Below are 60,948 nucleotides of genomic sequence, written 5' to 3'. Positions count from 1 at the left end.
GTTCAGATGACCAAGGGACAGGGTTAGTTTTAAGGCGGTCATGTAAGGGCTTGGCTATCCTATTGATGTTTGGATAGAAGTCTAGGACATAGTTGAGACTTCCTAAAAATCTTTGGAGTTGGGTTTTATCTGCGATTTTATCGGGAAATTTTGTTGCAAAAGTTAGGGCTCTTTCAATTGGTGTAACTGTTCCTTTTGATATGTAGTGACCAAGAAATCTTACACGAGTTTGAAATAGGGAAATTTTTGATTTGGATATGACTAAACCATTTTTTCTAGATACTTGGCAGAAAGTTTTAAGGTGTTTGAAATGTTGTTCAATAGTTTCTGAAAAAACTAGAACATCATCAATATAAACTATACAGAATGTAGAATAGTCATTGAATATGTCATTCATAATTCTTTGGAATTCGCTAGGGGCAGTTTTGATTCCAAATGGAAGGACATTCCATTCATACTGTCCGAAGGGGACCGTAAAAGCGGTTTTATATCTATCTTTTGGGTGGATTTGAATCTGCCAGAATCCTGATTTTAAATCAAATTTGGAGAATATTATTGAAGATCTTAATTTTTGTAAAAGGTCTTTTTTATTAGGTATAGGGTATCGAACCCATCGTAAGGCTTTATTTAGAGGCTTATAATTGATAACCAGCCTTGGTGTCCCCCTCTCAATTTCAGCATTTTTGTTTACATAGAAAGCTGCACAGGACCACGGGGATCTAGATTTTGATATGATTCCTTTGGATTCGAGATCGGTGATCTCTTTTCTACAATGTTGTTCTAGGTCGGAGTTCATTTGGATAGGTCTCGCTTTTGTTGGTATTTCCTTTTCATCAAAATCTTTTTCATAAGGTAAATCAATCATATGTTGTTTTCTATGCCAAAAAGCATTTGGTAAGTCAGAACAGAGTTCTACTTCTATTTGTTTTAGTAATTTTAAGATTTTTTCTTTGATAAAGTGGTCTTGTAATTGCTTCTCAATCTTGTGAGAGGAAATGTCTTGTTTTAGATGGGATAATTGTATCTGTTTTCCTTGTATTAAGGCATTTATCTCGTTATTATATATAGAATATGCCTTTATTGTATTGAGGTTCCTTATTTTGGGTTTTTCAAGAAATGGGAAGGTAAGTTTGGTGTTATGGGTTTTGAAAGTAATACCTTCGTAGGTGACAGTATAGGGGGTTATTAAATTGAAGAAAGGTGTACCTAATATGACAAGATGATGTATTCCTTTAACTAGGAGAAAAGATGTCTTAATTTGGAAGGTTTTATTATTGATAGAGGCATCAACCTTACTAACTACATTGAGGTTTGAGTTATTAGCGGCGGTTAATCTTTCGTTGGTATGTTGATGGAATCTTTTTGGTATTATTTCTTCTTTAATGCAATTCAAATCTGCTCCTGTATCGAATAAAGCAATGGTATCTAAGATGAAGTCATCTGAGAAGACAACTTTGACCTTTATGAGATATTTTCGGTAGGTAACTTGCCTTAATTCATATAAGAAATCTTCATCTTGATCAGGAGTATTGTTTAAACTGCTTAATTGTTTTTGTTCAGTATTTTTCTCTTCTACTTCACGAACTAGAAGGACATTTAAAGCTTCAGAATCTATTTTCTGCTGCTCTTTAAGGATTTTTAATTCTTCTTTGATTTCCTTAATTTCTTTGTGTAAGTCTTGTATTGTTGGAACGGATTTTTGGTTGGGTTTTTGCTTTTTTAATATTGTGGTCAAGTCATATGTAGTTTTTGTTGATGGGAGAATAGAAGGTTTTTGTTCTGGTTTGGGTTCAATTGGTCTTTGGAGTAATTTTTCTAAGAGCTCTTTTCTTATTTGGGGATCAGTTATCTTCTCTATGATTTCGAGAGAATGTTCTTCATTTCTTGTTAGGACGTTGATGCGTCTGTCTTCAGAGGAGGAATTATGAGAGGAAGATGAGCTTGTTGCAATCTCATCTATTTGAAGAGGTTCATCATTTCCAGACATTTCAGATGTCTCAGAGTCGGAAGATTCAAGGAGTAAAGCCGAGATTTTGTTAGATAAGCTTTCTTCTATGTTTAACTCTTGTATTTTCCTATTAAGTCTGCAGAAACTAGATATATGTCCCTTTTTTCCACATTTGTAACAAGTTATATCTTTAGTGGTTGGTTTACTAAATCTATTTTTGTTGAAAGGTTTTTTGTTGTTGGAAGGTTTATTGTTATTATTAGAGGAAGGTTTATTATAGAACGGTTCTGTTGATTTTTTGTAGAAATGTTTAGACTTTGTGAAAGACCTTTTCTGATAAGGTCTTTGATATGGCTTGCATTCACCATCACATTTTAGTTTTGAATAGCTTTTGTTGGGATTATAGTCAAATTGTTGACAGAAAGTCCCTAATTCCTGCTTTGTTCTTTTCATTTCCCATTTGAGATGTCTTTGGAGTTTTAAATCTTGACAAATTTTTAGGCCTTCTCGTTGTGTTTGGCTTATGAGTTGGCCATATGTCAGGTTTTTGTAAGGTATCGGGCTTCCGTGTTCAGTTATTAAAGAGGTTCTAACTCTCTCACCGAGTAAGGTTGGAAGTCCGGCTAAGAATTTTTCTTTCCAATTTGCATGGTTCGAGTCTTCTCTGAGCATGACTCTGGTGAGGAAAGTAGTTTTATATCTTTGGAAATCACTAAGTTTTTTACATTTGAGATTATGTAAAAGCTCAGCATTTTTATCTCTCAGGTGAGAAGGGTCACCAATGAAGTGGTGTGTTATGACTAGAATGAGTTGTGCGACTGCTCCTTGGATAGGGTTTCCTTGTTCATCTAAAATGGGTTTTCCCTCTTCATCTTCCCTAATGGAATTTAGGATTTCAAGATGATTTTCAGGGGTAAGGTGATAGTCCCACCAACCTTTTAATTGGCCAGAGAACCCTGCTATGAGTAATTCGGCTATAGCTTTGTCTGGGGTTCCTATTTGGGTTGTATAAGCATTGGCTGCCATGGTCATTTGTTGTAAATGATTTAGAATATTATATTCAGACATTCCATCTATATTCCATTCATAAACAGATGATGCATTGAATTTAGACTGGGTTAAAATTTTAGGTCTATTTTCAACTCCAATGTCTGGGGCTGTGAATTTTGGAATCATTTGTCGGAGGTCATGAACCTGGGGTATGAAAGCATCTTCATCTAAGTCATGATGTATGACATTTAGTTGTTTAGATGAAACACTGTCAGCAGCTATTTGGGTTGTGGAAGAGGAAGCCTCAAGTCTGCTAAGATGGTCTTTGATGGCTTTAACGAATTCCGGTCTGTTTGTTTGAATTTGTTGTTGGCTTTGTCTAGAAACTTGGTATGGTTTAAATATGGGTTCTTGATTATTAATACTTTTGGGTAAATCTATTGTTTTTTGAATCCGGTCTTCTATCCGGTTTAGTTGACTTCCTATGCTATTTAGGTGGGTGTTTGTGTAATTAACAGCAAGGATTGTATTCCTAGTATTTTTTAGTATGTCATCATCTGGTCTTTTGATGGGGTGTGCCTCGATTTTTTCACTATGAACTGTTAGTGTGACATTTCTAAAAGGTGGGTGATGTGATTCTATAGTTCCACTGGTTGTTTCCCATTGTTTTTGTTTTTGGCTCATGCTTCGAGTGATGGGGTTTAGGTAATTTGTGAATGGATAAAATAAGTTTTGGTCAGAGGAGTAAATTTCCAACCAATCAAAGAATATCATTTGGATTTTGTTTTGGTTAAGAAATTCATAATAAATTTCTTGAATTTGTGTCTTTTGTTCTTTGAAGTTGGTAAAAAACCAATTTCTTTTTTCAGTGTTTTGGGGAGAGTAGAACTCTTCACGGAGAAAAGTTTTATTGATTTGGAACTCTATTTCAATTACATTTAGTTCACTTGGCATTCCCATATTCTCAGTTATAGCAGAGAAGGTTGGGGATGTTGGTGAGGAAGGGGAAACTGTGTTTGGTGGTAATTGAATTTGTTTATAGAATGGGTGAGGTATATTGGAAGAATAATCTACACCACTCATAGAGGTATTAGGTATATCTGATGTAGAGTATCTTGGTTTTGAGGTAGTGTTAATGATAGAAGGGATTTGAGAAATCTTTTCTAAGGTTCTTGAGGAAGCATCAGAATATCGAGAACTAATAAAAGAGGTTCGGGATGATCGATCAAATGCAAGAGTGACTCTTCCATTATCATCTTGGTGAACTTGGTGTATTTGTGTGTTTGGTTCTAATCTTTCCGGTAATCTAGGGCGAGCTACTCCTTCTAAAATCCATTCAGTGGGAAGGGAAATGTCCTGCCATTTTATGGATCGAGGAATAACTGTGTTAGACCTTGAAAGGTCAGTTTGGAGAAGGATGGTTTCTCCTTTGACGAAAGCATTTTTATGTCCATCATCTCCAATGGACATTATTGCTTTGTAATGAATTCGAAAGATTAAAGCCACTGGAATTGATCCTTCTAACATTTTATAGTTGTGAGTTTTAACTTGGAGTGTCATGCTATGGATAACATTCCTGTCTTTAAGAGAAATGGATAAATTTGGATAACAACTAAAAGAGATGGGTCCGTTGCATAGACTTGATTCTATGGAACTTAACAGAGAGTCATTGAACTCAAGGAATCTGGCATCTCTTAAAATGGCTAGTATTGAGGTGTCTAATCCTTCTTTGGTTAAGGGCTTAATTCCGACTTGGACTAAACCTATATGGATGTAATTGTATGATTTTACTAGTTTTTCTAGGGAACTTTTGGTGAGAAGGTGAATTGTTTCGAATGATTTTGATAGGTGTATGTCCCTTTCTTCGGTTTTGATGGAAGAACTTGAACTATACAATTTTGTATCATAAACTTGGCTTTTGGGGATTTTTGGGATGTCCCAACGCTCTATTGCTTTTTGGAGGTTTTCGACGTTGGTTTCAACACTATGTGTAATATTTCTTGAATCTAACGTACTAGTGGAAGAGTTTGAAAGAGATGTAGTTCTGCAGAATACAGAATCCATGTTCTAAGATCAAAAAAGACGTAAGCTAAGCTTTTGCTTACAATCCTAGAAAAAACGGGTTTACTGCCTCCTATGGACTTATAACCGATAAACTAGGCAAAACGACTCGGCAAAGGCTTAACTACAAAAGTTTAAGAACTGAGAACAGAGATACAGTAGACAACAATAATACAACTCCCTTATGGCTTTGATACATTATACTCGGGAGCCTCGACTCCCGGTTTTAGAAAAAGTTCACCTTTGGGTCCCCTATACTAAGGATATACGCAACTACTGCTTATCTATAGCATAGGTATTATGCAACTTATAAGCTTTTGAATCAACAATTAGATATCAAGATTACAAAACAGGCATGCATATAAATATCATATCACATGCTCCAATATATCGCAAGACTTTGCTAATAATAATCATGCACTGATCACAAGATAATGCATATACATATATACATCACAACAACAGTATAACGGGTAGAAAACTTGCCTGAGCGACTGGGGGTTACAAATGGCTTGGGACGAATCTGGTAACCTATAAACAACATATAAGTTGGAATTAAACCAAAGTCCCTTATAAATCTATACTTTAACCAATTTAGACTATAACGCTCGCTTTGCGCTTACTGATTCTCTTAAGTCGCTCGAGTACCCTCGGCTCCACCAGTTTTAATAAATTAACCATTAAGGGTTTTAAGGCGATTCTTTCGCTAGTGCCTTACCAACTTCCTAATACACTTTACATAAATGTTTCATACTCCAATTAGTCATTTTAGGTCTTTAACCTATGTTTCAAAGTAAGCCGAGGGGTAATGGTTCGTTCGCGAAACGTCGTTACTTAAAACGACCGTTTCTCCTAAACCGTACATCGGAATGAAACGAACTACATATAAAAACGAAGCTCGTAACATGAACTATCCAATCATGGAAATGGTCAAAACCTAGCAGTGAGTTCACGGGTCCTAATGTTAAGAACAAAACAGCCTAAAGTAAATCGGACATTACGACGGCTATGTTTACGCGATTACCCAAATTTAAACCACTCCAAATCAACCCACAATCAATCCACAATCACAACCCAATCAAAATTCCATCCATAAATCACCATAACAGCCCCAAAAACTCCATATTATCAATTTATACTATTCTTAAACTTGAATTTAAACTACACTTAAGTTCATTAATCAACAATCCAAGAACTACCACTCCAAAAACTTCACAAGATCAACTAATCTCTACATTTACAACTAGCAAGCCTCTCATGAATTATAATCAACAAAACTAAACCTAATTACTCAAATAAAGCTAGGGTTTGGAGGGGTTATACCTTCCTTGGAGAGTGGAGAATCAAATGAATAGCTTGGAGTCACCCTTAAAGTCCTTATCCAAGCTTAATCTAAACAAAACTTCAAGAACAAAAAATTTAGTTCTTGAAAAACACTATTCACCATCTTCTTCCATGTTTTTTAGGAAGAGATTGTGAATGATTTAGGAGCTCAAACTTATAGGATATCCATAACTATGCATAAGGAGTCTTAGATAATTACCTCACTAATTAACAAGGCTTGGATCTTGAATTTTGGAATTTTCCTCTTTGAAAAAGAAGAAAAGCCGAGAGCTCTTCTTGAAAATGGAGGTGTTTTGTGTTTTTTGATGAAAATGAAATGTTTTGGCTTGGTTGGTTGCTTTTGATTTGTTTTGTTTTGTTTTCTTACCTTTTACCATGGTAACTTTTGTATGGTTCTAAATCAACCAACAACACACTTGCTTTGGTCATGCTTATGTCACCAAGTGATGTCATCCTCCCACCATTGTCCTCCTCTTATTGGTTTGATGACATCATCCCCACTAATCTCTTTGATTAGCTTCTAATTACTTGGCTAATGACCGCTGATCTGTTATACGGTTCGCTTAACTTTCGTTTTTGTTTATCGTTTGAGGGATCATACCCGGGATCTTATTACTTAGGTTCCCTTAACCTTTCTCAATACATTATATTCCTTTTTTGATCCTCTTTTATAACCCTTGAATTTAAATCCTTTTTATTCTGTTACCTTATACTCAATTCTTTCGGTATCTGGTGGATTTTCGGGAAAAATCAAAGTGTTCAGATTTGAATTCTGACGATCTTTACATTCACTTATATACCACATAGAGTACTAATAATATCCCAGAAGATCAATAAAAGAACCCCTTCATAGTGTGGCATGAATTTTTTCTTAATCAGCAAAACACTATTCATAAGGGTTTCAAAAATTCTTGGGGTTATTACAACAGAGCATGCCCTAAGTATTATTATCCTTTACTGAATATCGATCAACTTATCGACGCAACGGCTGGTCATGAACTGTTATCTTTCACGGACGCGTTCTCAGGCTACAATCAAATTAGGATAGATGAGCAAGATTGGGAACAAACGGCGTTTATCACACATCGAGGTGTCTTCGCATATCGGAACATGCCTTTTGGGTTAATCAACACCGGTGCAAAATTTCAACGCATGATGGATGAAATATTTAAAAGTCAGCTGGGTCGAAACCTCGAGGTCGACGATATGATAACAAAGTCAAAATTTTCACGCGGTCATACCATCGACCTTCGAGAGACCTTTGAGAACGTTCGTCGTAATAACATGTGATTGAATCCGTTAAAATGTTCTTTTGGTCTAACATCTGGAAAATTCTTGGGATTTCTTGTCTCCCGACGAGGGATCGAGGCTGACCCCTCGCAAAGAAAAGTCATATCTGAAATGAAAGACCTTTCGACCATTAAAGAGGTTCAACGTCTCACTGGATGTATAGCGGCCCTTCGGCGTTTCATATGACATGCCTCTAAAAAATGCAGTCCTTTTTTCAAGATTATCAAAGAGGCTTCAAAGAACAAGAAGTTGATATGGGATGATCAATGTAAAGAAAGCTTCGAAGCACTGAAAACTTTCCTGACAAGCCCACCATTTTTAGGAAGAGCGTTGCCTCGTGAAGCATTAAAAGTGTACATCACAGGCTTTGATGGGTCGGTAACCTCCGTTTTGGTCAAAGATGTCGAGGGACGTGAAGCCCCGATTTACTATGTCAGCCATACTCTGAAAGATGCAGAAACTCGTTATCCACATGTGGAGAAACTAGTTTATGCTCTCGTTGTAGCAAGCAGGAAGCTTCGTCACTACTTTCAAGGACATCTTATAAAAGTTATGACCGACCAACCCTTGAAGCACATCTTGCACAAACCGGATATGACAGGGCGTCTCGCCGCTTGGACGGTTGAACTTAGCCAATTTCACATCGAATATCTACCCCGGAGTGAAGTGAAGCCCCAAATCCTACCAGACTTTGTTGTAGAATGCAAATTTGACACACCTACAACTGAGGAAACACCGTTCCCACAGAAGGCTTGGACTCTTTACGTTGATAGATCCTCAACAACATCATCAGGGGGCGCATGTGTGATTTTAATCAGTCCAGAAGGCTTCAAAATACAACAAGCTTTGAAATTCTCGTTTCCGATAAAAAACAATGTAGCCGAATACGAAGCTTTGTTAGAAGGACTACGCCTAGCGATTGAGTTGGAAGTGAAAATTTAGAAATATTTGGCGATTCTCAACTTGTCGCCAAACAGTTACAAGGTGAGTTCAAGGCACACGATGCTCGAATGTCGACATATTTGAATCTGGCCATGTCCCTGTTGGAGAAAGTTTCGTCATGGACAATCAAGAACATTTGCAGGGAAGACAATCAATGGGCTGACGCCTTGTCCAAATTAACACCATCCGTCGTCGCAACGTTAGAGGTAATATATGTCGAGGAAAGAAGTGTTCCCTCTATTGATATGGATTCTCCATCCCCCGACATGCTGAAAGTCAATGAAATCTCCTCTATTGCAGATTGGCGTCAACCTATTTTGGAGTACATCTTGTAGAACAAGCTGCCACAAGATAAGGGTGAAGCTAGAGCCATGTCATACAAGGCAAAGAACTATTGTGTGCTAGAAAATAAATTATATCGACGAGGGCTCATAGAGCCACTGCTTCGATGTTTAGGGCCAGAAGACTCTCACACGTCGATGGTTGAAGTCCATACTGGAATCTGTGGGGATCATTTAAGGGGCAAGAACTTAGCCCTTAATATAGTGATGCAAGGTCTGTTTTGCCCTACAATGCAAAGTGATTTTGAAAAATTTGTACAAAAATGTAAGTCACGTCAGTTATATGGGTCGGTTTCTCATCAACACTCGGTGGAAATGATTCCCGTCATCAATCCATGCCCTTTCTTTCAGTGGAGCATAGATATCGTGGGCCCTTTTCCCAAAGTTCAGAACCAAGCCCAGTACATTGTCGTGGTTGTCGACTATGCAACAAAATGGATCGAGGCACGACCCATGGTCAAGATCCATGAAAAGGAGATGATTGAGTTTTTGATGGAATACATTGTGTTCAGATTTGGAGTACCAAGAATCGTTGTAACTGACAATGGAACCCAATTTATGGGAGGAAAATTCGCAGAAACACTTTCACAACTCAAGATTAAACACATCAAATCCTCGGTAGCATACCCCCAAGCCAACGGACAGGTCGAAGTGTCTAACCAAATAATCCTACAAGGGCTCACGAAACGGGTTGATGAATTACCTAGGCCATGGGTCGATGAATTGCCGAATGTACTCTGGTCGTATAGGACGACCCCTAGGAGTTCAACGAGTGTATCCCCTTTTAAAATGGCTTTTGGCTTGGAAGCGGTGTCACCCGTCGAAGTGTCTCTAAACTCCCCAAGGGTCGAGTACTTTGACGTCGAAGTCTCATGAGAAGGAATCCAGCTTCACAATGTTTTTATGGAAGAAATCAGAGATAAGGCGTCAATGAGAGTCCTTCAGCAACAAGCGTGCACATTGGCTTATTTTAACAAGAAAGTAAAGGTTAAACAGTTTTTGGTAGGGGATTTGGTCCTTCGAGAGTCGGCAGCATCACAACCCACCATAACGGGAAAATTCAAAGCCCCGTGGGAAGGTTCTTATCAAGTGACGGGGGTCGTTGTACTAAGAACCTATCGACTGCCGACACTCGAGGGTACACCTATCAAGAACGCTTGGAATGCTATTCACTTGAAGAAATTTTATCAGTAGATTAAGTTACTTAAAATTGTGGAAGGGAAAACAAGAAAGTCAGCTTTAGACTATAAAAGTTAGTTTTAACGAAAAAGGGTTGATATGAGATCCCCGTTAAGACAAAAATCTTCCCTTTTAATTTATCTATGAAAAATAGTACTTTTGAGTAAGTTTTAAGTCTGAAAGTGATAAAGATCGGCAAATCAAAACATCATATGTCAACACAGAACGATTACTATCACACGATCAATTATGATTACAAAAATCAACACATTTATACAAAAACAAGGAAAATACATAAAGAAAGCCATGAAACTCAAATATTGAAACAAGGACGACCAATATATAAACCATAAACAACTGAAAAGCTTTTTCGAGATACAATCCCTAAAATTCGAAGTCATCAAAATTCAAAATCAATAGTCAACATTAATAAAAATTCATAACAAAGTCGAAAACACGCCCAGGATAGTAAAATAAATCAAATGTCATCTTCAGAAGAGATGACCAACATAACCCCGTCATAAAACCATAAAGTACTTAATCAAATTAAATTATAAGTCAGAAACTACATCGATTAACGAGGCATTCCCCGCCTTCAAGAGTCGACAGGTCCGCCAACGACATCTTTCTCCTTATGCTCCTCATCATAGTCTCAGAGGTAATCCTCGAAGCCATGACCACTTTCATCAAAGCCAACAATCTCCATCCTCTTGATACAATGCCCATATCCATCATTGAGGGCCCCGGCTATATCCTCGATACCTTTCTCTACCTCCAGCTTCAAATTCAGATTTTCCATCTCCAAAGTTTCATTCTTCTCGCGAAGGGCAGTAATCTCGGCCTCTAGAGCCTCACGCCTCTTTGTCTCTTCACCAAGCGAAGCCTCAACGCTCTTCACTCGAGAGCCGACACCCTCCGACTATTTCTTAAGACGATCATTGGACAACTCTCGATCACTTATCTGCGTTTAATAAAACAAATTATACATCTATAAAACATACACATACTTAAAAGTACATGATAAATGTGAAGGGAAGACAAGTTAAGAAATTTACTATCGTCTAGATGAAATAAAAAAAAGAGAGAAAAAATAAAAGAAAAACAAAAACAATAACACAACTTGGTCCGGAAACTCGAATTAGCCTTCGGAAGCTCGACAATTCGGCTCTTAGCCTCACCTAACTCATTTTCAAGCTTCTTCTTTTCACCATTCAGTAAATCCCACTCCTCCTCGACCTTCGAAGGAGAGCTCTTACTTTCATCAGACTTATATTCTTCAAGAATATGCATCACATCGGATAAATATTGCTAAGACATAAACCAAAATCGCGAAAGATATCAAGTCAAGTATAAGGAAAAAAAGGATTTATAGGTACATAAAGTAAATATAAATCAAGTAAACATATAATAAAAACATACTTACCCTTCCAACTCTCCCCCAGCATCGACCAACGAGTTCAGTCTTGGACCTCTTAGCATAAGCACTAGAATCTTGAGGCAAATTAAAAACTCGGAAAGCCCGCAGGGGAGCCGTCGACCCAGCAGTCCACCTCTCAGAGGGACGGATCTCAACATGAATGACTTCTTGGCTCGCTTCTGCGTCGACAGTAGGGAGCATAATTCCTCGGTTTCCAATTATTGTTAAAGTCTTGTTTACACCACTCCCCGCAACATCTTCACAAATCTTTTTACCAGTGACCTCAGGGGTCTCAACAGCTACACTTCTCGACCTCTTTCAGGAAGGATTCCCAGTCCCTTCACACGTAACACGCTCGGATCCTCCAACAACTTTGTTTCCACGATCGTCTAAAAGCTCAAAGGAAATCGTCTTCGACGAGGTATTTTCATCAACTCTCGGCATATCAACAACCTCGACCTTCGACTTCTTAACCAGCATCATCATGGCTTTGTCCATCTCAATCAAAACTCCACTTTCTAACAACCGTTTCAAAGGTTGACCTGCAACTGAAACATGAAAACAATTTTTAGGGAAAGAAGGGCTACAAAAAATATATAATAAATACAATAAAAAAGGGGAGACATAAGCAATATAAAAAATTGTTTTAAAAAATATAAATAATAAGTCCCTTACGATGATGATCTTCTAAAAATTTACAATCTTTCAGATCGTTGTGGGTATAAATGGGCCTCAACCTTTGAAACCTATCAAGGTACGCAACATCATATTTATCAAGGTTGTTCAGATACTCGAGAGTCGATTGAGCGACTTTACGACATGGTCCGACAAACTCTAAATCTCTCCCATCTAAGTACACCCATTTAGGGTGATAACCCGAATTAGAAGACTTGACACTGACAATCTTAGGTCGCTTACTTTGAGTATCAAAATATACCTGGCCATTATGATACCTAATACAATAAATAGAAAAAAATAGCTTAACTAACAGTATTCGATCCCTCTCGTTGCATAGGGCTATAAAGCCACTTATCTGAGCGACTGAGTTGGGGGACAATTGAGCTATCCCGCACCCTATAGCCTCGTACATCGCTAGATGGAAGGGATGCATCGGAAGCCGGAGACCATACTCAAACATGATCAACAGCACACCGTGCATCCCAAACTTCGACATCACCCACATCCGATCATCGGCAGCCAGAATCCGTAACCTATACCCATTTTTTAAATCAACCCAAGACCCCAACTTAGTCATATTTAATCTATGATTAGAAAAATGGCTAATATAGTCGAGACTACAACCACGGGGAAATTCAAGAAGGCCCAATTCCCGACTCTCCTGAAGAACTCGATCCCTATATGCTAAAGTACGAGGACTGATCGGCGGAGAAGCTTTATACGCTATCTCAACACCGGAGAAAAGCTTTTCTTCATTCATAAAGTCAAAAGATTTACAAGAATTTAAATTCAGAATTTCTAAATTATCTAAGTTTATAACAGATTCTTCGTCACCCTCTTCCAGGGGACGTTTTTCATGGTTACGAAAAAGGGTATATTTTCGAGAAAGAGGATCCTAAATCGGCCATGGAAGATTAAAATCAAGAACCGGATCAACAATTAGTAAATAGTAAACTTAAGAATATGTTATTTAGATATTTAAGAACCTTGTTTGAAATCGAGAAACTATCAGACACGAACTGATGATTAAACTAAAAGCAATGAGATTTAGAAGAAAAAGAGAACTTTCAGGAGCAATTGAGAATATGGAGAGAAAATAATGCCCTTCAAATACTGTAGTTTTGATTAAGCGAGAGGGAAGTTGAAGAGACTCCCTATATTCTAATTAGAATATATTGCTCATCTTACTCACCCCCCATCCCGTTCACTAAGTAAAAAAAAAGAGAGAAGAGAGAAGAAAATGAGCAAAAGCAAACAACAAATAAAAAATAAGTACACTTAAAATAAAATATAAACAATAATTAACTAAACTTTTTAATTACTCCTTTTCTTTATTTTAATTTTTGTGTGCAGGTTGTAATTAAAGACCCAAATAGCAAATCTAAAGATATTGAAACAATGTGCGCGCGGGACAAATGTTGGGCCAAGGAAAGAAGAAGACTTGAAATAGGAAATTAAAACCTTAGTACATATGTTTGTAATAAAAGCCCAATAGGGGCCCAATTGTAACGGGAAAATTCATTAAAGGTTCCCATAACTATAAGCTAATTGCCCTACTTGTAAAGAGTTGGAAAAATAAGTATCAATAAAGAGTATTGTTCCTTACATAAACATGACTCATATCCGGGGTCATCAATTTCCTAGTTTTTCAATTTCAAGAAAAAACGAATTCATATATTCTCTTTGTTTTTTAGTAAAAGAAATATGTAACTCAACTTTTGATATTAAGCTTGCTTCCCTCCAAATTAAAATTTCCAAATAAAAAAATTAAAATTGTATTGTCTGACAATAGCCGTTCACTCCGTATAAAAAAGAAGAAAAACAATCGTCGCCGTTCAAAGGAGGAAAATGTTTACTATTTTACTCATCATTGCTACTCGGGGTGAAGACGTGTACTAATAATGGGCCTTCAATTATAAGAAAAAAATAATACGGGCCTTCAAAAACCCAAGAATAAAACATGGGCTGTAATCTCAACCCATTCTCCATCAGCCCACACTAATCTCCCGCCAAATCTTTCCCGCGCTTGTCCACCCCCTTTCATAAACACAGTCTTTCATTCATTTCAGTTGCCGCAAAGTGCTTATTTCTAGAGAGAAAAAAAACAATAGTAGAGAGAGAGAGAAAGAAAGGATGTCAGGTTGGGATGAAGGAGGCGTGTACTACAGCGACCAAGCTCAGTTCCCTCGCGGCGCAGGCGACCCGGAACAGGCGGCGAGTCGCCACACAGTGCTCCGAAAGTTGAAGGAGTTTATCCGAAACTTCGCACATCAAAATCAACCAAATGTGTTTCCGTACAGAGAAAGCCTTGTTCAAAACCCTAAGTTTCTTCTCGTTAATCTCTCCGATCTTCTCAATTACGATAAAGACCAGGATCTCCGAGATCTCCTCCGTAAAAACCCTGCCGATTACCTTCCCCTGGTATTAATTATTACTCAGATTTTTATTCATTTATCCAGATTTAACTTTGGTTTTGCTTATGTGGATTGTAATATGTTTTATTTTATGTGGATGAGTGTTAATGTGTATATAATTTAGATGCAATTAGTTGTTTTTTTAAAATTTATGTGATTTGATTGTCTTACTGTGGTATTAAGTGGTTGATTTTGTGAATAATGCGTAGTTTGAGACTGCTGCTGCTGAAGTTTTGGCAAGTTTGAGGTCTAGGGTTACGGGGGAGACCGGAGAAATGGAGGAACCGGAGACTGGGGAGGTGCAGATCTTTTTGACATCCAAGGAGGATCCGGTTTCAATGCGTTTATTAGGGGTATGTTTAATATGTTTACCCTCTACTCGTTTATTTGTTTTGCTGTTTTAGATTTTCTTTCTCATTTTTTGTACTTTATGTTTTATATTAGGCACAATATATATCAAAATTAGTAAAGATATCTGGGATTACTATTGCTGCATCAAGGACAAAAGCAAAGGCAACTTATGTGACTTTATTGTGCAAGAATTGTAAGAATGTAAAAGTAATCCCTTGTCGTCCTGGACTAGGAGGGGCAATTGTGCCACGTTCGTGTGACCACGTGCCTCAGGTTTTTTCTCGTAGTGTTCATTCTGATGTTAATTTTGATCTTGCTACTCTGTACAAGCATTAACTGAACATTCTGTAGGCTGGAGAAGAACCATGCCCCATTGATCCCTGGATTGTGGTTCCAGATAAAAGCAAGTATGTTGATCAACAGACTTTGAAATTACAAGAAAATCCCGAGGTGAGATTCAAAATGTTCAATTAGGAACTACACTCACATGCATCCTGTTAGAGTGAATTAATGTGCTCACCATTTATTGTCTTTGGTATAAATAGGATGTGCCTACTGGTGAACTACCAAGGAACATGCTTCTTTCAGTTGATCGCCATCTGGTGCAAACCATTGTTCCAGGCACAAGATTGACTATAATGGGTATCTATAGTATCTTTCAAGCTGCCAATTCATCTTCATCGTATGTCTCTGTTTTCAGTATAAATCTAGTTCAAATTTATATACTCTTGTCATTGACACTGAATTGTCTAGAATTGTTTAAAATTTCATTTGTTTTAAATCTCTGAAATGTTATGCAGCCACAAAGGAGCAGTTGCAGTTAGACAGCCTTATATAAGGGTTGTAGGAATAGAACAAACAAGCGAGGCTAATTCTCGGGGGCCTACTAATTTCTCGGTTGATGAGGTATTGATCATTACTATTTGTACTATATGACATTAGTTCAATAACTTATAATCTTACAATAGCATGAGGTGAGCTTTTGAGAGGTTTTGTAGAGTACTATAAATGTCAGATGTTTGTACAGATGTAAGGTAGGACTGATACGAGTTCTTTTTAAGGAATGAGAGGTCGCATATCATGTGATAAGACTATTGCATAAGGAGAGATTTAGTATTTTGGTGGCACATTTTGATCGAAGCTGGATGAGTAACGCAGTCATGTTCCTGGTCATTTTTTGTGCTTTTGCTCTTTCTGTTAATGAGCTTCGTTTTGTTTATATTCCTTATGGTTAATCTAAATTCTTTCGATTAATTTGTTTCTGCACTTTTCTCATCTTCAGTCTTATTTTAAAAGTCCTTTTCCATGTAATTATGTAAAACATTAATAGATATTAATATCAGTTTCTTTATAATTATAACATAGTCGGCTAGTGTTAGCTTGTTTACTAAAGTACTGGCTTAATGTGGACTTTCATACTGTTCTAGTCAGTGGCAAAACCGGAATAACATTTAACCCTCTTCCCCCCTCCCAAAAAAGAACCACCCAAACAAAAGAAATCGTGTCTAACAAAATAGTGTTTATAACCACCAATGAATTGTCCTTGTGACGTTCATTAATAGAGTGCTGGAAATAAGAACAAATGTTATTTGCTGGAAGGAAACTAGGCGAGGTGGCCGTGTGGAAGACAAGTAATATATTTTATATTATTTAGATTAATTTTTTGAATCTCTTGAAAATAATATTCCATCAAATATTAAAATATCTTATTCTTTCATGTCCAGTGTCTTGAACTCCTGATTAAACTTCATTGTTGTAAATATATATGGCGTCTAAGGTGCTAATTAAAACCTATTAATAAAAGAAAAATTGAGGTTGCTGTATGGTATTTTACCTGTAATGGGTTCTCGCAATGGATGGAAATAACGATCTAAGCTACAATTAGAATTTTTATAAAACCGGAGCACATGGGATATCTTGTTTCCTTTGGCATTTCTATTTCTTACATGTTCCTGTTATTTGCAGATAGAAGAATTCAAGAAATTTGCTTCAGAAGGTAGCGCATATGAAAAAGTATGCTCTAAGATTGCTCCCTCTATATTTGGCCATGTTGATGTAAAGAAAGCTGTGGCCTGTCTCCTGTTTGGTGGATCAAGGAAGGTATATTTTGAATTTTAATGGCATAGAAGTTTATATTTTAATGGCTTAGAAGTTTCCTTAATAGTTAAAATGAAAGGTGATATACTACAAGTGAAACTTATTGGTATAACCACTTCTGTTTGGTTTATTCAGGTTTTACCTGATGGCGTGAAGTTGAGAGGGGATATAAATGTGTTGCTTCTAGGGGATCCATCTACTGCTAAGTCACAGGTCTGGTTACAATTTCTAATTCATGTTGCCTTGAAATTTGTAGTGTAGCCTGTTGTAATTTGAATCTGCTAAATAACTACTGTTAGTCTGTTAAATACTTGTCAACTTTTAGTTTCATGCATATGAAGTTGATTTTCATGGTTTTTGAAATGAAGTTTCTGAAGTTCGTTGAGAAAACGGCTCCTGTAGCTGTATATACTTCTGGAAAAGGTTCATCAGCTGCTGGTCTTACAGCCTCTGTAATTCAAGATAGTAGTTCTGTAAGTTTGCTTACTTTCCTATGCTTGAGTCATTGTGTTGTTTTACTTTTATCTATCTCTTTGATGGACATATGATTTCTTTAAAATAATTGTATTCAGCGCGAATTTTATTTGGAAGGAGGGGCCATGGTTTTGGCAGATGGTGGGGTTGTATGCATCGATGAATTTGACAAAATGAGGGCGGAAGACAGGTACTCAATTATTGAGTTCTAATTTGATGGTCCCTTTTCATTTTATGTTATATTTAATAATTTATACATGTGGCTCAGAGTTGCCATTCATGAAGCCATGGAACAGCAAACCATTTCCATTGCCAAAGCTGGTATAACTACAGTCTTGAATTCTAGGACATCCGTACTTGCAGCAGCAAACCCTCCATCAGGACGTTATGATGATCTAAAGGTCTGTTTAATTATTATGGTTCGAAAAGCTCATCTTTTTCCTCTTTTGCTCTGCTAATATTTAACGTGTTCAACTTCCAACTTCCAGACTGCTCAGGATAATATTGACCTACAAACAACAATTCTTTCAAGATTTGATTTGATATTTATTGTGAAGGACATTAGGATGTACAGCCAAGACAAGGTATTGGAATTTTTTTTTTCAGTTTGTGTTTCTTTTGAGGTCATCGTGGTTCATAACTTTCGAAGTTTGAGTGTTGCATTTAGTCTTACCATGCTTGATGCCTGCAAATACACCCTACTCTTAGATAGCAGCACATCACTAAATTTTCTTGAACAGAAAAATCCATCTAATTATCATTTATTTTATACAGAATATAGCTAGCCATATCATCAAACTTCACGCATCTGCTAATGCAGTCACAGGAGACACCAAAACTTCTAAAGATGATAACTGGTTAAAGAGGTGCGGCGAATACTTTTCCTAGTATATTATTATCTTCATGTAAGTTACTCGTTGAATCGTACTCAGTTGCTAATCTGGAGGTACAAATGACCAGGTACATTCAGTACTGCCGGACAGTATGTCGTCCTCGCTTATCTGATTCAGCAGCCACATTGCTGCAGGAGAGTTATGTTAAAATTAGACAGGTACACTCCGAAAAGCATCAGAATAGATGTATTTAACTGCAGAAAAAGGCTTAGTCTCTATGCACTTCACTCATTTTATCCTTCGCTAGCTTTATGTTCATGCTTTGTAGAACCTTGGATTTTTATTAACAATATATGATCCATTTTGTGGCTTCTACCAACACCTTGAGGAGAGCTGGTCGATAACATGATTCCAGAGCTGAGGTTTAGGAGTGGTCTTAGGCTCTCTGGGTTGAACGCTCCTACCCCAAATATTTTCAATGATGTCTCTTTCTGTTGTCTGTTTGTCTGGCTGTGAACAATTTCACAAGATCTATAACCAGGTCTTTGTGAAATGTCTTGGGTTCAAAATTCTGTTATGTGCTGGTATCTTGTTAATGCCATCAGTCTGTTTTGTTATTCCCTGGGACTATTTTTTTTGTTGTATTTTTATAAAAAATTAATTGTAAATAGAATAAATAACCAGAAACTGTAGAAATGTTCTAATCTTTTTAGAAAAATAGAAAAATTCTCTAATCCATTAAAGCTTGACAAAACATAACTTGGGTGGTGAACTGGTATTGCTCTTCTAAATTGGCTTCACATAAAAATTGTTTTTTAGTATACTTGTCTTCCAAGTTACCAATCTTTGAGGCAACTGGTGATATTTATCATTGTTGCATTCCATTCCAGAAAATGTTTTGTTACTGCTATTATGCTAGCATAAGTACTGTGACTGGGTTAATATATTAATTTAGGATATAACTCTTGAGTCCTAAACGGTTATTTAAATTTATTTCTGATTTTGTAATATAACAAGTACCTTGTATTTACTGATTTTCCTTAAAAAATTGTAGGATATGAGGCGACAAGCAAATGAAAATGGAGAAACTGCAGCAGTTCCAATTACAGTGAGACAGCTGGAAGCTATAGTGAGATTGAGCGAGGCACTTGCAAAGATGCAACTGTAAGTTCACGAAAAGGTTCTTTTATATTTTGCATTATAGAAGACATTTGACGAAAGACTAGAAAAGATATCGAAGTATTTTATCACCCTTTCCAGTATCGTAACGTTTGAAGTATTGTGATGTTCTCAAAAACAAAACAAGAATTTATGAATTAGGTACTGATATCATATGATGTTATCTGTTAGATATGGCAACTAAATTGTAGATTGTTATCTGTGTCTACTGAGAGTTACAGAGTTACAGTACTCAGTTAGAGTAGACAACAAAATGAGGGAATCAGCCACTTTTGGGGTTGTTAATTTGTGCCAAGTTGAGTAAGTCCAGTGGTGGTGCTACAATAAGTATAGCAATTGCTATCTATTAAATTAAAAAGTGAATTTTGATGTTGAAATAGAACTTGTGCTCCAATGCATAGTTTGACACCAAATTTATCTAAATATATCTATATCTAAACTACATATCATTCAAATTCACAATTATATTTGTCACTATTACTTTAATTATTCATTTCTCTCAATTTACCAACTTCCATGCTTGTGTGCTTATGTGACAATTATAGGTTCTATATTTATCACCAAGTATAACATTTTGCTATTTTGTGTCCTTGTTTAGCATCCCATTGGAGTTGTGTTTCTTTAATAGGTTCTATATTAAACATCACTTTTAACACCACCATTGAACATGCTTCTACATGAATAAAAAAGCATCAGATTTTTACATGGGCACGACACAACCATGTGAGAAACTGTTAAAATAACTTACAAAACAGACAATCATACTTCAAATATAGTCAACTTTGATAAGATACGAATTTCAAAGATAGATTGTCCTGTATCAAACCAACCACTATTATTGTTGTTTATTACACTAATAATTTGGCTACATTTTGAATCTAGGTCTCATATTGCCAATGATAACCATGTAATGGAAGCTATAAGATTATTCAACAATGCTACAATGGATGCAGCAAAATCCGGAATTAATCAGCAGATAAATCTTACTCCGGAGATGGCAAATGACATAAAGGTTTGTCATAGATAACCTGCCACATACACATTACTTCTTTTCCCTGCAGTCTTAAGCTCTTGGTACATGATATTCTTATATCATTGCAGAAAGCAGAAACACAAATAAAGCGTAGAATGGGAATTGGTAGCCATATATCAGAGAGAAGGCTTATTGATGAACTTGGCAGAATGGGCATGAATGAATCTATTGTAAGTGTCTACACATTCTCTCTTTGATCTGTCTGGTTGCATTTGTGTAAATCTTACTACCACAGATGCACACACCAAAGAATCCAATTTTCATGCTTTGTTTCGCAAGTATTGTCCTGATATGGTGATGAATATGCTGAAAATTGATAAAATCATGTCTAATTCTTTTGCAGGTTAGAAGAGCTCTGATAATCATGCACCAAAGAGATGAAGTTGAGTACAAGAGAGAAAGACGAGTTATCCTCAGGAAAGCTTAGTTTATGATGTAGTAAGGAAGTCCGGAGTGAGTTAAGGTGCACAATCTTCCAGCAGCTTGTATAATTTCTTTGTGAAATCATGCTCAGCAATACCAAGCGGTTTATTGGTTAAAAGTCAAAACATAGCACGATTTGATAGCATAACTGTATTATGTAAAAGATCTGCTGATGTTGAATATTTCTTCTTTTTATTGTGCTCGTCTTGGTTTACAAAACAGAAAAAAATATCAGTCTGACATTCTTCTGTTAATCTTCATAACTTTCCGAATCCCCCCTAATGGAATAAACCTTATGTCCATTTGTAGTTTTGGTGGTGAATGCATTATAGGTTGGTCTTATGCATACAAGTTAAAAACTAATTTCCATCTCGTTAGTTCAAAGTAAATGCTATTTCTCATGAGCAAGGAGAAAGTGAAGGATATGAAGGCATGAGCAATATTTGGAAGAGGTTGGTAACATGTTTTTAAGACTGTCAATGTAAGGTGGGTAGATAAGCGGGTAGTTTCTCAGAACTAACACGGTTCTCTTTAAAACTAATTAAAGAGATTGACGATTGAGGTATGGAGCATCTTATGGAGGGATATAGTGTACGTTATTAAGATCTCTACATGGTGTTTCTAGACCTAGAGAATGCAGATCATATTATTCCTTGTGGAGTTATATGGGGTAGTAGAGTGTCGTGTATGTACGTAAGAATTATGTACTGGCGAGTTAGGACATAGTTAGAAGTCTTTGGGACGCTCAATATTTTCCGATGAAGATAGGGCTTCTTTTGTCTATGTCTTTCTTTGTCATTCGTTTGAGGGAGAGGTACTTCATCGGATTATACAGTGAACCAAACGAGGCCGTAACCTACCAAATTAATCAATATTATTTTGGCATTGCTTACAGCATAATTTAAAAATGTACTTGAAGATGATGATTGTTTAAAATTGAAGAATAAAGAATATCAAGTAAAATCATAGGTTTAAATTTGGTGGCCCATGAAAAGAAATTGTGCCTACTGCTAATCTGCTGTGATAGGGGGGTGTATATATAGCAGCAATTTAACAGTTGTTTTTAAGGTCTTTTGTTATAAATTTTTTACATTCCGTTCCAGCTATCAACAAAAATAAAGGTTTAACAGCCAATTACAGACTCAGTCAACATACCTACTACCATTTTACTATGTAAAAAAAAGTAAAAAAAAAGGGTTCAAGTTAGAAGAAGTAGCAGCAGCTAAATTGTGCATAATGTCCGTTGTTCACTGTTGTCTTCCATTCTTCTCATAATTTGAAAAATCTTGTTAACGGGCCACCTCATTCCCTATCATTTTACTTTCAACACTATTTTCGACATGGCCCCCCTTGAGAGTATGAAGTTCCCATGAGCCTGAAATACTTGAGGAGGTAATTGAGTACAAGTCAGATTGCAAGCTTGTACTGGTTAATGAAGTTGCACTTTCTTGGTCATCTTATAAATTATACCTGCAAAATTTTAACAGAACCCTATGTTGCATGCACTACAGTCTTAGACTGTTGAGTTGTTATCTGATTGTAAGCCATGCAGAGTGCGTGTAGCTTGAGTCCATTGTGCTTCTCTTTCCTCCTTTGACAGGTTCTTAGTTTTGTGAGAATTCTGCATGAAAATTCTTCATTTAGCTTCAACATACGTTTGTACGTAATTTAGAGTTTTTACTATACGATATTACTTGACATTGTTATGTACCTTGTTCTCTATAGTGTCCCAGGCATGGCCATTAATCATGTAGCGTGTGATGAATTTTACTATATCAAGAGGGATGTAAAAGATGATGCTAAAGATCCAGATAGCTCCAGCCCATTCCCACCCAATCCCATGGATATCGGCAAAACTCCATTCTGCGTATACTGCAATGATGGTAGCTACAAACTGGGCTACAAGGAAAGCAAAAACAAGCATGAAACACGGGCGTTCTGCGAATGACCATCCACGGGATCTTGTCACAAAGATTAGTGCTTGGCTCACAATGCTGATTTGAAGGTATACGGCTGCAGTGATCTCATCTTTGTTATTCTGGATTGACCTAACTCCAAAAGTATCCTGCAACGTTATAATATCTTAACATGGAAGTAGGCTTTGGTTTACAACAACACTATTAGTTTTTTTAGCAAAGGAAAACTTACAGGGAAGAAGTCAGTTTTAGCAGCCAGATAATAGAACAAAACAGATATAAGAGCAAGGTAGGTGCCAAGGCAAACACCAGTGGCGAAGATCTCCTGAAGCTTCCACGAGTCGGGCATAGGAGATGGCTTCACCCTGTCCTTTGCGATGGTCATTATTGTCCCATCATTCAACACAGCAATGATAAGTACCATAAAGGGGGAGAAGTCAAACTTCCAGATGAGAGCAAGGAGCATGAATCCTAGCACTATACGGATTGTGATAGAAACAGCATATATGGTATAGTTCTTCATCCTTTGGAAAATGGCCCTGCTAGTCAAAACAGCACTAACAATCACACTCAGGCCGGGCTCAGTAAGAACAATGTCAGAAGCACTCCTGGCTGCATCAGTTGCATCTGCCACTGCAATACCTATGTCCGCTCTTTTGAGTGCTGGTGCATCATTCACACCATCTCCAGTCATACCGCATATGTGGTTCCTCTCTTGCAGCTTCTTCACAATTTCATATTTGTGCTCTACAAAATCCCAAATTTGTCTTAAATTTTGACCGTAATAGTGTATAGTGACTATATACTTGATGCATAAATTTCATCTAAGTTACCAGGAAAGACTCCTGCGAATCCATCAGCCTTCTCAATGAGATCCTCGACGGGTATGGAAGAAATGGACTCGTCCTTGCTTTGACCGAGAAGAGAAGAGGAGGGGTACATATTAGTGCCCATACCAAGTCGGCGGCCAGTCTCTTTGCCAATGGCAAGCTGGTCACCAGTAATCATCTTGACACTGACACCAAGTTCAAGAGCTCTACGGATTGTCTCAGCACTGTCATGTCTTGGAGGGTCAAATAGAGGCAATAATCCCACAAACTCCCATGGCGATCCTGCACTTTCCTTGTTTTTCTCTGGTATGGTCTGTAGATATCATAGTGAGTTCATCAAATCCATGTCACCAGGCAAAAATATTTAATAGTCTAACAAATTACATTGTGTGGTAACTACTGACTACTAGATCACCTGACGTGCAACACCCAAAGAGCGAAGACCCCTGTTTGCAAAGTTGTCAATGATATCATGAGCCTTCTTCAATGTTTCTCCCTTAAGCTCACAGAGTTCAATTATCTGGTACGTCATGGACAGATGGGGCAAGTAACATTAAAATATATAGTATTTTGCTAGCACAAGTCATGTAGGAAACATCAAACTATTATTCAGTAGTGAAGGGACATACTTGCTCAGGAGCGCCCTTGCTGCTCCTATGCCAATTGTTAGAGCTATCAATGTAGGTGATTGCAGTCCGCTTATCAACTGGATTAAATGGCAAGAAGTGCACCTCTTTTATACCAGCTCTAGCCTATATCAAGTCCGAAGCAATGCAATTCAGTTGATTTCTACTATTACAAAAAATCCAAAGCAATGCATATTAAAAAACGAAAATACCTCTTTGGGGTCACTCAACATATTAACTATGGAAGCATCTATTGCATCCTGATTTTCAACTCTGGAAGCCCTAGCAGCATATAGGACAAGGGTATCATTATCCATGTCCCTTGCAAAAATCTCGATTAATTTCTTGTCAACAGTAAGCTTATTTAGGGTGAGAGTTCCAGTCTTGTCACTACAAAGGATATCCATTCCAGCCATCTCCTCAATTGCAGTCATTCTCTTGGTAATAGCACCCTGCTCTGAAAGCCGGTGAGAACCAATGGCCATTGTCACTGACAAAACTGTCGGCATTGCAATTGGGATTCCTCCAATCAAAAGCACTAACAAATTGTCAATCCCTTGTCTGTAAGTTCTGTGCTGGATTGGATACATCACTATTACTTCAATGAAAATCCCCACAGCAATGGAACATATACAGAAATTACCAATGGCAGTCAGCACCTGATCCATCAATAACCATAGTCTTTCTTTGTTAAAGCATGCATCCTTATTGATCAAGAAAAACATTACTGCTCATATTTTTACAAAGTACCTGTTGGAAGTGACCAACTGAATTGGTGCTATCAACAAGATGGGCAGCTTTCCCGAAGAAGGTGTGGATGCCAGTTGCAATTATGACGGCCTCAATTTCACCTTGCTTGCATGTGGAACCGGAGAAAACTGAGTCACCAGGATTCTTGGTTACAGGAAGGGACTCACCGGTTAGAGCTGACTGATCAATCTTTAAAGGATCACCGTCCAAAAGACGAGCATCGGCTGGGATGATATCACCTAACTTAACACTGACTATATCTCCTGGAACCAAAATTGATGCCTCCTGCTCACTCCATTTCCCATCTCTCAAAACCTATAACAAATATATAGTTTATTAAGTTTCAATGCGTTCCTTAATTTCAGACACACAACATAAATCTAAAAATGTATTAATAATATATCAACAATACCTTTGTTTTAGGAGCTAAACCTGCCATGAGAGCAGCAGCAGCATTCCCTGCATTGTTTTCCTCTATAAAACTAACAGTTGAGTTGATAATGAGCAACACAACGATCCCAAGAAAGTCTTGCCAATCCGGTGCTTTGCCCTGCATTATTCAAATATTTTTAGTTATAAAATATAGATTAGAAAAAACAAAATAAAACACAAAGCTGTTAATGAAAAAATTGGAATTTTTTACCCCTCCATTGGCCAAAACTATTGCCATAATAGCAGCAGCCTCCATGACCCATGACAGAGGATTCCACATAAAACCCAAGAACTTTAAGACCTTGCTTTCCTGTTGCATGCATGGTTTTCATAAATTAGTTGGTAAAAAGCTTCAGTAAAACACCCTGCTTTGTCTCTTGATAAATAACAAATTAATAACTGAAAGAGACAGAACTATGCATGCCTTTTTCTCTTCAAGTTTGTTAGGGCCAAAGGTTTGAAGTCTTTTTAATCCTTCATCACTTGAAAGTCCATCCTTTGTGCATTTTAGTGTCTGAAATACTTCCTCAAGGGGGATTTTTTCCTGCAAAAAACATTGTCATCATTAGTTAAAACCTTTATGCATGTGTGTGTGTACATGAAGAGAGGGGGAGAGAGAGGGAGAGAGGGGGAGAGAGAGAGGGAGGGAGGGAGGGAGAGAGAGAGAGAGAGAGGGAGAGAGAGAGAGTCAGAGCGAGAGAGGGAGGGAGAGGGAGGGAGGGAGGAAATGTATAAATTCTTACAAGATCAACTTTTTCATTTTTAATATCTTCCATGGAAATGTTGGAGGCCATTTTTTTACAAGAAAAAAGAGGACATGCACAACTTTAAATAGAATCAGAAAGACTGATCAAGGGAGAAAGATTGAGATAATATAAAGAGACAACCAACAGAATGTATAATCAGAATCTCTATCTCATCTCCCTCCTTAAACAGCCTAAGTCTTTGTTTATCGTCCCCCTCCTCTTTCTCTTCTGTTTATACAGGCCTCCAAATCAACATAAGCTTTTGTACAGAAAGTTGAAATGGAAGCCTGCCTTCTCATTTATTTAATATCATTCATCTTTAATATCTTCTATTTCACCCTACACTTACGCGGAAATCGGGTTGCCTATTACAGATTCCTATTTATTGTCACCCCCCAAAATTTATGGATTACTTATGATTTTATTTTTTATGATTTGGATTACTAATAATGGATTGTCTTCTTTTTGTTATGTAACATAAGTACATTGTGGGTATTAAGCAGACAAGAAACTTTAGCTAATATATGGTCTAGTCTACCTTATTTGCTTGCCTCTTGAAATGAGAAACATGCAGATCAGCTCTTCCATGAAGCATTTGTTTACAATTTATCAATAACATGTCTTACCTTTAGAAGATTATAAGTAGACTTTTTAGTAGCTGCAACAGGGAGTAGGCAGTCAGTTTCGACTTTCGAGCATCACATTATTACGCACCTCACCTGTAATGTATAGATACAAGATAGAGCTTCCTCAACACCAATAGTCTCAGCCTCAAGAAGAGATTTTGAACCACTAAACTGCATCACCTTTCCTCGGATAAACACCACATTATGATTTCCCAGAACCATACAAACTGAGTACAGAAGTAATAGAAGCCAACACTGAGAGGGATTCTGTTAATTTTGACATGAACTCTATAGTGTTAAGAAAAATGATTGTCTGTGAGTTTATTGTTTTATTGAGTTTGCACGTTGATTTTGCATATTCCCTGATTGATTGCATATTATACACTCTACAACAACAATATACGTTGTTTTTTTTTTTGTGTGTGGTTAATAAAATGATGAAGACTAGTTCGTGGTTGTTTACATACTCTGAAATATTACATTTTTAGCAGGTCTGCTCTTGTTATAACCGGTGTTACCATAGATTAATTTATCCATACTGACATTCTGAATAATTTCGCCCCACACAAAAATAGTTATAGGTATATCAACTCCAGAAGTTGGAACTGTTTACACAAGATCGAATGAGTGGATTAAATTTAGCCTGTTTTGCAATGAGGTCTTCTGATTTATGATTTAGTTAGAAACTTGACAGCTAAATGCTGGTGCCTGCCTTCAAGTTAAAAACTTGACCAAGGTCCTTTCTTCTATTTTTAGCTGTAGAGCAATGTGTTGTAAGAAATTCGATGCACATGTTTCTATCTTCTGATTAGTGATAGGATAACTAGAGCTTGTTCATTTATATTGTAATCTTAAACAGATGAGCTTTCCGGACCTTCAAAATTATGATCCTAGCCAGGCTTGGGCTTCAATTTTTGAAAAATATATGGAGTGGCTACAAGCAAAATCGTAGCTCTTATCCGTCCAAGTTGTACAAATTATATTTGACAAGGTAGTCTCTATTTTAATTTTGCATAACTTGTTATTGTGATCAATGTTGAGATACTTGGCATGAAGTGAAGTATCTCTTATCCAGCAGCAAAATTTTGAAGTCCATAAAAGATTATATTTTGTACTTTGAATATAAAGGTTGCAACTTTCAAAAGATTATATTTTATTCATGCCACTACATCCAACAAGCATTTCTGGGGGATGGCCAGACAAAATATTTGTCCGAGAAAGACATTTGAGGCAGAAATGAATTGTTTAGCTCAAAAACATGTATTCATCGAATTCGACAGAAAAGTATGTTCTTGATTAGTGAAAAGCTGGCCGAGAGAAAACGAACCTGGAAGGAGGGGAACTTATAATTATCTGATCTCGTATCACCCACGTTTAATTATTCTACTCTATGCCGTCAGTAAATCCAAACAGAGTAGCCCTCGATGTGATCAAAGCAAGCAAGCATTATGCGGTTGACACATCAATACTTACAAATAAATGAAAGCAGAACAGTACATATTTAAAAATAATGAAAGCAGAACAGGATTTTGGCAGTGAAACAAACTAAAAAGGAAGCACAACAATTATGTCTGTAGAAAGATTTGTGTTAATTTTTCTCGCCACTGTTGGCCCGAGCGCCCCGACAGTACTGGCATATAGCGGTGTCAAAGGTGCATATTGGCCCTCATGGGTGGCTGAAACCGTTTCTCCAGCAACTATACCTACTTCCTACTTCACTCACCTGTTTTACGCCTTTGTTGAGGTGGACTCCGAAACTTGTATACTTAACATCACACAGCCTGATGACAAATGGATGGGGAACTTCACTGCCACCCTTCATGCTAAAAGCCCTCCAGCTAAAGCTATTTTGTCGATTGGAGGGGCAAATACAGGCGCCATCTTTTCTAACACGCTAAGCAGCCACAAAAACCGCACTGCATTTATAAACTCAACCATTGTTGTGGCTCGAAAGTATGGCTTTGATGGCCTTGATCTTGATTGGGAATTTCCAAACAATATACAAGACATGTCAAACCTCGCCACATTTTTCACTGCATGGCGCCTTGCTATTGACAGGGAGGCGCGTTACTCTGGCAAGCCGCCAATTCTTTTGTCTGCTGCAGTTTATTATTCTTCTGATTTGTTTTTGACAGACCCTCCACTGAGTTATCCAGGTCACGTGATCAAAAGATATGTTGATTTTGTAAGTCCGATGACTTATGATCTTCATGGATCTTGGGAGCCCTCAAAAACTGGTTCCCCGGCACTGTTATATGACAAATTTAGTAATCTTAGTACAAGTTATGGCATATCTTCTTGGCTAAATAGAGGTGTACCACCGGAGAAAGTAGTGATGGGACTTCCTGTGTATGGAAGAACTTGGAAATTGCTGAATGCTAGTGACCATAAGATTGGTTCTCCTGCTGTTGGAGCTGGGCCTCTTCCAGAAATGACATATGATCAAATAGTTGATTTTAATTTGGGAAACAACGCGACTGTGGTGTATGATGAGGCAACAGTTTCGACATACTCTTACTCTGGGATAGATTGGATTGGGTATGATAATGTGGAATCGGTTGTAAACAAGGTGAAGTTTGCCAAGAACCAGGGTCTTGGAGGTTATTTTTTCTGGGCACTTGGTGATGACAAGAAGTGGACTCTTGCTGCTGCTGGTGATTTTTTTTACAATTCTTGTTAAATTATACAATCCTTTTGTCCACTCTCACGTTTCACGGACATCTCAACTGGACTAATTCATTTATATTGTGTAAAACTGCAGCTTCCCAAGCATGGGACGACTGAACTAATCTCTCTGCTATTCATGAGGGACTTTCTTCTGAAACATACATTTGGATTTATGGTCAGATTCTTCCTTTCACTTAATCTATCTGTTCATAATGTATAAATTTTTTCTTTAAAAAAGAAACAGGTGCAGTCTGGGAAATAGCATCTCTTTTCTCACAATATCAATACCATACTTGGAATGGGATATAGTGATGTATTTCCTTTGATTTTGTGTGAATGCAATCTCAATTTTTAAATAATGTATCAATGTGTAATAATGAATTAACTTCTTTTTTATGACTTGAGCCTTGAGTTATCATCCTAATATCCAGTGACAATATTGGATTATACAGAGATTTAGAGAAACTGAATTCAGATCATAAATCGTCGTACATACACACATGCCCACATAAGGTGGCATCACTGTTAATTTAATTGATATTATTACTATAGATAACACTCTTAGCTGTAGCTGTTAACCTAACACAAACTTCACACAAACTCCCCACTCTTAGCAGTAAATTTCACAAAATTATTAGATGCAATACAAGAAAAAAAATTGTAGGTCTTTCCCAATCATAATTGCCCAAGTTGTGAATTTCCCAAAGCAAGAGCAGAAAGTGTAGTTGTAGCTCTTGATCACGTTGATCACGTCTTACATCTAGTCAATCCACAACTGGGATGCTGCAAAATATCCACCAAACAGTTAGTCTAGTAAAACCAAGAATGAATTAAACCAAAACATGCATACTTATGCATACCTTACACTTCTGTGAATTTAAATTTAGAAACTCATATGTTACATATATTTCAAATATGTCATTTCTCACATACTCAGGGTATATGAGTGATATATAAATTGTGTAAGAACAAAAAAATAGAACATAATGCTGGTACCTGTTCTGGAAATGCTCCAGTTGTGATCACCATTCATGGCCCAAAAGAAGTAACCGCCAATTCTAAGGGACTGTGCATATCCAATCTTAACAGTGGTTGATACAATATCATCATAACCAATCCATGTACTTCCTGCGAATGAATAAGTAGACACTGATGCCGCGTCATACACCACAGTAGCATTATTCACCACATTGTAATTCTCCAATTGTGAATATGTAAGTATACCCTCTACTCCAGGACCAACACCCATAGCCGGGGCTTTAAGGCCATTCACTTCCGGGTTCTTCAGGTTCCAGGTCTTTCCATAAAGTGGCAAGCCCATGATCACTTTCTTTCTTGAAACCCCAGCTTTGATCCAAGACTTCAGACCATAACTGGTGCTCAAATTCCCTTGTAAATCATGTAGTTGTGCATGACTTCCAGTAGCATTTGGAGTCCACTTACCATAATAGTCATAATTCATTGCATTGATCCAATCCAAATTTTTACTAATTAAAGCTCCTGGGTATTTTACCGGAATCCCAGTAAAATTACCATTGGCAGAATAGTAAGTAGCAGCAGCAAGTAGCAACTGAGGCTTACATGTAGCTTTAGCCTCTTTTTTCACCTCAGCTCTCCATTCTTGTATTAAGAGCCCAAAATTAACCATATCATCAGGAGTTTGCGGAAATTCCCAATCCAAATCAATTCCATCAAAACCAAATTTTCTTGCCACTTCTATGCTTGAATCAATGAAATTTTTTCGCGTTGAACAAGTTAAGGCCATTCTAGAGAAATGTGCAGGACCATCATTTGCTCCGCCAACTGAAAAAAGTGTCTTAACTGTCGGATTCTTGGCTCTTATAGTTGATGTGAAGTTAACAAGCAACAAAGCTGTTGAATCATCAATGTCAAACTTAAACGTGACATTATTTGGAGTCAAGAAGGCGTAGTATATGTGTGTGAAATACGATGTTTCTATGGCGGATGGTGGAAGATAATTTACTGACCAGGAAGGCCAGTAGGAACCTTTCATTGTAGAAGCCAATGCAGAGCTACACAAGAAGCTTAGCACAACAATAATGCAGAGAGTAGTGCCGCCCATAGCCTTTGCTTGTTTCATATAAGATTAGTTGTTATTTATGTTTGCTGTTTTCATTTGTTTCAACATATATAGACTGTAGAAGGAGAAAATTTGTAGACGGATTTAATTATGCATAATTGTGTTTAGACAATCACGGCTAACAACTATTCGTAAAAGACAAAGGTTAGAGACAGAGACTCGAGACCAAGTCCAAGATACATGCTTATTATTTTACCACATATAATTTACTTATTTTTCTAATTGTGATTAGTCTACCTTGATTCTGAATTGCAGTAAGATCATATGCTACAAGTTAAGTAGCTCATTTACAAAGAGCAACAGACAAATAAGGACACATTTTTTATGTACATAAATGTATAATAAAAGTTATGTGCCTGCAAATTATCCTAAATACTGGCAAAAGACTTGGTAGGGCTGAATAAACTTGGTAATGGTCAATGGAAAAAAGTTAAATACCGCCACATAGATGGCTGTACTCATTGTCAAACTCTCGAACTCTTGTTACCGACAAACAAATGCATCCACTAGGTGTTAACCGAGAGATGAATGTATCTGGTAGAATATCAAAGATTGCAGGAGAGATTTGTAGCAGATACAGTATCACGAGTTTAATGTTTAGTTTAACATCTTTTTAATCTTCTGACTTGGTAAAATTCTACACTTCTATAATCATTGCTTCAATACAGAAAAAATAATGAGTTTTTTTTTTTGCCAAGTCAGAAAAAGAATGAGTTGCCCACTGAATTAAGCAAATAATAAAGCATTACATGAAGAAAGTTAACAACAGCGTAGAGAAGTTGTTGCAGAGTATAGTGATAGCATGCGGCATGCCAAGAAGCTTTTGTGCTTGATGTCTAAAAGTCCCGCCTTACCCTCTTCTGGCATTGAAGAGGCTTTAGATGAATATTGTTTGATCATATAAGATCCGATCAACAATTTTTTCTTTGGTATTTCAAAATTTTATATGAGCAGGTTAACATATATTATTATCAACGCCCAATTTGAGGGGATATATAGTATTCGAGTTTCACCCCAACCCCTATTTATTTAATTCATTATTTGTCTATTTGCTTCAATCTGCTATATATTTGGTCAATTAAGATTGAGGGAATAATATTATACTCATACGAGTTCCACCCCACCCCCTATTATTTGAGTTCCACCCCACCCCCTATTTATTTAATTGATCATTTATTTATTTGGTTCAATTTGTTATATATTTGTTTAATTAATATTGAGGGAATAATTTAATCCTCATTACAAGGTACTCACCCAATTCTTTATATTGGGGCTTTGTCCCACCCAATTTTTTACGCTCGGGATGGTTCCACCCAATTTTTTACATTCGGGGACGGGACTCGGCATACAATTTAACCCCTTGGTAGTTGCCTAAATTTTTTTAATTTTTTTCCTTCTAAATAAAGATATGTTGTTCATTTTTTTTAAAAAGATAGGCTAAATAACCTTCTGACCCCTAAATTATATAATGTTATACCAATCAGCCCCAAATGTTTGAGCATGTACCTTTTAACCCCTAAAGTATGAAATTTCGTACCTTTTAGCCATTTTTAACGTTACCAGTATAAAATGGAGGGGTAAAATGACATTTACCCTCCAAGTTGTACCGTTATGGGTAAAAAAGTACATTTATAATATCTTGAGGGTGAACATATACATTTTTTTACGTCTATACTCTTTATTAATAAACAAAATCATGTATAATTTGGTGCTAACAGTACCAAAATACCAAATTTTGGTACTTATCTCACATAAGTTGACTTCTATACTCCATAAACTTTAATTTTAACACAAATCGACTTCCATTATTTGTAAATTTTATTTTCTTTGCAAACTACTAAGTAAATTACTAATACAAATTGACTTATATTCTCTGTAAATTTTATTTATTTATAAATTATATTAAAAATTTATTAAATTACGTTAAATTAAGTAAAATAACATATATTTACTTTTATTTTGAAAAATACTAACTGCAAAGTTGACTTCTATTCTCTGTAAACTTTATTTTCTATTTGTTAGTGTCAATCCTAGTGTCAGTTTACTTTTAAATTGGATAATATTATTTTAAAAATAATTAAGTAATAGCAAATGACTTTAGTAACATTTATTAACTTTTAAACCGAAAATTATTGATTTAACGATCGTATTAGTTACTGTCCATCACAACGTTTATTTACTTTAAAATTAAAAAATATATTTTAACAATAACAAATTTATGGGTTGTATTTAAATTATATTAAGTAATATTAAATTAAGTTTAATAACATCTATTTACTTTTAATTTATAACTTAATTTTTATCGATAATTAGGTAATAATAAATAAACTATATTGAAAAAGCTTATTATAAGATAATTATCAAATAATATTAATTAATATTAAATTATCTAAAATCCAGATATTTGGTTCATAAGATAGATATACAATTCGTTTCATAAAAATAAAACTAATATGTTAGATTTCTATATCAAGTAAAACAATGCAAAACTAGAATTATAGTGAAAAATTTCATAAATGATCTGATTCTTTTTAACCACATAACTATTTTTTGCAAGTAACAATTTTAATATATTATATTAATATATTAATTTTAATTCGTGTTTCACACAGATTATGAATAATTATCTACAAATATTAATTCGATATTTTTAGTGTCGGTCCCGTGTTTCAGGTTATCAACTATCAACTATCTATACTAATAAGCGAAACCATGTTTAGGTCCTGGTACTCACTAAAAATTTATACTAACTATTTTTAAAATTTTATGTAATAAAATCTCAACTGACAAAAATTAACTTCTACTTTCTGTAAATTTTATTTTCCTTCAATTTTTATTTGTTGCTGAACATTCAAGCGTCAATTTACTTTAAAATAATCTTATTAGTAAGTTAACATGTCAGATTTGTATAAATAAATAATTAGGTGCATGCATAACTAGAAATATACGGTGAACTTTTAGAGTTACACTTAACTTCCATTTTTTAACTACATATTTTAACAACATTTTATCTATTATATTTAGATCTGTATTTTGCACGGATTATGAGTTTCAGTTTTATGCAAATAATAATGTGATACTATTATTTTTAATTTTGGGCCCGTGCTTCGCACGGGTTACCAACTAGTATTTATCTCTTCTATATATAATAGGAGAAGGTGATAATATTAATGAGATTAAAAAGACTAAACTACCCCTATTTTTAATATTTATATAAAAGATGTGGTTTGTGAAAATCGAACTCGAGATATTTCATTCACCTATACGACCTCATACCACTAAACCATATTGTCACATGTGTTTTTTTATCATACACATAATATGTAAGTGTGCTAAATGAATATTTTATTTAATTTTAAAGATATTAACTCGACCAAAAAAATGATAGTTACTTAAATATTTGTACAGTTAATTTTAAAGAATTGAATTCCAGATATAAAGTTAGGCACATTACATAAATGGATTATTATCTTATTTAATAATCATTTTTTAGTTTGAAAATATATCTCATATATTTTTAACATATTTTTTATTATAAAAAGTAATTAAAATGTACATATATAATTTTTAAAAAATATTGAAAATAGAATTGCTTATATATAAAATAATCTATATTGGTATTACATATTTAGATAAGTTCAAATTATAATGAGTCAATGCATTTTAGAACTTGGCCCGTTGTTCAAAAAATACTCAAAATTTGACTACATGACTCAGCCGAAAAACATCGTCGTTTCTTAAATTTAAATTACAAGCACGGCGAGAATATCTTACCAATAATGTAATTTTTTTTAATATTTTATGTAATATAAATTAATGTGTTTGAGGTCTTTATATGATCAAGTCAATTGATTATTTATATTAAAATTACCAACTTCACTGGTAACGCATTATAAATTTTGGGATTTGTCCCGATTTTAAGAATATTCGAAATTTGATATGAGATCTCACGAGATTTGTTAAAACTATGATGATATATTAAATCGATTTATTTTTCATTTTTCACTTTAAAAAAACTAGCCTTTTAAAAAGAATTCTTTTACATAAGTAATATTCATTGATCAAGATAATATTATACAAATATTTTGAATTATTTTAATATTTTGAATTATTTAAATAAAAGTTATATCTATACTATGGTGTAGCATTTGATTCAATGCATTTTATATTATTTAAGGAAAAAATATATATTGTTCAATAATTTGAAGTAATTAACCCGTTCAACTGATATTTATAAAACTTTATCGAATTGAAAAATATTTAATTTTAGGAGAATACTATACAATATTATCAAATTATTATATGAAGAAATATTAGAGTTATAATAAAAGAAACTTAAAAACGGTTTAAATAAGGATTATAATTACAATTTTTCCTTCGAATTGTTGAAAAAAAAATCATGAATATCAATAATAAGTCTTAAAATATATAATTTACTTTTATTTTACAACCATGATTGATACTCAGTTGCGTAAAAAATAGATATGAATTATTTGTGAGTGATAATGTGAATACCATATATAAATTATAGCAATTTATTTATTACATAATTTTAATTTTTGAATAATTATAAATGCATGTTATTTAAGTAATTAATTGTCTCACTAGATGTTAATAATGATTATACATGTACATAAATCGGATATTTAACATATAAATAATTGAAACCATCATAATTTACTAAAAAATGTAACATACAATAATTTGCATGCTAACACACACATACATATAACTTAATCTTACTTTGTTAACAATGGTGTTAATAAAATGCTAACATTTTCCCATACATACATACGTTGAATTTCAAAAACTAATATTTTTCATTAAAATCAACTTGAATATTAACAGTAATGTAAATTTCACATTATTGTATAACAACCCATTAGAAATGAATACTTTAATATAAATAAATGAGTTCCTAATTATTTAGAAGCCAAAATCAAACAATTTCTCCAACAATTCTCCTTAAACTGACTCTCTCTCTATATTTTTACTCATTAAAGTCATTTATGTTAAATAGACGGGTAAGAAAAATATAATATAATAATAGTTGAGGAGGAGGTATTCACTCCTAAAAGTGAGAAAGCATTCGAAACTTTTAAAGTTATAGAGGGGGACATGGAGCTTGTCGGAGAGAAATTTTATATCCATTTCTTCAAAATTTGACTTAAGAGACTATATAAAGATAATGTTGGAGTTGCTCTAAGAACATTATAATTGCATAATGCATAAATTTTTTTCTAGAAAATGACGCGTGCGTCGCACGAGTTATTATGCTAGTTATATTTATTAGCCCTTAAAAAACATTATGGTGAACCTTTGAATCCTCAAGGTATAAGAAATGTATCTTTTAACCCTGAAGGTATAAAAAAATACCTTTTAACCCATAAAGGTACAACTCGGAGAGGGTAAAATGTCTTTTTAGGCTCCCCGATTTATTTCGGTAATGGTAAAAAGGGCTAAAGGGTACGAAATTCGATACCTTGGGGGTTAAAATTTATGAGTTCAAATATTTGGGACGGATGGGTATAACACTATATACTTTAAGGGTTAAAAGGTCATTAAGCCAAAAAGAAAATTTTAAAAATAAATTATAAAACTATATATTATAGTAGCCTTAAAATACGTGTCAAACATAAGAAATAAACTATTAAATAAAGAGTGGGACGGAGGGAATATCAGTAACTTACCCGGCTTGCCCGATGCCCACGGCTAGAGCCCGTCTTTCATCAGCAATTCTGTTCTCACATGAGTATTATTATGCTTAAATTTTAACATAGGTTATTTCTCATAAATTATGACTTCTAGGATGCTAAATTATGACTTATAGGATGTTGTTATGCCCAAATTTTGACACTTGTTAGTGGCCACTTTTCATAAATTATGACTTGCTGGATTTAGTCCAAGAATTCAAGAAATAAATGTGAAAAGCAATCGACCTCAACCTCCCTCTGAAAACGCACCCTAAGAGTCCCATGTCGAAGTGGTTGATTCCTAAGGTGGATCATGATATATTATGTGAGTTTTATTACTAATAGGAATGAAGATTGTTAGGTCACACAACACTATAGAAGGGGGTTGAATACAGTGTAGAATACAATCAAATCGATTTTGAACACAAGTAACAGTAAACAGATATATTCGATATAATAAACTCTGTTACAATGGAACTGTTCTCTCTCAGCGATGAACATATATCACGAGAGCTGCTAGATTACAATGTATGATCTTCTCGATAATGATAACACATATAGTGTAAACCTATGTCTGTGTTTATATAGTACACAGTTACAAGATAACTTCTAATTGATATGGAATATAATTCTATCTCCTAAAATATATCAATCAGATATCTTATACAATTCTTTAAGTCCTCTAACTCTTTCCATACATATCTTCTTTTTATATTAGTCTCGATCTTCTTTCCTGTAAATCAGCTTCCTTCCTTAATTGTTAGTCTTCCAGTACTTAAGTTCTGATATCCATCTTCTGATATTTATCTTCTGATAAACTAAGTCCTGATATCCTTAAGTTCTGAATTCCAGTAAGTACTGATTCCGGTAAGTACTAATATTTCCTGTTTGTTAAGATCCGAAAACTAAACATGAAACATATTAGACATGACATCTCAAATATATCTAATAGTCTCCCCCAACTTGTAAATTGTGCGAAATATACAAGTTAATAGATTTGATGATGTCAAAAACATTTAAGTTCAAATACAATAAGAGTTTAATAAGACTATTAACTACAACTTACAGTCCTTATAGCTTTACCAACTTCACTGGATCAATCTGAATCCATAATGATTCTTAACAAAATCTCTTACCAGCTTGTCTTCAGCTTTCCTCAGAATTTCAACTAATTGTGCTTTGACCTGCATCAGTTCTTCATCTTTACCATCACCAATCTGATAAATGGCATTTCTGAGAGCTTGAATTGATGTTCTTTCAAATCCATCACCAAGTCTGATAACTCTAGGATGTGAAGAGTTTTCATTATAACATAAGCATTTTCCTTTCAGAATAACTTCCACCTTAGTAGAATTCTTCAGCATAGGAATTTCTCTTTCATCATCTTCATTAATCATTGGTATATACTGAGAAGTCTTTGTACCAGAGATTTTGAATAGATCTCTTATGGCCTTCAAAATGTATTCCGACCATCTTCTTGTAACATCAGATTTTACTTCCAGAAGATAGTGAATATGTTGAAGTTCTCTGACAGACTTCTTTAGCACATCAGTATCAGCTAGTCTGTAAGTTAATCCATCATAGAGAAATAAAATAAATTTCTCCTTTAGATTTTCCTTATCATGAGCATCTATCACGATTTGAGCAGACAACACCTTGTCAAGGTGCTTTTGTTTGATTTGTTCATATGGTTTGTCTGTCAACATGAAAGGATCTCTTAGAGTAACTTCTACTCCTGTTTATATTTTCTCTTCATCAGAACCTAATCCAGCTTTATCTCTAGGTTGCTTGGATCTCAATCCAAATGTTGCAAGTTGATTCATCAAGAGATTGGATTTCGGTTCAACTGGAGTACCTTTCTTCCATAACAGCTTCTTCTTATCAGCAATTGTCATCTTTTCCAAATTAACTTGATCAGAATTTGTTATTTCTTCTGTAGCTTGTTGTTATTCATTCTGAACAACTTGAGCAGTGTCAGAGGTTGTTTTAGATTCTTCATTTATCTTTCTTTTCTTCAGAATTTGAACAGTTTCATCTTCTATCAAATCATCATCATGCACTGTAGTTTGATAGACTGGAATGGAAGAACTTATCTTTTTTCTCAGTCTTTAAAGGTTCACCAACCTTTTATTTCCCATTTGACTTAGGATCAATCTCAGTTTGTGATCTAGTCTTGGACTTTGAAGTCTCAGAATTTGACTTTTCCCTGATCACAATGCCTTTTTCCTTAGGCCTTGGAGGTTTCTTTGCATCAGAAGCTTTAGACTTAAGATTTGTCTTCTCAGCAGTAAATCTAGCTTCTTCCTCCTTGAGAGTTTCCAAATCCATTCCTGGATTTTGTTTCAAAAATAATCTTCTAGATATCTCCTCATCAAGTGTCTGAATTTTAGGATTTTTGTAATAAACAGTTTTCTGCTTCCCCTTTAGCTTCAGAGTTTGTAAAAACTTCTGAGAGTCTTTAAATCCTCACTGAATCAGAATATCAGAACTTGACATCAGACTTTGTTATTAGAACTTGACTTTAGTCTTTTAGCATTCATATCATCAGAACTTGACTTGTTCTGTGTAGAAGATTTTCCTTGAACTTTTCCTTGACCTCTACTCTTATCAGAGTTTCCCGGGTTATCACTTTTATCATCCTTTTTTTCAGTATTTCAGTAGGTGAGCATTTGGACTTAACTAACTTCTCCCCCTTTGTGGCATCATAAGGAAGTAAGAGAGAAAGAAGAAGTTCAACTGAAGATTGGATTTCTTCCAATTGAGCTTTCTGAGAAACTTGGTTAGCCAGGACCTCATCAATGTGGGCCTGTTGCTTCTCTTGAATCTTCTCAATGGCTTCAATTTTCTCAAGAGTAGGTTTGATATATCTGTTCCTGTCAAGCTTAAGCTGTAGATCTAGCTTATCAGCATGTTCCTTTTGTGTATCAACCTTCTCAAGAGTAGAAGAATGTAGACCTTGAAGATGTTTGGTAGATAGAGCAGTGATCTTGAGTTGTGTCTTTAAATCAACATTTGTGAGCAACTCATTAGCTTTAGCAATGTTAGATATATTTGTGATGTCATGTCTAATATGATTTGTGTTTAGTTTTTAGATCTTACTTAACAGGATAAATCAGTACTTAACTGGAAATCAATACTTATACTGAAGTCAGGACTTAAGATATCAGAACTTAAGTTGTCAGAACGTAAGTTATTAGGAGATAATATCAGGACTTAAGGAGATGTTCAGATAAGGAAGACGACTGATTAAAAGGAAAGAAGATCGAGACAAACATAAGAAGAGATATGCATGGAGAAGAATTCTATGAAGAATAGAATTCTTGGAAGAAAAGATAACTGATTGATATATATTAGGAAGCATAATTGTATTCGATATCAATTATAAGATTATCTTGTAACTGTGTAGTATATAAATACAGGCATAGGGTTTACACTAAATGTGTTATCATAATCGAGATTATTATTCATTGTAACCCTAGCAGCTCTCGTGATAATTTGTTCATCACTGAGAGAGAACACTTCTTTGTAACAGAGTTTATTGTGTTGAATAAAATCTGTGTTTTGTTACTTGAGTTCTTATAATCGATTTGATTGTAGTAAACACTGTATTCAACCCCCTTCTACAGTGTGTGTGACCTAACAAGTGGTATCGGAGCTATCTGTTAACATACATACAGTAAAGATCCAAAAATAATCATGTCTGAAGAAGTACAAACTCCAACCAAGCCCACCAAAACTGAAGAAACTCCAAAGACTCAAATCCATAATCGATATGACACTATTAGAGTTCCCATACTGAAACCTTCTGAGTATCCCATATGGAAGGTGAGGATGTCTATGTTTCTGGAAGCTACAGATCCAAAATACCTTGACAGAATTAATGAAGGACCACACAAGCCAATCAAGCTCTCTATTGTAGTTGCAAATCAACCAGCACATACTGTACCAAAGGAGAAAATTAATATACAACTGAAGATATCTCATATATTGCAAAGGATGCAAAGCTAAGAAATTTGCTGCACAGTGCCATTGATAATGTCATGTCAAACAAGGTAATTAACTGCAAGACTGCAAAGGAGATATGTGATGCCTTGGAGACAAGATGCCAGGGAACTAATTCAATTAAGAAGAACATGAGGAATATACTCACTCAAGAGTATGAGCACTTTGACTCAAAACTTGATGAGTCATTGACGGGTTTATATGATAGATTTGTCAAACTCTTGAATGATCTGTCACTGGTGGATAAGGAATATGATCTTGAAGATACTAATCTCAAATTCCTTTTAGCTCTTCCTGAAAGTTGGGATTTGAAGGCCACAACTATAAGAGACAACTATGCTCTTGATGAAACTACTCTTGATGAAATTTATGGTATGCTTAAGACTCATGAACTTGAGATGGATCAAAGAAGCAAGAGGCATGGGAGAAAGTCAAGGACAGTTGCTCTTAAGGCTACGGAGGAATCCCCTAAAGTGGCTGTCTCAAAGAAAGGCAAAGGAAATGCTCTCATCACAAAGTCTGATACTGAGTCATCAAGTTCTGATATTGATGAGGATTCAGAAACTGAAAGTCTATCTGAGATGGACCCTGATGAAGTGATGATGAAGCTGTGTGCTCTTATGGTCAAAGGAATCACAAAGATTGCATACAGGAAATTCAGAAGGGGAAATAAGTTTTCCAGGAAAGGTGCAAGTTCTGATAAGAAAGGTTTCAGAAAATCTGAAGGCAAAGGAGGAAAGTCTGACAAAGGAGATTACTCAAATGTCAAATGCTACAACTGTGGTGAGAAATGCCACATATCTCCTGATTGCAAGAAAGGAAAAAGTGACAAAGGCAAGGCTCTTGTCACAAAGAAGAAAAGCTGGACAGACACTTCAGATTCTGAAAGTGAGGTGAACTATGCCTTGATGGCAAATACTGATAGCAGTTCTGAAGCTGCCGAGTTAAAGGTACCTCAAAAAACTTATGCCTTTCATACTGATGATATTAATGAGTTGAGAAAATATCTTAAAACCATGTTCATTAGTTATAGAGATCAAACTTCAATATGTGAAAGATTAACTTCTGAAAATCTTGCTTATAAAAAGAGGAATGATTATTTAGAAAAAGAGTTAGTTATGTTCCATCAAACTCAGAAAGATAGAGATGATGCTTTCTATGTTAGAGATGAAGTGCTTAAAATGAATGAATCTCTAAAAACTGAGTTAGAAAAGGAAAGAGAGATTATCAGGTCTTGGACTAACTCTGGCAGAACAACTCAGAATTTGTTAAGTAGTGGAAACTGAAAAGAGGGCTTAGGTTATGAAGATGATAAGAATGATAAAGGAACTGTTGAAATTGAGCCTATAATTGTTAAACAAAAGCCAAAGTTAAATCCTGTTAAGTTTGTAGCTGTAAAGTTTGATATTGATAAATCAGAAGTTAAAGAGAAATTAACTTCTGACAAACCAAAACAGGATAAGCCAACTGAAGTTAACATAGGCTTAATGACAAAGAAGCAGCTTAAGCATAAGCTGAAAGATGTTAAGAATGTAAACAAGGTAAATCCACCTAGGAAAAATAGGAATGGAAAGGTAGGTGTGAATAAAAGTGTTAGATATATTTGATAATGTCATGGCTAATATAATTTATGTTTAGATTTCAGATCTTACTTAACAGGACAAATCAGTACTTAACTGTTGATCAGTACTTATACTGGAAGTCAGGACTTAAGGATATCAGTACTTATATTATCAGGAGATAATCATCAGAAGTTAGATATCAGAACTTAAGTGCTGAAGGACAATCAGATAAGGACAGTAGCTGATTAAAGGAAAGAAGATCGAGATAAACATAAGAAGAGATATGCATGAAGAAGGAGTTCCGTGAAGAATGGAATACTTGGAAGAAAAGATATCTGATTGATATGTTTTAGGAAGCAGAATTATATTCCATATCAATTAGCGATTATCTTGTAACTGTGTAGTATATAAACACAGACATAGGGTTTACACTATAAGTGTTGTTACATTCGAGAAGATTATTCATTGTAACCCTAGCAGCTCTCGTGATATTTGTTCATCACTGAGAGGTAACAGTTCCATACTGTAACAGAGTTTATTGTTTCAATAAAGTTTGTTTTCTGTTACTTAATATATTATAGTTCGATTTGATTGTATTATACACTGTATTCACCCCCCTCTACAGTGTGTGTGACCTAACAAGTGGTATCAGAGCCAATCTGTTAACACACATACAGTTAAAGATCCAAACACAATCATGTCTGACACAGAAACTCCAACTAAGCCTACCAAAACTGAAGAACCTCCAAAGATACAAATTCAAAGTCGGTATGAGACTATCAGAGTTCCCATACTGAGACCATCTGAATATCCCATATGGAAGGTAAGGATGACCATGTTCCTAGAAGCAACAGATCCAGAATACCTTGATAGAATCAAGGAAGGGCCTCACAAACCAACCAAGCTCGCTGTTGCAGTTGCAGGTGAAGCAACAAAGACCGTACCAAAGGAGAAGAGTGATTATACTGCTGAAGATATAGCATCAATTGCTAAGGATGCTAAGGTACGACACTTACTGCATAGTGCCATTGATAATATAATGTCAAACAGGGTAATCAACTGCAAGACTGCTAAGGAGATATGGGATGCTCTGGAAACAAGGTGTCAGGGAACTGACACAATTAAGAAGAACAGGAAGACAATACTCACTCAAGAGTATGAACATTTTGACTCAAAGACTAATGAGTCATTGAATGATTTATATGATAGATTTGTCAAACTTTTGAATGATTTGTCATTGGTTGATAAAGAGTATGATCTTGAAGATTCAAACCTTAAATTCCTGTTAGCTCTTCCTGAATGCTGGGATTTGAAGGCAACGATAATAAGAGACAACTACAATCTTGATGAAACAACTCTTGATGAAATCTATGGAATGCTCAAGACTCATGAACTTCAGATGTAACAAAGAAGCAAGAGGAAAGGAGGAAAGTCAAGGACAGTTGCTCTTAAGGATGAAGAAGAATCCCCCAAAGCAGCTTCCTCAAGGAAAGACAAGGGTAAAGCTCTTTTCATAAAGTCTGAAACTGAGTCATCAAGTTCTGAAAGTGATGATGACTCAGATTCTGAAAGCTTGCCTGAGACTGATGCTGATGAGGAGATGATGAAGCTGTGTGCTCTCATGGTGAAAGGAATCACAAAGATTGCATACAGGAAGTTCAGGAAGGGAAAGAAGTTTTCCAAGAAAGGCATAAGTTCTGATAAGAAGAATTTCAGAAGATCTGAAGGCAGATGAGGAAAGTCTGACAGAGGAGATTATACCAATGTTAAATGCTATAACTGTGGTGAGAAAGGCCACATATCTCTTGATTGCAAGAAGGCAAAGGGTGACAAAGGCAAGGCTCTTGTCACAAAGCAGAAAAGCTGGACAGACACCTCAGACTCTGAAAGTGAGGAGAACTATGCATTGATGGCAAATGCTGATAAAGAAAGTGCTGCGAGTAGTTCTGAAGCTGCTGAAACAAAGGTACCTCAGACTACTTATGCTTTTCATACTGATGATATTAATGAGTTGAGAAGATATCTTAAAACCATGTTTGTTAGTTATAGAGATCAAACTTTAACATGTGAAAGATTAACTTCTGAAAATCTTGTTTTTAAGAAAAGAAATGATTTCTTAGAAAAAGAGTTAGTCATGTTCCATCAAACTCAGAAGGATAGAGATGATGCTTTTTATGTTAGGGATGAAGTGCTAAAAATGAATGAATCTCTAAAAACTGAGTTAGAAAAGGAAAGAGAGATTATCAGGACTTGGACTAACTCTGGCAAAACAACTCAAATTTGCTAAGTAGTGGAAACTGGAAAGAGGACTTAGGTTATGGAGAAGATAAGAATGAGAAAGGAACTGAAGAAATTAAGCCTGTTGTTAAACAAAAGCCAAAGTTAAAACCTGTTAAGTTTGTAACTGAAAAGTCTGAAAATGAGAAATCAGAAGTGAAAGAGGAATTAACTTCTGACAAACTAAAACAGGAAAAGACAGCTGAAGTAAACATAGGCTTAATGACAAAGAAGCAGCTTAAGCATAAGCTGAAAGATGTTAAGAATGCAAACAAGGTAAAATCACCTAGGAAAAATAGGAATGGAAAGGAAGGTGTGAATAAAAGCAATGATTATAAACCTGTTCCTAATGCTCCTAGGAAAACATGTCATAACTGTGGAAGTTCTAACCATCTGGCTTCTTTTTGCAGGAAGAATAAGAATATTAACTCCTTACCTTCAAAATCAGGAGTTAAGAGTCAGTCTGTTAGATACAAACCACAAAATCCTTGTTTTCATTGTGGTAGTTTATGGCATTCCATTTATACTTGTAAGGAATATCATAGTTTGTACTATGATTATTATCAAATAAAACCTTCTTTGAAGAAAGTTTCCATTGTTCCTTCTAGTGTAAATTCTGATTCAAAGTCTGATAGTGTAAGTTCTGATAAGAAAAATGTTAACATAAACTCTGATGCTAAATCCGCTGCAAATGTTAACAAACCTAATAAGGCCAAAGGATCCAAGCAAGTCTGGGTCCTTAAAACTAATAATTAGTGGTCTTTGTGATTGCAGGGCAACAGGAAAAATATTCTAGTTCTGGACAGTGGATGTTCAGGACATATGACTGGAAATAAGGCCCTGCTATCAGACTTTGTGGAGAAAGCTGACCCAAGTGTTTCTTATGGAGATGGCAACATTGGAAAAACATTGGGATATGGCAATATCAATCTTGGAAATGTCATAATTAAAGAAGTAGCTCTGGTCTCAGGACTTAAACACAATCTGCTGAGTATAAGTCAAATCTGTGACAGAGGTTATCATGTTGAATTCTTTGAAGAACACTGTGAAATTGTGAATAAATCTAAAGGCAAAGTTGTTCTGAAAGGATACAGGCGTGGTAACATTTATGAAGCTAAGCTTTCAACAAGTACTGATGGTTCTGCAATATGTCTGATGAGCAGAGCATCAATTGAAGAAAGCTGGAATTGGCACAAGAAACTCTCTGATTTAAATTTCAACAATATAAATGAACTGGTCAAGAAAAATATTGTGAGAGGACTGCCAAAGTCAGTATTTGCTCCTGATGGCCTTTGTGATTCCTGTCAGAAAGCCAAACAAAGAAAATCTTCTTTTAAGAGCAAGACTGAATCATCAATTCTTGATCCTTATCATCTACTACATGTTGATCTATTTGGTCCAGTGAATGTCATGTCTATTGCAAAGAAGAAATATGCGTTGGTTATAGTGGATGAGTTCACCAGATACACATGGGTGTATTTCTTGCACACAAAAAGTGAAACTGCATCTATCTTTATTGATCATGTCAAACATCTGGATAAATTGGTCAAAGATTCTGTTAAAATTTTAAGAAGTGATAATGGCACTGAGTTCAAGAATTTGATAATTGAAGAGTTCTGCAAAAACCATGGAATAAAGCAGGAATTTTCTGCTCCTGGAACTCCACAGCAAAATGGAGTTGTTGAAAGGAAGAATAGAACTCTCATTGAAGCTGCACGTACAATGCTTGAAGAAGCAAAGCTTCCAACCTATTTCTGGGCTGAAGCTGTGCAGACTGCTTGTTTTACTCAAAATGCAACACTTATTAACAAGCATGGAAAAACACCATATGAGATGGTGAATAAAAAGAAGCCAAATCTGAAATACTTTCATTTATTTGGATGCAAGTGTTTTGTTCTCAAGACTCATCCTGAACAACTATCCAAGTTTGATCTAAAAGCTGATGAAGGAATCTTTGTTGGATATCCACTTTCCACAAAAGCCTTCAGAGTCTATAATTTGAGAACAAAAGTGGTCATGGAATCTATCAATGTCTCTTTTGATGACAAGAAGATTACTGTTTTTGAAGATTTCATTGACCATGATCAGCTGAGATTTGAAAATGAAGACTCAAATTCTGATACTGAAAATCCTGACAGTCTAAGTCCTGATACTGTAAACTCTGATGGATTAAACTCTGATGTTATTGAAACTGTGGTGACTACGTCAAAGGAAGATGCACCTATGCAGGGGGAGCATACTCAAGATCTTACCACATCTCAAGAAACATCAGAACATACATCTGGCTCTTCAAGTTCTGATTCGTCAAGTTCTGATAAGCCAAGTTCTGCCAAAGATGAAAATCTAAATTCTGAAGAATCCAACTCAGAGAGCATAGTTTCAGGGGGATCATCAGAAAATGAAAATGAAGACAGCATGGATCATGGGGGAGCATCCAGTTCTAGAGAAAACCTTCGATCTGCAAGGAAGTGGACAAAATCACATACACCTGATTTGATAATTGGAAATCCTGATGCAGGTGTCAGAACTAGAACAGGTACTTCAAATTAATGTCTTTACAATTCTTTTCTCTCTCAGACTGAGCCAAAGAAAGTGGAAGAAGCTCTTCAAGATGCTGATTGGGTGCAAGCAATGCAGGAAGAGTTGAATGAATTTGAAAGAAACAAAGTCTGGACCCTAGTGCCAAGACCAAAGAATAGATCTGTTGTTGGTACAAAGTGGGTATTCAGAAACAAAACTGATAGTGATGGCATAGTTACAAGGAATAAGGCAAGGCTGGTTGCAAAAGGATATTCTCAACATGAGGGAATTGATTATGATGAAACATTTGCACCAGTTGCTAGGTTAGAAGCCATAAGGATATTTTTGGCTTATGCTGCTCACAAAAAGTTTACTGTCTTTCAAATGGATGTGAAAAGTGCTTTTCTCAATGGAGAATTGGAGGAGGAGGTATATGTTGAACAACCTCCAGGCTTTGTAGATTCCAAACATCCAGATTATGTCTACAGGCTTGATAAAGCACTTTATGGACTTAAGCAAGCTCCTAGGGTATGGTATGAGACTTTAGCTCAGTTTCTTCTGGAAAGTGGATTCAACAAAGGAACAATAGACAAAACACTGTTCTATCTCAACCATGGAAAGGACTTACTTCTGGTCCAGATTTATGTTGATGATATCATTTTTGGGTCTACAAATGACAGACTTTGCAAGAAGTTTGCCAAACTAATGCAGTCAAAATATCAGATGAGTATGATGGGGGAACTTAGCTATTTTCTGGGCCTTCAAGTCAAGCAGAATGAAGAAGGCACTTTTATTTGTCAAACTAAGTACACCAGAAACTTGCTGAAGAAATTTGGAATGCAAGATTGTTCAAGTGCATCCACTCCTATGGCCACTGCAACAAAACTGGATAAGAATACTGGTAAATCAGTAGATATTGCTGATTACAGAGGTATGATTGGCTCACTACTCTATCTAACTGCTAGTAGACCTGATATCATGTATGCTACCTGTCTTTGTGCAAGATTTCAAGCAGATCCAAGAGAACCTCACTTAACAGCTGTGAAAAGAATTTTTAAGTATCTTAAAGGAACAGCTGATCTGGGATTGTGGTATCCTAGAGAATCAGATTTTAAATTAATAGGTTACTCAGATGCAGATTTTGCAGGTTGCAAAATTGACAGGAAAAGCACAAGTGGAAGCTACCAATTCCTTGGAGGCAGATTGGTTTCTTGGTTCAGCAAGAAATAAAAGTCAATTTCCACATCAACTGCAGAAGCAGAGTATATTGCTGCAGGAAGCTGTTGTGCACAGATTCTTTGGATGAAGAATCAGTTACTGGATTATGGGTTAACATATTTCAAAATCCCTATTTACTGTGATAATCAAAGTGCTATTGCTATGACAGGTAATCCAGTTCAACACTCTATGACAAAGCACATCAGCATCAGGTACCACTTCATAAGGGAACATGTGGATGAAGGTATAGTGGAATTGCACTTTGTTCCAACAGATCAACAACTAGCAGATATCTTCACAAAACCACTGTGTGAAGCCACTTTTACAAGATTGGTAAATGAACTTGGAATGATTTCAGGTTCTTTCTCTAAATCTGCTTAGTCTTGTTCTGTATTATCAGACTTTATGATCAGTATTTACAGAATTTAATCTCTTTGTGTATTCTGTGATTAATTGATAAATGTTTTTAAGTACTGACTTTTGTCTGATATATGTTTCTAAACTCTGATAAGTGATATATCTGTCTAAGTAACCATTCAATCCTATGAGGATAATTGTGTTAGATACTGACCTAGTAGTCTTTAATAAACAAATGATCCCATGTAAGAAGTAATTATTTCTGTGGAAATTTTATGACACAAGCAAATTCTGATAATTGAGCTTAGTTGAGTTTACTTTGTTTATCTTATTACTAAGTCACTAATTAGAATAATGGTACTCATCTGTTAAGTTCTGATACTAGTAAAACTGCTGAATGTACTAAGTGCTGATAAACCTCACTTATAAAAAGAAAAATCAAAAGGATCAAAGAATAAAATCAGGTACTCCTTTGAGATCTAGAGTAAAAATGTGGAAGGGAAGACCCAAGTGCATTGCTGGTATTAAGTAAATATGCATTAGAAAAGCAAAATATTTTCTTGGTGACTTTTCACACTCTATGATTACTGGAGAAATACTCTGATAATAGCATAAATTCTGATAAGCAGTCGTGACTCACTTACACTGAGGAGCCACTGTAAAATAGAATTTAAAAAGATGCATAAAATTAGCACAAATCAGTTGAGGTGGACTCAAGCATGAACTCATTCATCAGTAGGTTTCAGGATAATGACAGCTCTTTAGCAAAATTTTAGTTGTGCATTATTTCTAAGATGTACTGAAGTGAATCAGACTTTACTCTTTGTCTGCTATTTAGCTTAATGCACACACTAATCACTCCATCTGAATGATGAAAATTACAGTGGTGGTCTATGTTGTTTTAGATAAACAGTCATTGTGTCATTTTGCACTAATTCTGAGGACAAGTTCTGGTTACATATTCTGACGATTAAGTTCTGAAGAGTATAACTCAGAACTTGTATGAGGATTTACTCAGATAGGCATTCCTTTTTCGAGTTAAGAAATTATGTTCTGATGACTGTTAAGTTCTGATATAAGTCTAAGTTCTGATATTACAGTCTAATTCTTTACTTGACTTATCTGTGGATAAAATTTGATAACAGTCTCGGTTCAAACTAGAATATGTTGAAGTGGGAGATTAATAGTCACTATGGTTAGGGTTAATGGTATTTGTACTTGAACAGTCTACTTTTACTTGTTACTTGTGCACATTAAACCATGTTTTCTCCTTCCAATGAATGTTATTCTTTTTCCAAGTCTGGGGAGACGAGGTAGAATTAATTCTACCTGTCAGCATTAAATACTTTTACATCTCCTGGCATTCTCTTGCCTATATAAGCAGCCACTTCACATCAGCCTTCCCATCAAACTCTTTCTCACAAACTTACCTTCATATTTTTTCTTTCAAAAACACAATGGTCAGATACAACATGTTTTTGAACTACCAAAACTTCAATATGGAGCTAAGCTGTGCCGACTGGCAGCAGCAATGGCACGTCAGGCCATTCCTGAGGAAATATGGGACTCTGTCCCACAGGAGGTACTGACTCACCTCCTGTTCTTCTATATGGACTACCATCGCCATCTGGAGCGATTGGAGGAGGAAAGGTTGGAAGCTCTCCGCCAGCAAGAGCGAATCATCCGACTCGCCATTCTGTTTGTCGAGAGTAGGAAGAAGAAATGATTTAATCTCGTCTTCTTCCTGTTTTTCTTCATCATCAGCTTTGTCAGGCTTCTTAGCTAGGACTAAGGCTGTTGATGTTAGGTTTAGTAGCTTAGGGAAATCTTGTATAAGTACTGATGTAATTTCCATTTCATGAATGTATTCTCTTGATATATTAATGAAATTTGTGTTTGTTTCAAGATTCTGTCTCTAAGTTATTTTGTAATGCATTGATAAATCCTGATTGATATTCTGATGACCATATAAATTCTGTTTTAATTTAAGTTCTGACTTTCCTTTATCAGTACTTACTCATATGATTTATCTTGGTCATTTTCACTTGATTTCTTTTCAGAATATTAATGATGCAGTGAAAAATAATTAAATCAGTGGGAACGGTTTCAATTTTGAATTAAAACTGTTTCACCTTGATTAATGGAATATCTGGGTAAATGGAACGGTTTTTCCTTGAAAACAGGCAAGTGGGCAAGTAATGATTACTGTTTTCTCGCGCCCAGTAACTATCCGTTATTACTGCATGTCTGACAGGTGTCCAACGGTAACATTTTTTTCAGAGTATAAGTACGACAGAGAAAGGATTTCTTTAATCTTTTATTTCCTTCATACTTTTTCTCTCTACTTGCTTTTACTCTCTCTTTCTCTCACGTTGGTTTTTCATACATACATTTTATCAAACACCTAACAGGCACTTTTAAATCTCAATTTTTCACATGGCACCTAAGGATTTAATCATTGATGGAGCTAAGTTTGTTCCAAACAACTATGCTGAAATTCTTGATCATGCTGAAGCTCCATCTGAATTGCATTTTGTGCAAGATCTTCTTGCACACAGTGAGATTGGGTATGCACTGACCCAACCTTCAGTCTTTTCGAGCCAACAAGTTCTGACGTTTTGGCGGACTGGGCACTATGATGATGGTGGTAAACATGGCACTCCCAGTATTGTTTTCGAAGTGGGTGATTCTTCTTATGCAGTCACTCCTGGTACAATACGCAAAGCTCTACATCTCCCAGAAGATTGTACCTTTTCAATTCCAGAAGAATCAGCTCTTCAGGAGTTAATGGCAAATTTGGGGTATGAACAGGGTTTTGGCAAAACTTGGGCAGTTGAAACGGGCTCATATCAGAAGAGAATGGAGCTTCTTCTTCGACTGCATCACCAAAGCTTTTGGGAACAAATGTTCGAATTTTGATGCTATACCAATTCTGAGTCAGCATATCGGGTATGCTATTATCAATCAAACTCATTTTGATTTTGCAACTGGTATAATTGGTTTTATTGGGGATAGGATGACAGAGGATAGGAATGTTGTCTATTTTGCTAGATTCTGTCAACTTATTTATACTTTTTGTACTGATGAACCTCAATTAGTCAGTTCCTCAACCCCACCTTTTAAAGTTGCAAAATGCTACTTTAATGACCTGGTAAATGCTGACACTAAGAAATCAGTGGTTAGACCATTACAGATTCCTCAGTCTGTAAAACAGATCCTAGTAAATGCTGATCCTGATACTTATAGATCTGTTTACTCTGATGTCCAACCAACAATAAACACCCAAAAACCATCATCCTCAGCACCTACCACTCATTCTACTCAACCTACCCTCAGGACATATCTCAAATCCTATCTCTCCACTTCACAGACTGTTCAACCCTCATCCTCAACATCCACTGTGAAGCCTTCATCCTCCAAGCCAAAGAGGACAAAGACTGTTCCTCAAACACCTCAAAAGAGAAGGAGGATTACCTTGAGAGATAAATCTGATACTGAGGAACAAGTTCCTTCTTCAGAACCTGTTGTAGGTGAAGCTGAGAAAGAGACTTCTCAGAAGGATTCTGGAATTGGGGGATCTAGGCTTCTCAAAAGGCTTAGAAGAATGACAGTTCCTGAAACTCCCAAGGAATCCAAATCAACAAAGAGATACAAGAAACAGAGGGCAAAAAGGCCAGTTTCAGATGATGAAGATGATGCAGCTAAGGAAGGGGATCAGGAATCTCTGATCTCACAAGACAAGGAATTTGCTCCAGTCACTTCTTCTCCATCAACTCTATCTAAGGAAGCTGTTTCTGAAAAGGCTACCACACCATCTGTGTCTCCTGTTGATCCAGGCACAAGTGCTGATATTGATGTTCAAAACTTGGTTGTGCCTGAAGTAATTCTCTTAGAAGCTTCAACAACAAATAATCCTTCCACAACACCTGTTACTGATGCTGTTCAAACTCCAGAGTTATCAACAACACCTTCTCTGCATCATGATGCTGATGATCAGACTTTAGGTGAGCATCAGGATTTGGCTGTTGATCAGAACTTAGAACAAGATCAGCAATTAGAGGATGCTGAAGCCTCCATTGCTACTCACACTGTTATTTTATCAGAGGATACTGATTCTGTAAGTTCTGATGCTGCAAATGCTGGAGATACTGGTGATGCTGCTCCAACTGCAGATGCTGATGCAGCAGGTCCTTCAGGACATGCTCCTCAACAGACTATTCTAAAGTCTGAACTGGTTAAGAAGTTTGTTACCAGAGAAGCACCCGTACCTTGGAGTGAAACTCCTGCAGGACAGGAGTGGACTAAGGAATGGAACTCAGTTTCATGTATTCCAACTGAAAAGCATCTTGCTGAGCACTTGACTAAAGCTGATGAAATGTTAAATTCTGATGATTTCAAAACCCAGCTTAGAGTCACTGCATTGAGTACTAAACATCTACAAGGTCTTCACTCAACTACTCATGCAGAGCTACACAAGATTCAGGAAAACTTTATCAAACAGGAACAAGTTTGGAAAATTGATAAGAAAAAGTTCTTCCAACCTACCATTGACAGGATTGCTTATATTGAGAAGACTCAAGATCATCAACAAGCTCAGATTGATGATATTCTGAAAAATCAAGCTTCTCAGCAATCACAAATGACTGAAATCCAATCCTCAGTGGAATTGCTTATCTCTCTTCTACTACCTGCTGATGCCAAAAAGGGGGAGAAAGTAATTAAGTCCAAATGCAAGACTGACAAGACACTGACAGGAAAGGATGATGACAAAGATGATCAAGGAAACCCTGGAATGGGTAGAGGTCATAGTCAAGGTAGAGGATTCACATCAAGACAAGCTAGTCACAGGACAAGTTCTGATACTGGGAAAAGAATAAGTTCTGCTACTGGTAAAAGGATAAGTTCTGATGAACTTTTAGATCTTGATGAGGAAATGTCAAGACAGTTATTTCTTCAGGAAAATCCAGGAATGGACTTGGAGAGTTTAATGAAAGAAGAAGCCAGGCTTAAATCAGAGAAAGTCACATCTAAATCTGAAGCTTCTGGTAAAAAGCCACTTCCAAAACTCAAAGGCATTGTGATCAAAGAAAGGACACATACTGTAGCAACATTGGCTAGATCACAACCACAGATAGATCCAAGATCTAAGGGTAAAGAAAAGATTGGTGAACCTATCAAGGTTTATGTGCCTCCTGAGGATGAAGAAATTACTGATGAAAAAGATGATCTTGCTCTGACTTCAAGAAAAGTTCTTAAAACAACCTCTGACATGGCTCAAGTTGTTCAGAGTCAAGAAATTATAAGTTCTGATATTCAGAAGAAGCAAGTAACCTCTGACATAGCTCAAGTTAACTTGATATCAGAAGATAGACCAAAGACACTCCTACCAGGATTCACTAAAGCAAAACAGACTCAAGCTTTGAAGACTACTGCAAGTGGTTTTGAAGCAAGAGTAATTACTGGAAAGGAAGCAAGAGATAAAACTGGATTAGGAAGTGCTGATGAAAGAAGAATATATAACACTACCAATGATCCAACTTCCTTGAGTGAACCAGGTATTGGAGCAACTCCTGAGAGATTGAATCAACTGGAATCTGTACATATGGTTTACCATACCTACTTGAAAGAATACATCATGTTGTATTTCATGACAGATGGTAGGGTTTATCATATAAGACAAAATGCCATTCCATTGAAGTATTTTGAAGAATTGGAGCATGTACTTTTTTTACTTCAAGTGGATGACAGAATAACAGGAACTGCTGCAAACTATTTAAAAGAACAGATTCAGAGACATAAAAGGCTTTATTCTGTTAAGTCTGACAGCACATACGTTCCAAAGTACAGAGATTATAATGGTGATATAGTTGAAATGAAGCCCAACACTGCTAAGATTATAACTACCTTTCTAGGGTACAGGGCTGTTGAATTCAATCTTGAGTCTGATAAAGCTTATTTGATCAGACTGGATCAGGATATAAGAAAAGCAAAGATCAATGATCTCAGAGCTGCAATCTTTCAAATTGGTGAAGATACTGCAGAGCTTAAAGATGCCAAAAGGAGAATGATTGATGAACTCAGATATGCTGAGAAATGTTTGTTGAAGAACTATCTCAGAACAACTCCTGACATCAGAGAGATCAGATGATGAAGCCAAGTCAAAGATCTAAAACTGCTTAAATTCTGATATTTGTACAGACTGAAGTTGTTATCAGAAGTTGAATATTGGTAAAGCTTTAAGGACTGTAAGTTGTAGTTATCTAGTCTAATTCTCATGCATTTGTACTTAATGTTTTTGACATCATCAAATATCTGTTAAACTTGTATATTATGCTAATTTACAAGTTGGGGGAGATTGTTAGATATATTTGATAATGTCATGGCTAATATAATTTATGTTTAGATTTCAGATCTTACTTAACAGGACAAATCAGTACTTAACTGTTGATCAGTACTTATACTGGAAGTCAGGACTTAAGGATATCAGTACTTATATTATCAGGAGATAATCATCAGAAGTTAGATATCAGAACTTAAGTGCTGAAGGACAATCAGATAAGGACAGTAGCTGATTAAAGGAAAGAAGATCGAGATAAACATAAGAAGAGATATGCATGAAGAAGGAGTTCCGTGAAGAATGGAATACTTGGAAGAAAAGATATCTGATTGATATGTTTTAGGAAGCAGAATTATATTCCATATCAATTAGCGATTATCTTGTAACTGTGTAGTATATAAACACAGACATAGGGTTTACACTATAAGTGTTGTTACATTCGAGAAGATTATTCATTGTAACCCTAGCAGCTCTCGTGATATTTGTTCATCACTGAGAGGTAACAGTTCCATACTGTAACAGAGTTTATTGTTTCAATAAAGTTTGTTTTCTGTTACTTAATATATTATAGTTCGATTTGATTGTATTATACACTGTATTCACCCCCCTCTACAGTGTGTGTGACCTAACAAAAATCAATGATTATAAGCCTGTTCCTAATGCTCCTAGAAAGAAATGTTATAACTGTGGAAATTCTAGCCATCTGGCTTCTTTTTGCAGGAAGAATAAGAACATAAACTCCTTACCTTCAAAATCAGGAGTTAAGAGTCAGTCTCTTAGATTTAGGCCACAAAATCCTTGTTTTAATTTTGGTAGTTTATGGAATTCCATTTATACTTGTAAGGAATATCATAGTTTATACTATGATTATTATCAAATAAAACCTTCTTTAAAGAAAGTTAACATTATTCCTTCTAGTGTAAGTTCTGATGCAAAGTCTGATATTGTAAATTCTGATAAGAAAACTGTTAACATAAACTCTGATGCTAAATCCGCTGCAAATGTTAACAAACTTAATAAGGCCAAAGGATCCAAGCAAGTCTAGGTCCTTAAAACTAATCATTAGTGGTCTTTGTGATTGCAGGGTAACAGGAAAAACATCCTAGTTCTGGACAGTGGATGTTGAAGACATATGACTGGAAATAAAGCCCTGCTATCAGACTTTGTGGAGAATGGCCCAAGTGTTTCTTATAGAGGTGGCAACATGGGAAAAACTCTGGGATATGGCAATATCAATCTTGGGAATGTCATCATTGAGAAAGTAGCTCTAGTCTCAGGACTTAAACACAATCTGCTAAGTGTTAGTCAAATCTGTGACAGAGGTTATCATGTGGATTTCTTTGAAGAGCACTGTGAAGTTGTAAGCAATCTACATGCAAAGTTGTTCTGAAATGATACATGCATGGTAACATTTATGAAGCCAAACTTTTAACAAGTACTGATGGTTCTGCAATCTGTCTGTTAAGTAGAGCATCAATTGAAGAAAGCTGGAATTGACACAAGAAACTCTCTCATTTAAATTTTAACAATATAAATGAACTAGTCAAGAAAGATTTTGTAAGAGGACTGCAAAAATCAGTATTTGCTCATGATGGCCTTTGTGATTCATGTCAAAAGACAAAACAAAGAAAATCTTCATTCAAGAGCAAGACTCAATCTTCAATTCTTGAGCCTTATCACCCACTACATGTTGATCTATTTGGTCCAGTGAATGTCATGTCTATTGCAAAGAAGAAATATGATATGGTCATAGTGGATGAGTTCACCAGATACACATGGGTGTATTTCTTGCACACAAAAAGTGAAACTGCATCTATCTTGATTGATCATGTCAAACAACTGGATAAATTGGTCAAAGACTCTGTAAAAATCATAAGAAGTGATAATGGCACTGAGTTCAAGAATTTGATTATGGAAGAGTTCTGCAAAGACCATGGAACCAAGCAAGACTCAATCTTCAATTCTTGAGCCTTATCACCTACTACATGTTGATCTATTTGGTCCAGTGAATGTCATGTCTATTGCAAAGAAGAAATATGCTATGGTCATAGTGGATGAGTTCACCAGATACACATAGGTGTATTTCTTGCACACAAAAAGTGAAACTGCATCTATCTTGATTGATCATGTCAAACAACTGGATAAATTGGTCAAAGACTCTGTGAAAATCATAAGAAATGATAATGGCACTGAGTTCAAGAATTTGATTATGGAAGAGTTCTGCAAAGACCATGGAATAAAGCAGGAATTTTCTGCTCCTGGAACTCCACAGCAAAATGGAGTTGTTGAAAGAAAGAATAGAACTCTTATTGAAGCTGCACGAACTATGCTTGATGAAGCAAAGTTACCAACCTATTTTTGGGCCGAAGCGGTGCAGACTGCTTGTTTTACTCAGAATGCAACACTTATCAACAAGCATGGAAAGACACCATATGAGATGGTGAAGAAAAAGAAGCCAAATCTGAAGTATTTTCATGTATTTGGATGCAAGTGTTTTGTTCTTAAGACTCATCCTGAACAGCTATCCAAATTTGATCTAAAAGCTGATGAAGGAATTTTCGTTGGATATCCACTTTCCACAAAAGCCTTCAGAGTCTACAATTTAAGAACAAGGGTTGTCATGGAATCTATCAATGTCTCTTTTGATGATAAGATGATTACTGGACTTGAAGATTTTAATGATCATGATCAGCTGAGATTTGAGAATGAAGTTTTAAATCCCGATTCTATAAATCCTGACAGTCTAAATCCTGATACTGCAAATTCTGATGGATTAAACTCTGATGTCATTGAAATTGTGGTAACTACGCCAAAGGAAAATGCACCTGTGCAGGGGGAGCATATTGAAGATACAACCACATCTCAAGAAGCATCAGAATCTAGAACAGGCTCTTCAAGTTCTGATTCATCAAGTTCTGATGGGCCAAGTTCTGATAATTCTGGAAACTCAAATTCTGATAATTTTGAAAACTCAAATTCTGAAGGATCCAACTCAGAGAGTATAATTTCAGGGGAGCATCAGAAAATGTTGATGGAGACAACATGGATCATGGGGGAGCATCCAGTTTTAGAGATAACCTTCCATCTGCAAGGAAGTGGACTAAAGCACATACACCTGACTTGAATTATTGGAGATCCTGAAGCAGGTATAAGAACTAGAACAGCAACATCAAATGAATGTCTCTATCACTCTTTTCTTTATCAGACTGAACCAAAGAAAGTGGAAGAAGCTCTTCAAGATGCTGATTGGGTGCAAGCAATGCAGGAAGAGTTAAATAAATTTGAAAGAAATAAAGTCTGGACCCTACCAAAGAACAGATCTGTTGTTGGTATAAAGTGGGTGTTCAGAAACAAAACTGATAGTGATGGCATTATTACAAGGAATAAAGCAAGGCTGGTTGCAAAAGGATATTCTCAACATGAGGGAATTGATTATGATGAAACATTTGCACCAGTTGCTAGATTGGAAGCCATGAGGATATTTTTGGCTTATGATGCTCACAAAAAGTTTACAGTCTTTCAAATGGATGTAAAAAGTTCTTTTCTTAATGGAGAATTAGAAGAAGAAGTATATATTGAACAACCTCCAGGTTTTGTAGATTCAAAATTTCCTCATCATGTCTACAAACTTGATAAAGCACTTTATGGCCTTAAGTAAGCTCCAAGAGCATGATATATGTTGATGATATCATTTTTGGTTCTACAAATGACAGACTTTGTAAAAGGTTTGCCAAGCTAATGTAGTCAAGATAGCAAATGAGTATGATGGGAGAACTGAGCTATTTTATGGGCCTTCAAGTCAAGCAGAATGAAGAAGAAACTTTTATTTGTCAATCTAAGTACACCAGAAATTTGTTGAAGAAATTTGGAATGCAAGATTGTTCAAGTGCATCCACTCCTATGGCCATTGCAACAAAATTGGATAAGGATACTGGTACATCAGTAGATATTACTGATTACAGAGGTATGATTGGCTCACTGCTCTATCTAACTGCAAGTAGACCTGATATCATGTATGCTACCTGTCTTTGTGCAAGATTTCAAGCAGATCCAAGAGAACCTCACTTAACAGCTGTAAAAAGAATTTTTAAGTACCTTAAGGGTACAGCTGATCTAGGATTGTGGTATCCTAGAGAACCAGACTTTAAGCTAATGGGTTACTCATATGCAGATTTTGCAGGATGCAAAATTGACAGGAAAAGCACAAGTGGAAGCTGCCAATTTCTTGGAGGCAGATTGGTTTCTTGGTTTAGCAAGAAACAGAAGTCAATTTCCACATCAACTGCAGAAGTAGAGTACATTGCTGCAGGAAGCTGTTGTGCACAGATTCTTTGGATAAAGAATCAGTTACTAGATTATGGGTTAACATATTCTAAAATCCCTATTTACTGTGATAATCAAAGTGCTATTGCTATGACATGTAATCCTGTTCAACACTCAATGACAAAGCACATCAGCATTAGGTACCACTTCATAAGGGAACATGTGGATGAAGGTACAGTGGAATTGCATTTTGTTCCAACATATCAACAACTAGCAGATATCTTCACAAAACCACTGTGTGAAGCTACTTTTATAAGATTGGTAAATGAACTTGGAATGGTTTCAGGTTCTTTCTCTAAATCTGCTTAGTTTATGTTCTGATACATCAGACTTTATGATTAGTATTTATAGATATTACTATCTTTGTGTATTCAGTTCTTAAATTAAAATTTTCTAAGTGCTGATTATTGTCTGATGTGAATTTCTAAACTCTGATAGTGATATGAATGTTTCTGTGACTATTCAATCCAATGAGGATAACTGTGCTAGATGCTGACCTAGTAGTCTTTAATATACTAATAATCCCATGTTTGAAGTAATTGTTTATGTGGAAATCTTTTAACACAAGCAAATTCTGATATTGAGCTTAGTTAAAGTTTACTTTGTGTATCTTATTACCAAGTCAAAAACTAGAATAGTGCTTCTTATCTGTTAAGTTCTGATGTTAAGTAAATCTTATGGATGTACTAAGTGCTGATAAGCCTCACTTATCAAAAGAAAAAGAAAGAAAAGAAATAAATATCAGGTACTCCTTTGAGATCTAGAGAAAAATATATGTGGAAGGGAAGACCCAAGTGCATTGCTCGTATTAAGTAATATGCATTAGAAAAGCAAAATTTTCTTGGTGACTTTTCACATTCTCTGATTACTGGAGAAATACTCTGATAACAACATAAATTCTAATAAGCAGTCGTGACTCACTTACACTGAGAAGCCACCGTAAAAAGGAATTTCAAAAGATGCATAAAATG

The 60,948-nt window shown here is 35.7% G+C and overlaps 4 protein-coding genes across 4 annotated transcripts; 2 read left to right on the top strand and 2 right to left on the bottom strand.

Annotated features, from left to right (window-relative positions):
- The first annotated feature begins 14,267 nt into the window (after positions 1-14,267).
- Positions 14,268-21,248, top strand: LOC141712488 (DNA replication licensing factor MCM5). The gene is made up of 18 exons (XM_074515457.1): positions 14,268-14,611; positions 14,814-14,957; positions 15,049-15,228; positions 15,307-15,405; positions 15,501-15,637; positions 15,756-15,861; positions 16,921-17,055; positions 17,188-17,265; positions 17,421-17,525; positions 17,625-17,716; positions 17,795-17,927; positions 18,015-18,110; positions 18,301-18,392; positions 18,487-18,577; positions 19,414-19,523; positions 20,421-20,550; positions 20,640-20,741; positions 20,915-21,248. Exons 1-18 carry the CDS (start codon positions 14,324-14,326, stop codon positions 20,996-20,998), a joined length of 2,202 nt encoding a protein of 733 aa, XP_074371558.1. The 5' UTR covers positions 14,268-14,323; the 3' UTR covers positions 20,999-21,248.
- A 784-nt stretch (positions 21,249-22,032) lies between these two features.
- On the bottom strand, positions 22,033-26,580 carry LOC141712487 (ATPase 8, plasma membrane-type-like). Its single transcript, XM_074515456.1, has 12 exons — positions 26,292-26,580; positions 25,973-26,092; positions 25,760-25,858; positions 25,529-25,666; positions 25,117-25,431; positions 24,579-25,025; positions 24,370-24,492; positions 24,156-24,260; positions 23,744-24,053; positions 23,143-23,657; positions 22,706-23,059; positions 22,033-22,615 (listed from the first exon to the last, which is right to left on the bottom strand). The coding sequence occupies exons 1-12, from the start codon at positions 26,340-26,342 to the stop codon at positions 22,508-22,510; spliced, it is 2,685 nt and encodes an 894-aa protein (XP_074371557.1). The 5' UTR covers positions 26,343-26,580; the 3' UTR covers positions 22,033-22,507.
- A 1,907-nt stretch (positions 26,581-28,487) lies between these two features.
- LOC141714380 (class V chitinase CHIT5-like) lies at positions 28,488-29,600 on the top strand. Its single transcript, XM_074517901.1, has one exon. It carries the CDS (start codon positions 28,488-28,490, stop codon positions 29,598-29,600), a length of 1,113 nt encoding a protein of 370 aa, XP_074374002.1.
- Positions 29,601-30,075: 475 nt separating this feature from the next.
- On the bottom strand, positions 30,076-31,694 carry LOC141710791 (class V chitinase CHIT5a-like). Its single transcript, XM_074513317.1, has 2 exons — positions 30,584-31,694; positions 30,076-30,370 (listed from the first exon to the last, which is right to left on the bottom strand). Exons 1-2 carry the CDS (start codon positions 31,686-31,688, stop codon positions 30,348-30,350), a joined length of 1,128 nt encoding a protein of 375 aa, XP_074369418.1. The 5' UTR covers positions 31,689-31,694; the 3' UTR covers positions 30,076-30,347.
- Positions 31,695-60,948: the final 29,254 nt, after the last annotated feature.

Source organism: Apium graveolens, chromosome 3, assembly GCF_009905375.1.
Source record: "Apium graveolens cultivar Ventura chromosome 3, ASM990537v1, whole genome shotgun sequence".
Lineage (NCBI taxonomy): Eukaryota > Viridiplantae > Streptophyta > Magnoliopsida > Apiales > Apiaceae > Apium > Apium graveolens.
Note: the sequence above shows the minus strand (reverse complement) of the source record. Positions and strands in the feature narration are given on the sequence as shown.

Excerpts from the sequence above, each read along its gene's own strand:
- LOC141712488 (XM_074515457.1), top strand. The coding sequence starts at position 14,324 with ATGTCAGGTTGGGATGAAGGAGGCGTGTACTACAGCGACCAAGCTCAG. Across the intron at positions 17,056-17,187 it reads TGTTTGGTGGATCAAGGAAG|GTTTTACCTGATGGCGTGAA; the intron begins GTATATTTTGAA and ends TGGTTTATTCAG. Across the intron at positions 20,742-20,914 it reads TGGGCATGAATGAATCTATT|GTTAGAAGAGCTCTGATAAT; the intron begins GTAAGTGTCTAC and ends ATTCTTTTGCAG.
- LOC141712487 (XM_074515456.1), bottom strand. The coding sequence starts at position 26,342 with ATGGCCTCCAACATTTCCATGGAAGATATTAAAAATGAAAAAGTTGAT. Across the intron at positions 25,432-25,528 it reads GTTTAGCTCCTAAAACAAAG|GTTTTGAGAGATGGGAAATG; the intron begins GTATTGTTGATA and ends TATTTGTTATAG. Across the intron at positions 24,054-24,155 it reads CTTTGGGTGTTGCACGTCAG|ACCATACCAGAGAAAAACAA; the intron begins GTGATCTAGTAG and ends TGATATCTACAG.
- LOC141714380 (XM_074517901.1), top strand. The coding sequence starts at position 28,488 with ATGTCTGTAGAAAGATTTGTGTTAATTTTTCTCGCCACTGTTGGCCCG.
- LOC141710791 (XM_074513317.1), bottom strand. The coding sequence starts at position 31,688 with ATGAAACAAGCAAAGGCTATGGGCGGCACTACTCTCTGCATTATTGTT. Across the intron at positions 30,371-30,583 it reads CTGGAGCATTTCCAGAACAG|CATCCCAGTTGTGGATTGAC; the intron begins GTACCAGCATTA and ends GATATTTTGCAG.